The 70,589-nt window shown below is 52.5% G+C and overlaps 2 long non-coding RNA genes across 2 annotated transcripts; both read left to right on the forward strand.

Moving 5' to 3' along the window:
- Positions 1-276: 276 nt before the first annotated feature.
- On the forward strand, positions 277-40,493 carry LOC122163170. Its single transcript, XR_006169837.1, has 3 exons — positions 277-3,463; positions 39,640-39,855; positions 40,377-40,493. It is a non-coding gene; the product is annotated as an uncharacterized LOC122163170 (long non-coding RNA).
- LOC122163169 lies at positions 27,585-31,734 on the forward strand. Its single transcript, XR_006169836.1, has 2 exons — positions 27,585-29,113; positions 29,533-31,734. It is a non-coding gene; the product is annotated as an uncharacterized LOC122163169 (long non-coding RNA).
- Positions 40,494-70,589: the final 30,096 nt, after the last annotated feature.

Below are 70,589 nucleotides of genomic sequence, written 5' to 3' on the forward strand. Positions count from 1 at the left end.
ACATGAAATGAGAGTTTCCATAAACTTCCTGAAGGGAGGTTGTGGTGCAAAAAGGTCTGGCCTCTTCTCCCAGGCAAATAGTAGGACCCGAGGAAATGGCAAGAAGTTATACCAGAGGAGGTTGAGATTGGATATTAGGAGAAACTTTTTCTCTCAAAGGGTGGTCAGGCACTGGAATGGCTGCCCAGGGAGGTGGTGGAGTCGCCATCCATGGTGGTGTTCAAGAGGCGCCTGGATGAGGAGCTACGAGAGATGGTTTAGTGCTTGTGGCACTGATAGGAATGGGAGGGTGGTTGGACTAGATGGTCTTGCAGGTCGTTTCCAACCTTGTGATTCTGTGATAAGTAATTAAGGAAAAGCATGACTTCTGAATATTAGTACCTAGAATTATTTGTAATTTTTTCCCCTAATTCAAAGGTAGTTTGTCTTATCCTTCGATAAGATACGATTGGATTTCATGGAAATAGAGAGGGTAGCCGTGCACTGACGTAGCAGAGGTAGAGCTGCTGAGGCCAGCAAGGAAGCTTTGGGATTGCTGGTGGCTGCGATGTTTGCATGTCCCTGACAGCTGAGCTGTACACGCTCAGATGGGCTCCCCAGCCCGGGCTTTGGGCTCCCACGGCCTCTGCAGAGCACTGGGAGGAGCTGGGGGCCGAAAGCCTGAGCTCTGCTCTGAGCTCTAAGCCCTGGGGAAGCCTCCTGGCCCTGCTCTGTGCGCAGTGTTCTCTTGACTGCTTCATGTGGGAAGTGCCCCGGTGTGGGGCGAGCTCGTGAGGCTGTTTGCAAGCAGTTTGTGGCCTGCTTGCTGTGCCTGTTGCTTTGGCAGGCTCCTGGGGCTGGATGTTGGTGCTCGTTGCTTCTGGCCTGGCTTATGGCTGCTCTGGGACCGCTGTGGTCTCACGCCATTGCTGTCCTTTGACACAGACACGCTGTTCTCACCGCTTGCTGCCTGCGTACCTCTCTGCTCGTGCTGCTGTCTGGGTGGTGAGGCTTTCCCTGGGCTCTGGCAGTGACTCAGCTTCGTCTCCTCGGGGTGTGCTCCTCACTGCCTGCCTTCTTATCTCTTAGCAATCCTGTGCTGATCCATGGAGGATCTGTGTGCTGGAAACAAGTTGGTACGGCGCCTTCAGCGCTCGCTCCCTGCACCTTCCTCTCATACCCTGCCTTCATCACAGCTTGTTCCCAGGGCAAGGCATCAGCTGCCTTCTGCAAGCACAGCTGTCGTCCTTAGAGGAATCAGTGTTCTCATTTCAAAACAGGAATCTAACCACAACCCCCCTCCCCGAAACCAAACCCTGAACCCGCAGCCCTCGTGGGCAGCCTCAGGCAGTCTGATGGTCTCTGTGAGATATTCCTCTGCTTTTCCACTTAGCTTCATCACGTCAACTATTCTTTGAACCTTGCTCTGAAATGTCAGTTGGGGGTTGCCCTCGTTTCAGTGCTCTGTCTCATGCTGTTGCTTGTGGGTTTTGCTGTGGAGACTGGGTAACAGAAATGGGAGGAAAAAACCCACCAAAAACAATGAAAACACACGGATTCTGTAATTGCTTTGGAATCTGACGAGCAGCAGATGGCTCTGTGCTCTTTGCGAGCACCCATCCTCTGCATACCAAGGACTAGCTACGTCACGTTGTTCAACAAGCCACAGAAATTATATTTTAATCCAACCTTGCTTCCCCCTTCTTCCTCCCCCACCCCCCGTGGTTTGTTGTTGCACTCAGTAGCTTGCCATAATGCATTTCGTTCTGCCTGCTTCTGATTGGAAACACAAGACACAACTTCATTACAAGCTCTATGGCTTCCCCCCACACTTAACATACCGTACAAATTGTTTGCTCAACTTTGGCATCTTGCCTCAGAGGAATTTTTGTCATTTGAAGGTTTTAAATCAGCTATTTGAGCCACTCACAATTGTAAATAATAGCCTATTAGTTTATAAGAGACATACTTGCTGGCATTTCAAGCCTCTCAGAGGGATCACACTGTCTTGGAAACCCTGTAACGCCTATGGAACTGAGCACTGTTTAAAGAAACCCCCAAACACTGCCCTGGGAAAATTCATTTATAGAAAATAAGTGAAACGAATAGATGTTTTTAGCCACATGTTACTCATTTTCTTTTTATTGCTTTAACATGTCTTCGCTGGAACATGTTACCATTGGAGGCTGCTGGTGCCAGCTGTACACCTGGCTCAAGTTGGGAAGAAATGGAGTTTGGCCTTTCATCTTCACTGCTTTCTGTTATGATTGGAACCGAGGGTTGGCCCCAGATCAGACAAAGGGTGAGCTGAAAACCATCCTCAGAGCTGGTTTCTAGAGGAAGCCTTATAGGGTTGTGTGTGGGGGGTTTGGCTTTTTTTTTTTTTTTCCTTCTCTCCCTTTTTGGAGCTCTTGTATTGAGTTTATATACTGGCAGAGGCAGGAAACCATTGTGTACAATATGGCAAACAGAGCTAACAGGCAGTCAGGCCAAAGGCTATAAATTATTATTTTAATTTCTTGGTTTATGGTTTCTTGTTGACTCCAGATCAATAGGAGAAAGATGCATTGAGCCACCTCTTTTAATTAAAAAGGCTTCTGTGATTAGGCTCTAGTGAGGGATGAAGAGGCGCGTGAAGAGGATGTGCCTGGAAGCAGATGGTGGTTTCCAGGGGGAGGAATGCTGCTTTCCCCTGTGCTGTATCACTCATTTTCTAGTGGCCAAGTTTCTGGAGGAGCTATGGGAGAAACCCAACTGCACTGCAGCTCACTTCACCCAGCTTTCTTCCAGCCTGGTTTGTGTTTGCGTCCTCACATCCTGAGCCAGCAGACCTTGTTTCCCATTGAATAAAAAAGCACTGTGTTTTAGCAGACTCTTCTGCTTATTTTAAAACAACTCCAGCTTCGTTTCACCCTCAACTTGGGCCACTTGCCCCATAGTGCTGAGAAATCGTTGGCATTTGGTGCCTAACAGGTGCAGCAATATTTTTCTTTCCAAAGGATTTCCAGAGTGAAATGCACATCTGTAACAAAGCCGGTATTTTTCTGCTCATCACCTTCAGACATGGCCATAATTAAATGCAGATATTAATACCGAGGGCTACTTTGTGTTCCATAATCCGTAGGAGAATGACCCGTTGCACAGCGCTTGTTTGAAGTCTTAGTTAACCTTTAATCATTTGATGCTGAATCTGGCTTTGATTTTCACAGCAGAAAAAGTATATTTTGCAAAACCTTCAGGAAGGAAACGTGCCAATCCCACAGTGTTTCTCATCATGCTGTGGATGTTACTTTCAAAACCTCTTGGGTAATGCTGTGAGCAACAAAGGCTTTTTCCATTCCTTGCTTGCACTCCGCCTCTTGTAAGCCAGCATTGGAGTAATGACTTAAATGCTGCTAACGTTTGTTTTGCTGAAGGAGACCTGGGCCAGTAGAGCAGGCCGGCGTGGTGCAGATCTCAGATGTGGAATTTCCTCAGCTCTAAGGTATGCAGAGTCGGTTCTTCAGGGGAACACTTACAGGTGTTCAGAAAAGCAGAAGTAGAAAGGTTAAACCTTCAGTGCATTCCACGATAAAACCGGAGCCAGCAGCTCTTCAGAAGCATGTCAGCTTGTTTGTTTTTGCCTTGTGGGAGGTGCTGTTTAACCGGCACTCAGCTGGCAGATAAGGCAGTGCTGCCATGCTGCAGAGGTGAAGAATTCCCCTCGCCCGCTCCCACCCACTGTGCTGCGGGAGCTGGAGCTGCTGCCTCTTTGAGCCGCTGTAATAAAAATCTGCCCTCCGCAGTGGGTTTGGCCCAGAGCCTGGGAGCTGGGCTTCCCATCAGCTGTGCAAACCTGGGGGCTGTCTCGTTGCCTGTGCAACTCCATACCCTGCGTTTGACCGCTGTGCTGCCCTGATCTCCTCGCTCAAACGGGGCCTTCTAGTGCTCCCCACCTCCTGAATTCTTTGTCTCCATGCCAGCACTTCCTTTTCACCGCAGTTCCTTCCCCATAACTATCACAGCTGCCTCCTTCTCCAAAGAATAGGAAATAAACTCCCTTACCTCCAGCCAAGACCTGATAACTGCTGATAAGTGGCTTGTCAGCAGGGGCTGAGCCAGGCTCTGGTGTGAGCAAGAAGGCAGCTGGTGAAGGGAGGGCTGTGTGCTCCCAGCAGTGCTGCACAGCCCGTCCCTGCTTTGTCTGGGGGGGCTCAGCTTTGGCTGCACTGGGGCAGGAGGGCAGCAGTGGAGCTGGGGCTCGGTGGTGGCGTGCTGGATCTGGGTGCTTCCCAGGGGCTTGGCTGTGAGGTGTGCAGCTGTGGGCAGAGGCTTAGAGAGGGCAGGTAGTCCCCCAGCTGTCATCTTCAGGCCAATTATAAATGTGTGGCCTCTTTACTTGCAGTTTAGAGATGAGGCTAGAGTGATACTGGTCCAGAAGTAATTGTACAGGGCTCGATGTGGGGGCTTTATGCTCTAGGATTTGGTGCGTTCTTGCCTGCTGGGACTGGCTGAACCTCATGGACATCTTTCAGCCCTGCCTTGTCTGTAGTGTGCTGAGCTTGCTTTGCCCTGTGAGCACCTCTGAACCCTACTGTGAGGTGGGCATGAGCCCGGAACCCATGCAGTCAGATGTTTGGGGCTCATGTTTGGTGCTGGAAGAGCTGTATGTTCAGTCCTGGTTCTCCATGGCAGAGGATCTTTCTGTAGGAAGCAGAGATGCTGGGAGAGACGCTCAGCTTTTGGGATGCACTGAGGGCAGGCAGTGATTTGGTCTCCAAATCCCTCTTTGCTTCAGCTTACCATCTGTGTGCTAATGGTAAAAGCTCCACTGTGTCTTACCATGAGCTGGGGGGGTGGACAAGCTAGAGGCTTGTGAAACACTGAATGTAATAGGAATGGGGGTTGGCTAATGCTGAGAGATAGCTCTCTGCTGACATCTCTGAGCACCACGCTGCCCTTTCCATATATATATAAATATGCACATATATATATATATATATACTCTTATTAGTTTTATTTGGCTTCCCGAATGAGCTCAATGGAGTGATTCTCCATTAATAGCAGAGGCAATTACGCTGCACTTTGCAGCATCCTTGGATGCAGGCGCTGAGTTATCGGGCACGTGCTGTTCTGTGCTTACACAAAAAAAGGCTCGGGATCCTTCTGCTCCTCACACAGCGCTGCTCGAACCCCTGGGGAGCAGCTGCCCTGCGCTGCGGGTGGCACCGCTGCCTGCAGATGGTGCCAGAGCAGTGGCCAAATGCACGCTGCAGCCTGGCGCTGATGGAGGGAGTGCTGTGCTCAGCAGCACAGAAGTAACGTGAAGATAATACAGGGAAGTTGGTGAAAATCGAGGGGAAACGTGTGCCAACCGTGCTGGGTTGTTTGGGGAAAATTGCTACAGCAGTCTGTTGCTTCAGATGGTTGAGAATATTACCTTGAGGCAAGAGAGGCATTGAAAAGAAGACCTGGGGGGGAGAAGGCCCCCGCTTTTTGTGCAAGACTTTATGGTCTTCGTGTGTTGTCTGCTGCACTGCTGGAGTTGGGTCCTGAACCTTTCTGAGAGAAACAAACTGATGGAAGCCAAGGAAGCGGAAAGTTGTGCAAAGGAGGACATGGAAATGAGATGTATGTCCACCATCAGTCTTTTGTGCCTTTTTTGTCTCAGAATTGTTTCATTGAGAAAACAAGGGTGTCCAGAACAGCAGTACTTCTGCCTCGGTTCGTGGCTCTGTGATTATATACTCAATCTTTTCCTTATCTCTGCAGTGTCGTGCTCAATGGAGCACCTTCTCATTGGCTGTACAGTCAGGACATGTTTTTCTCTTCCGAAAGAGATGAAGCCTCTTCCAGCATCCCCAGGTCCAGAAGCTCTTCTCAGTGCTGCCTGGGGCTGCTCAAAGGAGGCAAGGACCCAATGGCTGCTGCTCTGGGTGAGCTGGGCACTGGTAGTGCCCAACCAGCCCACGTGGGCTTGGTTCTTATTAATCAAAATGTGCTCGGTGACAGCTGTCCTGCCCTGCGTGCCCACCATGCAAATTCCTCTGCTGACTGCTTGCTGATCAGGCAGCATGTGAAAAGGATAGCGGTTGAAGAGATTGGGGCTGAGTCTGGCTTTGCTTTAGGATGTGGATGTAATTTACGTCCCGTGGGCTCCCCAGCTGGTTGCCGAATGGGGTAGAGGGGATGGCATTTTCCTTTTCAAGTTTGGTTTCTGTGGGGACTCATTTCTTCCTAGGTGATAACTTTACAGAGGAGACTAATGACCACATGTTGATGAAATACTGCTGCGGGCCCATCTGGAACTGACGTGCGTCTTTGAGTAACAGCTGTTGAGCAAAGACAGCAGAGGGAGCTGCCCCAGCAAAAGTGGAAGAGCTTGACCCCTTTTCTCCCTGACAGGGCTGTTAGCTTTTTAGGATCAAAGCTTTTCACATTTGGTCCCTGTTCTTGAAGAAGCACAAGTGTTTCCACTGCAGACATTAGCGATTCTGGCTCTGCTCCCTGCCACCCATCCCCAGATCCACTTCGTGAGCATTCTCCTTGAAACTGTAGTTTACAAAAATAAAACCTAGATTAAAGCCAGTACAGCTGCCCTGGGGTTTGAATCAATGCGGGTATGATGTGTTGCCAAAGAGAGAATTACTCAGGAGTGTGGATTAGAGCTGTGTGTCTCCAGGAAGACCTGGTCTTCAAAGCCAGGGAATTTTCACAGCTCTAGCTGGTGCATCTCCAGCTACGAGGCTCTGCTGCCCTCCTCCATGGGTACAGGACTGTCAGCTCTCTCCTTTTTATCTCATCCTCTTCATCTTTTTTTCCTATCTGGCTCAGTGCTCTCCTGTGCTTTTCCTTTGGCTGGAATCTGCTGACGGGACTGCCCTGCAGCCTTCCCCGTTGCTGTCTCTCACCAGCTGTAAAAACTTCAGTACTTTAAAAAATATTTTTCTTCCTGTTGGGAGATAGGTTAGGCTGTTTTGTTCTGGTTTGTTTTAAACAGCCGTGCACTTCTGCAGCACTGCTGAGAGTCTGAGTGTTCAAGGCAGGTTTAGAAACCCCAGTCTGTAGCAGCTGCCGGAGCTGAGGAGAGGGATGCTGCTGCTGAGCTCTTGCAGGAGTTGTCTGTGCAGGGCTGGTGCCATATGGCAGCATCTCAAAGCAGTGGTGCATAGCTCATGTGCTGGCCTGCATGCAGGGAAAGCTGAGAGGTCGGAAGGGCTCAGGGCCAGGCTGATGTTCAGCAGAGCCCTTAGGGCCGAGCTGCCCTTCCCGCGCGGCGCTGACAGTGCCCAGCAGCGGTGGGTGCCAGGTGGCAGCAGAAAGGCAGCCTGGCTGGGCTGTGAGCTCCAGGGATTGACCCTCTGTGATTGCTGGGGGATGGCCCAGGTTCTGCCCAGATGCCCTGCCGTGGCATTGTGCAAGGAGCTGTCTGGGCACGTGCAGAGAGTGAAGGTGAACGACGTGAGGAAGTGAGCCTGCTCAGTGTCACCTGCCACCTGCCACCGCTGGGCACGGAGAGCAGGGCTCTGTGGCTGATCCCAGCCCTGTCCTTCAGTGTGTGACCCAGGGCCTCAAGCTCTCTCCCTGCAAACCCATGCATCTTCTGGTGCTTGCCCTGCCTGCTCTGCTGCTATGGGGCTGCTGTGTGCTTCCCCACAACCAACCCAAAGTTCATCAGTGCTGGGAATGTGGTGGAGCCTCCCCTCTGTCTGAGGGCAGCCTTTCTTCTCCAGGAAATCTGCATCCTCCATCTCTAGAGCCAAAACACTCCTTTGCTGTGATTGCTGCCTTTGAAGCAAGCTAAGCTTTCCAAGTGAAAGCTCCAGCCAAGCTTGGGCTCTGGCCCAGCAATCTTGACAAAGCCCTGGGATATAATCTGTAGGTACCATCCTGGTTGCATCCTGAAGGCTCTTGGGGCAGGCACTGTTGGCACTGTGCCCCGTGATGCCCATCGCCTGGCATCCATCAGCACCCAGGGTCTGATTTAACTTCTCCCATCCTCTGCGGGCTCCTGTCTTTTTTCCCCTGTGCAGAACTGCTCCTCTTGTAGCAGTGTCATCTGTGTTCCACACCAGGACAGATGATGGCATTGGTCCTCCTTCTTTTGATCTGCCTCCTGTTCTGTCTCACTGTTTGTGCCAGCATCTTCTGGGGCCAGGGGACAGCTGGCACCTTGAGCTCCCTGGTGCTGGATCCCCTTGTGATGTCCATGGGTAGCACTGAGCCAAAGCCACGGGAAATGGACTGGAATGTGCCGAGTGTGTGATGCCCAGGGGGTTCGTGCTTGGGGCAGGGATGGGAGAGAGGTGCTGGGGAGCCCTCAGCTGCTTTGGGAGAAGGAGCGGTTGAGATGCCGGTGGGTGTTTGTGACGGATTCAGGCTCTATTTATTAATGTTCCATTTTTGGCTTCATTTGTCCATCTCCTTAACGAGGTCATGGCTGTAAAACAAAAATAGCATCCACAGTAGAGCTCAATCTTGCCTATTAAATATCTTTTAAGAATGCACTCTGGATCTTTAATAATAAAAATCCCAACTGACGTAGAGGGAGGGTGAGCCACCAGCTCCCCCCAGAGAGGGGATTTCTACCAGCAAACGAGGACCTGCTTCCTTATGTGTCAGGACCCCAGGATGGTTTAATTTCTGTGTCAGTGCTAATTGATTGGAAGCAACAATTTTGCCAGACAAAGCTGTAAATTAGTTTCAAATGGGGGAAACAGGCCACCCACTGCCCAAATATCATATTGCAGTAACAACATTAAACATAGAGCAAACCATAACCCAGGGAAGGAAAACCCAAGTGAAACCAGATTTCCCCTTATTCCCTTTCCCTCGGAAAGTGGAACCAGATGGCTTGTGGCTTTGATAATAAGAGAGACTGATTCCTTCAGATACTGCTTAAACTAAGTATCGCACAAAGGGATGGGCTGAGAAGCAAAACCTCACAGGCATGAATTCTGCCTCTTGAGACTCTCGGCATGTGAAACGCTCCCAACAAAAACACGACAGAAAATGGTCTGTCTAATTGCAGCTGGGCCCTTCTTGCTTGGACGGCCCCTCTCATTGCCCCGTGCAAAATAGCAGCTCTGCTCCCAGCAGCTTCAGCCACATGTGCAAATCCCTCCTTGCATTTCCTGCAGGGCAGCGGGTGCCCGTCCTGGCTGGGAGCATTTGCAAAGTGCTCACAGCAGGGAGGGCATGGGATGCACCCATGGGTGAATTGGTGCTGTCACGTCTCTGCGTCCCAACCTCTGCCCTGAGCTGGGGGCTCTCTGAGGCTGGGCCACACGTTCCTTACGAGGGCACAAAAGCCCCACAGAGGTTTCCTGCATGTTTGTTGGCTCGATGTAAGCAGCCACATCTGTATGCTGAATATCTGGGTTGCAGCTGTGGGCACTGCACTCCTCTGAAAACTCATTTGCTCCTGGTCTGCCTGTGTTAGATGGCTCTTGGTCAGCCTTCTTTGTCTCACCTTGTCCTGTCCAGCCAGGCAGCTCCTCCTGGGGAGCACCAGCACACCAGAACCTTTGTTCTGATCCAGGCTACACACCTCGCCGTGTAGGAGAAAAAGCTGCTTCTGAGTGCACAGCTCTTCTGGCTTGTTTTCCTCCTCCCTTCCCTCGGAGCAGGAGGAAGGAGCCCATCCTGGGGAGGCTTTCTGTTCCCTGCCCATGCCATGCCACCTGCTCTGCCTGCGTGTCCTGCCCCCTTCGTGCCACCCTGGAAGGGAATCGCAGCAGGGGCCCAAAAGCATGAGACCTGGTTCTGAGCTCACCATAGCTGAGCAATCATCCACGTTCCCCAGCACGCAGGGTGCTGCTTCTGGGGCAGCATGGTGGTGTGCTGGGGGCAGAGGAAGGCGATGTATCTGCCCTAGAAAAGCTGGTGGGAATTCCTTGGGGTTTCCTTGGAGTTTGGTTCTGGGCACAGAAATCCCCCCTGCCCAGGCTGCAGCCTTCTGGCTGCCAGTGGCTCTGAGCCGTGGGGGGACCGAGGGAAAAGCTTGCTGCCTTTTTCCCGTTTTTTTCGGCTTGAAGTTTGGTTTGGAAATACGATTTTGTTTCAAGCCAAGTCTTCCCACAGCTCCTGGGCCGTGGCTTGGCAGCAGTGCTTCCCTGTGCTGGGCAGAAGCAGGCAGGTGGTGGGGCGAGTGGTGGAGCGGAGACAACGAGCTCCTGTTGGCAGCTCCTGGGAAGTTTATGGGCTGCGTGGTGATGGTGTCAGGGGAGCTGTGTGCACGCTGTGCTTGGATGAGGGCTTTGAAAAACCATCAACAAATAATTGCAATTTCCCCTTCGCCTTGTGGTAAGGTTAGATCCAAGCCTGAGAAACCACCGTTGCTTGCTGTAATGATACACAAAATAGAAATCTCCACCTAACCCAGTGCAAAATGCTGTGCAATCACTTTTGAATCGCTGTGGGCTGCTTTCGCCGCAGATGCAAAGTCTGACATCCAAATGCACAACAGAAGGTGGGTAGGAAGTGCTACACAGACCCACATATGTGTGTATGCCGGTCTCTCCTGCCTGCAGGGGGTTTCTTTCATTCTTTCACCCAGATAGGAGCAGAGCTGTGTTTGCACAGGGATCTGCTGTGGGATGGATGAGGCTGGAGGACCCAGCCCTCTGAATGGAGCAGTGCTGGTGGCTGCTTCCTGCCCTGTGCTGCTCTGCGGGCTGGTGCCCAAGGCAGGACACAGCTGTGACCTGCAATACACTGCAGCCTTGTGCACGAGGCTCTGTGCCCCTCCAAAGAGGTGCAGGACCGCTCACTGCGGCAGCCTGCAGCAGCGATGCTCTGGGTACAGCATCCCACACCCCCAGAGGAGCCACAGGGATGTGCCTGCATGGCAGGGCTGTGCCTGACAAGCAGCAAAGCTGTTTCTTCAGCACAGTACTCGTGAAATCCAGGATGACACAGCCTTGGAGAGCGATAAGAAGTTCCCATCGCAGCAGAGAACACCCCGTGGTCCTTGAACTTGTGCCGCCCGGCGGCTCTCATTATGTGCGCGGCAGCTTCCCCCTCTGCCTGCAGAATTACAGTCTGGGTTCTCCCGGGCTAATCACTGTTGTGAACAACAAGATTGATTGCTTTCTCCTTTAATTATTTGCAGATCACTGAGACTTTGCAAAACGCTCTAGGTGACATAAACCGCAGTTTAATGTGTTAGCATTTGCCTGTCTGGGGGATTCTTGAGGCTCAGCCAGCCGCGGGGCTGTGGGAAAAGAGGAGCGCAAACACCGCCGTCCTCCGCTGACCCGGCTTGTGCTCCTGCATGGCTGACAGCCCTAATAGGGAGCTCTGCGGAAAGGACTGCGTGTCTCGTCCCTGTCCTCGTCCCCTTTCTCATTACTGTGGATGAATTCAAGCACTTAACAGCCTTTGGCTGCTGACTGCAGTTCAGGATCGTCGGTAACAACCCGCGTTGTGGTGTGCAGCACTGACAGCCCCGAGTGACGCTGCCCGGCCGAGTGCTGCTTCCAGGCTGCAGCCCTGCCGTGCCATCTGCCTGCGGCCGCGGCTCACCCTGCGTCCCCAAGGAGGGTCACTGTCCTTCCTCTGTGTCTGCTGACCTGGAAACTGTTCTGCGAGTGCTCTGTGCACGAGTTGTCTGCCTGGGAGTCTCTGTGGCGTGCTATTTAAACTTCGCAGAGCTGCGCCTTCTTAAAAGGTCACAATATCTGCATAGACTTTTACAGCTAAAGCTGCTGGAGGGCTGGGGAAGATATTGTGCCTGTCGAGTCGCATTCAGTGGAGAGCAGCTCTCCCCATCGCCACGCGGCGATTGCAGCTCTTGCTGTGGGCAGAGTGCTGTGCTCTCAGCCTCCTCCCACAGCCGTGGGGTGCACAGACTCTGGATCACACTCAAAGTCACAGCGCTGCGATGCTGTCGCTGCAGAGCACGGTGCCCAGCCCCACGGCTGCCCCATAGGGGCAAAAGACCCAATGGGACCGGCTGTGCCTGGCAGGAGCAGGAAGGATGTCCCGGGATGCAGCGTGCTGTGCTGTCCTGTCTGCCCGACTGACGTTTTTGATTTTTGATAAAGAAACAAATGAGCTGTAGGGAAATCTGCGTCTGCTCTATATTTCCAATTAAAGCACAGCTTGGCGCTGATTAGATCTAGAAGCTACGCTGAGAAAGGGGAAAAAATGTAAATAAGCAGTATTAATTTTTTCCCCTTGTCCTTTTCGACAGATGGAGCAGCGCTGATTAGATGGTCTGATCTCTTTTGAAAGAACACGCTGCTGATGGGGAGCTCTGCAGCTCAGAGCTGGGGGTGATGCCACGTTTGTTCCCCACGTCGCTTCCGCCGGCCCCGCAGCCCGCACGGCGCTGTCTGCTGCGGGAGCAAGGTTTGTCTTCAATGAAATCACTTCCTCGGAGTAATTACATCAGCTAATTGGGGACCTAATTGGCTAATTAGAGCAAAGTGACAGTTACTTCGCTCCACGGGGAAGGAACACAATGTAATGGCAGGAAATCTGCAGAGCTCCCCATGCCAGCACCCGTGGTGGAGGTGATGCTGGGTGAAGCTGTCAGCCCATGCTGCCCTGCCTTGCTGTGCCCTGTCCCAGGGCTGTGGGAATGTGGCTGCGGCAGTGTCAGCTCAGTGCAGGAGGTCCCAGTGGGGACGCGGGACGTTGGGTGCCATTGCCCTCCAATGGTGCTGTTGTAAGCAGTGTGCTGGGCTCAGCTGTGCTGCAGTGTGCCCTGCTCAGAGAGCTGAGGGTACAACCAAAGGTGAGGATGGGTTTTACCTCCCCCATCTTTTTGTTCTGGGGTGCTGCTTGGAGCTGCGCTTTGGCCTCACTGCCCCGTTGTCCACCTGCTGATGTGGTTCTGTTGTCGAGGCCTGGGCTGGGAGCTGGGGCCAGGATGCTTTCCCTGCCTGGCACCATCTCCCTGTGGCCTCCAGCAAACCTCTCCACAGCTCCCGGCTGCTTTTTCTGCTCTGCTGCCAGCCTTGCCTTATAAGTGATTTCTCTGGAGCGATCCCATGTCTGCGTGTATCCACAGCCGAGCTCTGAGCTTCTGTGGAACCACATTTGCTCAACCTCAAAATGACTTCGGTGTCTAAATACAGCTTTACTATTTCTGTGAGCATGCAGACCTGAAACCGAGGTCTTATTCCATGTGTGATCTAACCCTGCAGGACCACAGAAGCTGTTAGGTGTGTGTGCCTCTGACAGCAGCAATCCCCAGGCACCGCAGTGCCCATTACCTGCCCTTCCCTGAGCCCTGCTGTTGAATAGCAGAGTTGCAGAGGTGTCCCTGAGGCATCATCTCCAGGGACCTCAGATGGTGAGATCAGGAGGGCTGGAGCAGCCTTTCTGGTTCAGCTCCTGGAAGAGGTGGGTTACTCACCGACCGGAGGCCGCAGGGATCACCGGAGCTGCTGCTGCTAAGCTGTGTGCATAGGATAATTATGGGTGAACAGTGCTGGAGGGACAGAAGGTGTCCCAGCCAGGCAGGGCGGTGGCAGCCACAGCCCCAGTGTGCACCCTGGTGCCTTTAGCCAAGCCAAGAGCCCCCATGTTCCTCAGGGTGCACTATCTGCTGTGCCCAGGACTTTCAGCTTGCTTGGTGCGTCCTTGTGTCATCCCACGCGGACGCATTCTTTCATCCCAAAGCTCCACATGCACCAAAATGCAGCTGGTGCTGCTCCCAAAGGCTTTCCCCTTCCCCTCATTTCCTAGCGCCGGTGCCAAACCTCGCTGTGCAGATGGGATGTGGATGCAAGGAGAGGAGCGCAGCTGGGATCGCCAGCTCCTGTGCAGCCCAAGCCCCAGCCAGATGAACTGCAGTGACTGAATTTCATGTGAAAACGCTGCACGGTGAAATTTCTCACAGTCTTGGTTCAGCAGTGGGAGGAGCACGCTGTGCTGCTCGGCAGCTGGCCCTGCACTCCGCATGGTGGATAAAGCCCAGGCCTGGAGTCTGCACTGAGCTCCGAACCCAGGGATTTCTGGATGGTTTCAAGTTCATTGTGAACACTTCCGCAGGTTCCAACGTACGGTTACTTGTTCTGCTAACTGCTTATTCAGTATTTCAATCCCAGCACAGGATACTCCCTCTGACACCATAACTGCCTGCAATCTTCCTCTGGCCCTGTGCGTGCCACGAGGTGCAGCAGTGCCGCAGCCCTCCTGGGGAAAGCTCAACCTGTGCCGAGGTGTTTGTGCAGCTGGAAGAGGGGGGCCGTGTCGTGCTTAGGGATGAAGTGGCTTCGTAGTATTTTTGTAGTGTATAAAACAATATTTTATATATAGAGAACAAAACAGGCGAGGCGAGGATGTTAAATTCCTCCGGTAAATTGCTCAGGGAGTTTTTGTTCAGCTCTGTTTCTGCTGCAGCAGCAGTCTTCTGACCACGATCCCAGTGCAAAGTGCCAAGCAAACACCTCGAGGAGCTGTGCATCTTTTCCCCTGGGTCTCGCTGGCATTGCTCGTCAGGCTCAGCCCCAGCACTGGGGCAGGTGGGGAAGGCAGAGCCTCCAGGAGCCGGCACTGAGCCCTACAAGCCACCCCTGGCAGGTAGCAGCTGCCTGGGTTTGAATGGAGAATCATTCTTGGAACTGCTTGTTTGCACAATTTGGGTTTCCAGAGGAGTTTATTCATCTAATCTGAAGGAAAGCAGCACTCAGAACGAGCCCTGCTCTTCCCTCTCTGACTTGAAATACAATTTTGGTTTCTAAAATAAAACAAAAAAACTCAGTTTTGAATCGACGTTTTGACTTGAAATGTCATTTTGTTTTTAATTGCAGCAGCAGAGTGAAATGACATTTGAAGTCAAAATGTTAATGTTTTGTTTAGACATCTCCCATGGGAAAATTAAAATGTTTCATCGGAGCTGACATTTCCCTGCGAAAGGATCCCAAAGCAGGGCTGTCTCCAAACAGGACGAGGAGGGCTGCTGAGCTGGGCTGGCAGAGGCTGTGCAGTGCTGTGTGCATTGCGGTGGGGCAGGAGGGGATGCCCCCGGTGTGCCATTAATGGAGCACATGGCACTGCTGGAACAGGAGGAGAGCTGCTGTGCTGCTGTGCTGCTGTGCTGGAGGTGAGCGGGTCAGCAGCCTAACGCTGTGCCATTGAGCTGCTGCAGCTCTTCAGCAAAATCCTCTGGCACTTGAAATAATGAGCTGTGCTAATTCAGTGTGTTTTACGTGCCCTCGCTTAGACAACCTTCCTCTGCTCGCTGGGCTGAGAGCTGCATTCCAAAACCTAATTCTGTTCCAGGGAAATGCTCAATTACAGCAAAGTGAAGGTTTGCTTCGCTGGAGTGCCCTGACCTGCAGGAGCACCCACTTGGGTGGAGAAGCCCCTCACAGAGTGGTGCTGCCGGGGAGGGAGCTGGGAGGAGAAACCACACGCACAGCATTGCTCCTGTGTGGGCAGAGAGCCGCTGGGCACCAGCAGAGATGTGCTGTGAGAGCAGGGTCTGCACACCGGAGCGTCCCCCCAGCACCCACTGCAGCTGGCCGCTTCCACATCCGCCTGCGTTCTTTGCCCCCTATCAAATGGAGCCGAACCCACAGCAGAATCTTCCCTGCAGCATTTCTCTGTGGGCAAACCCCAGGAAATGCCACGATGTTCTGTGAGCACCGAGCAGCAGCTCCAGCAGCAGCAGAAGCAGTTGGCCCGGCTCTCCCAGCACCCAGATCCTGGGGTGGGCGCTGCAGGCTCCTCCATGCCCAGGGCCATGCGAGTGGCAGCCGGCAGCTCCTGGAGCCAGGGGTGGTGCTGAGCCCCTCGGAAGAGATTAAAAATACATGGATGCTAATCCTCAGACATCTTGCCCGGGGGGTAGCACTGTGTCTGCTGGTTTTTTTTTTTTTCCCCTCCAGTTTTTTCTTTCCTTAACCAGAAAGAAAACAACTTTCAGAAAGCTTTGGTGTTCGCTTCTGCCTTGTGAGCGTCTCTGGGGGAGGTGATGAAGGGATGGGCTGTGGTCGTTTCAGAGCTGGGAAAGCAGGGGGGGTCTGGCCCTGAGGATGTCCCCAATGGCTGCAGGCAGAGCCCTGACCCCAGTGGGACACAGGGAATGCTGTGGAGTGCTGAAGGATGCAGTGATCTGCTCATGGCCTTTCAATGAGATTCCAGTTTGGAGCTAGCAGACACTGTGCGTGCAGAAAAACAGCTTTTCCCAACTGTGTTTTCCAGCCTTGCCCTGGCTGCATCCATACTGGGCACAGGCACATCCCAGCACACAGGTTTTCCACTTCTACTTTTGCTTTGTGACCACACAACCCCTGCACCAGCGCACTGCTGCACAAGCGGTCCCTGCTGGTAAAGCAGCATCCGTCCGTATCACATCCACCAGATCCAAAGCAATTCTATTGCACTCATCACTGTTTAGTTGGAGGTGTTTGCAAACATCAGAATTACCTTTAATCATCACCTAAACCCAAGCAGACGTCTCGCAGAGCACACAGACCCCAGCGTGCAAAGCAGCGGGATGGGCACTGCCTGCACCCGAACCCTATGGGGCAACCAAAGGGCTCTTGGCTCGTCCCTGTGCTCTGCTGGGCTCCCCGTGTCCCTGGGGGTGAGCAGGGCGGGCGCTGGGTTGGGGCAGGGCGGGCTGAGAGCAGAGCAGAGTGCAGCCCCAGCACACAGACAGCCCGCAGACCGTCTGTGCATCGGGTTAATTGCTGCTTTTCTGCAGCACTTCAAAGAGTGTTTCTAACCGCGGTATGTGGCACGTATTATTAGATTTGTTTTTGGAATATAATGATAAACTGTTGCTATTATGGAGGTAGACATAATTATCTGGAATCTATTTTAATCTATTCTTCCTTTTAAATATTCTATGTTCCCTTTTAATAAGAGGTAGCATCCACCCTTTGATGTTCTAGCGGAGGTGTGGAAAGCTCTCTGCTCCTTGCTGCACATGTTAATTGAATAGCCTCCCTTTCTCTTCATTAGCTGCATTAGCTTGCATTAACACCTTTTAATATCTCTTTAAAATCTTGTTCAATTTACTTTCTTTAATCTTTTCCTTTCCCAGAGTGTTGCATCACTTTGATCCTCATCTTCTTCTTTTCTTTGATGACAACTTTGAGTTTAATTTGTATTTGAATTGAAATGGAAATTTGCTAATTCCCCAGAATTCAACATGCGTTTTGCACAGGTTTGGCATCTGCGTTGGCACCGGTGCTGCTGGGGTGGGAGGGGGGGCAAGAATCCACATTACTGCTCTCTAACACGGCCTGTGTCCCTCAGCCCCTCTGCGCACACACAGACATGTGCTGCTTGCTGTCCAGTGCCTTGAGGGTTGCAGGTGAGGTTCATGAAGGTGATTCTCAGGAGCCCAGTGCTGGGTGCTTTCTGTCCTGGTGCTGAGCCACACTCAGCATGGTGCAGCTCGGTGCAGCTCGGTGCAGCTTGGTGCAGCTTGGTGCAGCTCAGTGCAACAGGCTTCTCCTGGAGGTGCAAAGCTCCTCTCTTTCCCCACCAGCCAGGCACAGCGCCCACAAGCAGTGCCAGGAAGGGGCTCATGGGCACCAGCACAAGGCTGTGTCCTGCAGACAGCAGCAGAGGATGCTTGGTGAGCCTCCAAAGGGATGGCAGAGAAGCAGGGGGTCTCAGGGCTCCCCCCACGCCCTGTCCTGACAATGGGCTCAGTGCTGGAGCCTGCTTGCTGTTGTTTGTTCCAATGACCTGGAGGTAACAAGGAGTGCTGGCCTCGTTTCTCCAGGAGCAGCACCTGGGAACTGCTCAGCAGTCCCAGCCCTGCCTACACCCATGAGCTCAGCAGTGAGTAACATCTCTCCTTGCCTTTAGTCTCACACTGGGTGCTGGGGAGCAGCGATGTTTCTTGCAGTGCTCGGGGCCCTTTGCTGCCCTCTGACACCCAGGTTTGGCTGCTCTGCTCCTGCTCAGTGCTGAGCATTGCTGTGCTCTGCTCCAGGCCTGACTGTGTTTGCTCTGGTTACCCTGTGGCCCTGTAAGAAGTTGACATTCTTGCTGTTAAGTCACCTCAGCACCACCTTAACCTCAGTGCTTCCCAAATTATTTGGCCTTTAATTACAAACTCTCTGTGATGTTGATACACAGCCTCAACCTGCACTTGAATTCGCAACATGGGGACCTCGGTGCCTGTGGTGTGGGGTCACAAAGCATCTTCCTGCAGCACGTGGTGCACAGCCAGGCTGCTCATCCCTTGTACCCAGCAATGGGAGCTTCTGCAAGCCTCCAGCTGGGGCGTGGGGGCAGAGCACTGCAGGCTCTCATTAGCCATGGCTCACAGGCATCTCTGCTTCTTGCTGCTTTTCCTTCTTGCTTTTCACACAGACAACGTGAGGCTAACTGTAATGAGAACGGATTGCCTGCATTACAAGGCCAGAAAGGTTTATTGCTTTCTCTGCAATTAAATTAAACTTCAGCACTGGACGCTCAGGGTACATCTGGGTGGTTAATGAGTTCTCCATGGCTGCCGTCTCCACCACGCCTGCACCCCCCAGCTCCTGCCTGCTCCCCATGGCCGTGGCTGACTCCATCCCCTGCAGCTCTGTGGCTGTTGGGACAGTCTTGTCTCATTAAGCTGAGCAGGTGCTCGCAAAAGCGGCTGTTAATTGTGTGTGCAGACCACTTTTCTCCCTGGTGGTCTTCTCTTGCTGCTCCTGGTCCATCCCTAATGCACGGGTGCTGCTTCGTGCACCTCTGCAGCTTCCTGCAAGGGTGCAAATCACCTGCAGAGGTGTTTGCTGAGGGAAGCAAGAAGCTCAGTGTGAGGGCACGCAGCTGAGAGGTGCGGGTTGATGCACAATGTGGCACTCAGGGGACAGGATGCATGCAGGTAGCAGAAGTGCTGGTCTGCTGCAGCAAGCAGGAGCTGTGTGCTGGCAGGGGCACGGCATGCTCCCCACAGGAGGCAGCAGCATGCATCTGTTTGCATGCCTCATTGCAGCACGCCTTGAGGCGGCAGGTCTTGTTGCAAGCAGGGAGATGCCACGCAAAGGCTGATTCCCCAGTGGGCTCTGTAGGCAGTGCCACTGGGCTGGGTGATGTCCAGCTCTGCACACAGGGACTCAGAGAGCTGAGTGGCCCTTCCAGAAGTGCAGGCAAATGACATCTCATGTCTCCCAATGGGAGAGATGGGGAAAGCGTTCTGAATCCTTATTTAGGCTTGGAGCACAATAGATCAGCTTACTCTTTAGAAAGAGTCAGAGTAATATTGTTAAGACTTTATTCCTGATGCTCTTCATCTAAGCACTTGATATCTATTAAAAACAAACTGACGTGGATTTTAACAGTAACACTGGAGATGAATCATGTTTTTCTGGGCGCTCCACACAGCCCTCCTTGAGCCCAAAAGAAGCGATGTTGATTGATACATTGTTCACAGGATGGATTTCTTGATTGAGACAAATATTTTCTTTCTGGGCATGCATTTGCGAGGCCTTTCAAATCAGTAGCTTTTAACACAGGGGAAACATCCTGCCTCTGGGCTGCTGGGCTGTGTGCCTGGGGTGTGCAGGTGGTGCTCTTGGACACAGGGTGTCTCGTGGACTCGTAGCATCTCCTGGGTGCACGGTGTCTCCTGGACACATGGAATCTCCCAGGCATACGATGCCTCCTGGATATAGTGATATCTCCTGGATACTTGGTTTCTCCTGGGCATGCCATGGCTCCTGAATGCAGTGATGTCTCCTGAATGCAGTGATGTCTCCTGGACACATGGTGTCTCCTAGATGCATGGTGTCTCCTGGGTAGGTGATGTCTCCTGGATACATGGTATTTCCTGGACACATACTTCCTCCTGGGCATGGTATTTCCTGGACACAGGGTATCTCCTGGGCACATGTATCTCCTGGGCACATCAGCAGCACCATGTAAGCCTGTCCCTGCGTTGTGCTGAGCTCTTCTCACCTCTTACGCTGCCGTTGGATGACAATGCTGGGAGCTGAGGATGTCTCCTGTCCCAGATGCCTCTGTTGGACTCAGCACTGCTTGGGGCAGCGCTCATGAGGGCTGTGCCGTGGGATACAGGCCGGTTGCTGGTCATTTAGCACAGGTCTTACACTGCGTGCTGCACAGCTCCTTCCTCACAGTTCCATTTCTGAGCAGCTGTGTTGTATTTCTGTGCTCTGTGGTATTTCTCTCATGGTTTCCAATAAAAGCAGAAAAGGAATCCGAAAACTTTCCACAGCCAGCTTTAATTACTTTCTAGATCTGAAGAACAAAGAGCTCAAAGGTGTTGAGGACCACTTCAAATTAAAACTCTGCTTGCAGTGGAAGTGACGATGGGGGGGGTTGGCCAAGCAGCTGTGAGGGGAAAATGTGCATGGTCTTCTTGTGCTTGATCAGCAAGCAGTGAGCTGTGCTGGAGGATGTCTGCTCTGAGAAGGTGGTTTCACTTCAGAGCTCTGAGCACAAGAATAATGAATATTACCCTTTATTAAATCCATTTTGTTGTTGTTGCTGCTGCTTATAACTTTGCATTTAGCTCAGGGGGAAAGCTTTCTGTGGTCAGCATCTGCGCCGAGCTGAAACTTTGTATTTGGGAAGTTTGGGCTAAAACAAGGCAACCACATCTGAGAGGCACGGGAGGGAAGCAGTCTGCTTTGACGTGTTTGAAAAGCAAAAGACAGTGCACACAGTGGGCTGCTGGGCTGCAATCCACATAGGCTACATGGGACGTGATCTGCATGGGCTGCACGCAGATGGAGTGCAACAAAACTGGTGCAACAGTGCTGGGGCACAGGGCCATTAGCTGCCAGGTACGTGCCTCCTCTGAGGCTGTCCTGCACTCATGCAAACAGCAAGCAGAGAAAGTTGCTCCCAAATGCCCACCTCCATCAGCCAGAAGCAAGCGCCACCAAGAATAAACCCTTTTGTTGCTGGGGGTTAACCTTGGGGTGATGCACTGCAGCTGTGTGGGTGATGTTGAGATTCAAAGCATCTGTCCCATTTCTTTAGCTCCTGGGGGGAGGAGTTTCTTATGGCTCTGCATTCCCCTCTGAGTCGTCTCCCTTTTGCAGTGCCTTTCTGTGAGTGTTGCAGTAAGAAGCTGCTGAAGATGCAGGTGTTTTTTCTGCGGCTGTGAGATGTCCCTATTAGTGGGGACTCTGCTTCATCATCCTTTGGGAGCCCCCACCTGCAAGCCATAGCTCTTTGGGCCTGCAGCACCTTTAGCATTGAGGCCAAAGCCATCTGAGCTAAAACGTGCCCAGGATTGAGCAGAGCACCCCCAAGGACAGCATGTGCTCAGAATTGGTGAGATTCCCTCCAGGCTATCAAATGGAGGCAGGTGGGTCAATTCCTTCCTTTGGCCTAGGGGATCTGAGGTTGCAACTTGTGACATGGGAGGATCCCAGCATCGGTGCCATTGCTGTTCTGTTGCATTTCTGTTGGACGAAGCCATCCCTGGCATGAAAATCTGTGGTGCTGTTTCCACTGGGTTCTGTTGGCAGCTGGGTTCTGCAGCAGTGTGTGGAGCTGGAGCTGAGGGTGGGGGTGCTCCCATGCGCCCATGCAGAAGCACATTGCTGATATTGGGTTTATCTCACTGTCCCAGGCTCCTCTTCCTTTCTCTGCTGCAGTTTGGCCTTGCGGAGGCACAAAAGCTCTTTCCCAGTCAAACGTGAGCAGTTCCTTCTGGGCTCTCTGCATATGCAGCACTGCATTCATCCCAGAGGCTCTTGGAGCAAGAAGCCATTGCTGTGCAGATATTTAAATGGAAATCTGGTCGGGTTATTAAGCACAGAGCAGCAAATTTATTCTGGTCATTTATTATTGATAGGTAACATGACATTATTTTAATAGCATACTCTGATCCTGCTGCAGCACAGCGGGTGGGGATGGCAGTGAGCTCAGGGGACCCAGAGCTGTTCCTTGGGTTTCTGCAGGCTGAGGCTGCTCTCAGAGCCCACCTGCAACCCCAAGTGCAGCCATTCCCACCCTCGAGCCCCCAGTGCTCACCAGTAGCCATGCAACCCACCAGGCTGCAAACAAGCTGTGCAGGGGCTGTCTGGGACCGTGTGAGAAGTGTGACTGTTGTTGGGGCTGTTGCGTGGGTGAGGGATTGCGCATGGGCTCCTCCTGAGGCAAAAGAAGGAGAAATTGCATGGGATATCCAGGCGCAGGGAGCCCTGGGGCGCTGCTGAACGCTGCTAATCAACTCACAAAGCCCTGCTGAACTGATCACAGCCTGTGCCTCAGCACGGCCACGGCTCCATGCAGCACTCAGCTCTGCACCACTGAGCACTGCAAGGCTGCTTCTGCCCCACGTTGTGGCTGTGGACGAGCCCCCGGTGCCCAACCATCACAGCCGTGCTGCGCTGGGCCCTGCAGAGCTCCTGGCGCTGCTCAGTGTGCTGCTCCATCCCCGTGCAGCTCTGCACAGAGTTTGCTCCGGGTGATGATGGAGAGGGTTGTGGAAATGAAAAGGAATATTTTCTCTTTGAAAAGGAGAGGGAGCGTGCCTGCTGTGTTAAACCAGAGAGCGGGGCGTGAAAAAGAAGCGCGCGGGTGATGAGAAGCTTCCTGCAAACTCGTCCCATGTAATTGGGATGAGAGCTGCTCCGCACCGCGTGGTGCTGGTAGTCACAGGGGGGAATGTGTGCACACAGCCACAGAGCTGCTGGAACACCACTACCAGCCCCTGCTCAGGCCATCAGAAATTAAAGAGATGCCGTTAATCCGAGCTGGAAATAAAGCAGGACACACAAACTCAAGTCCAGAGTGCTTCTGGTGTCGGCTTCAATTGGAATAAACAAGTGGTGTTTGCCTGCGCCGGGCTATGGGAGCAAAGCACATTGCTGGGAGAGAGCGGCTGCCGCGCTCCCCTGTGAGCAGCACTTGCCCAATTCCTGCTTGTTTTTAAACACAGGCGGTTGTGAAACTGAGAGGGTACTCAGGGGTACTCATTACCACTTCTTCTTTGCGAGAGTTTGCCTCTAATGCCCATAAAAACACTACTTGCTCTCACGAGGGATTCCGCGTTAAATATTCAGGGCAGATTACAGTGAAGAACCACGCAGGAGAAGGAAAGGAGGAAAAAAAAAAAAAAGTGTATAAACTGTTGGGTTTCTTTAATGATGGAGCAAAAAAGGTTAATGGGGTTTGGGGGGGGGGGGCTGGGGTTGGTGCTGCCAGCTGCAGTATGAAAACTTGAAGGAAGGGGTGCTGGGGGCTGCTGTGCTGGAGGTGCGGGCTGCCCATGGAGCCAGCCAAACTCGCTGCTGTTCAGAGATGCGGTGCTTGTGTGGGGCAGGGGAGCCCCAAGGGGGGGCCTGGAGCTGCTTTGTGGTGTGTGCTGTGTTATAGCTGCATGGGCACGGTGTCACTGCTTTGTCACCTGGCCTTGAGTTCAGATGGAGGCCTGTGTCTCCTGGTGCCTGCAGTGCTTTGAAGGACACGGAGCATCCCTGCTCACAGCTGAGCACTGGGATGAGGCTTTGCTGCCGGTGCAGGTTTTCCCCCGGTGATTCAGTGGCACAGTAAAACAATTCAGAAGCCATCAAAGCCCCCGAGAGGGCAGTTCCACTGTGCAGATGACAGCTCCCCTAGGAACTGGGCTGTTTCTCTCCTACATTCTTCTCCTGTGTCATTGTTTTTCTCCCTCTAACTGCAGAGCGCAGCCCTGTCTGGCAGTGAAGCAGTGCTGTGGGTCACTGTGCACAGCCCACAGCAGCCCTGTGCCCCACAGCACCTCCCATGGGGGGTGCTGGGGCTGTGTAGGGGCAGCTGGGAGCCGGGCTCAGCATCCTCCAATAGCTTGGGGTTTTCTCCCCCTCTCCCAGTGCCCAGCTGCTGCCTTTCCCCATGCCAGCAGCACCTGTAGGTTCTGAAACGGAGTTGGTGAGTCACAAGCCACCCACATTGAGTGCGTAGTAACCCACAGGGGAAAAGTGCTGGCTTTCAACACCCCGTGTGTTGGGGGGTTTACCTGCTGCTGTGCCTGCCCAGCCCCGCACCTGTGGGGAGAGGTGCCTGAGAGCATGGCAGCCCCTGCCCCGGCGCTGCCAGAGATGGAGCCCATCCCACCTTGCGAAGTGGGGGTGCTGGCAGGAGGCATTGCTTTGCACTGCTGTGTGCTGCTGGCGCTGCTGCGCATGGCGGAGATACAGCCTGTCTGTCTCAGCTCGGTGCAGGCAGGTGCTGGCACATGTGGCCCCGAGGAGCACCGTGGGTCGCTGTGGTTTCGTGCTCGTAAGCAAATGGATTTGTGGCTTCAGCCGATTGACTCAGAGCTGAAGTGTTACTTGGCGAGCAGAGGAGAATTGCCACCCCCAGCACTGCTCTGTGCAGCCGCGTCGGCACATCACGAGCAGCAGTTTAAGGCAGGATGTGGCCGTGGTTTCTTTTTCTTTTCTTTTTTATTCTTTTTTTTTTTTTTTGATGGGGACTTTTTTTTTCCCCTTCAAACCAAGATCCTCTCTAAAGAAAACAAACCTCTGTGGCCTGGTGCTGGCCTGAGGGATGTGCTGCTCTGGATGAGGGGTGGAAGCAGTTGTGCTGGAGCTGCTCCTGCCTCACCATGGCTGCAGATGGGGATCCTCTGGGATAAGGAAAGGGATTGGAGTTGGGGTTGTGGATGGGTTTTGAGATCTGATGGGGTAGGGATTGGGATGGGGATGGAGGTTGGGATGGCAGTCCCACTTCCCCAGGACATGGGGACCGCAGCGTGGGAGGGGGACCTGCAGCTGCTTGAGGCCTCACCGGAGCAGGGCTGGTTTCTGGTGAGTCATTTGGGAACTCGTCTCGGTACAAACACGGCCCTGCACCCCGGGGATCGTGCTTGGGGCCTCGCTGCTGCCTGGTGCTGTAATGAATAAATCCTGCCCATGAAATGAACAAACGCTGCCCTGCAGCCCTGTGCGTCCGGCGTGTGGGAGCTGCAGTCAGTGTGATGGCTGCAGGCTCTGCCTGTGCCCTCGTGGGTCTGAGGATGAAAGATGGTTGTTTGGGGGTGAAAGCAACTCATTTTCACTCCTCTCTTCCAACAAAGGCTGTGCTGCGTTTTCTTGGCCTGTGGCAGGCAGGCAGGTTTTGCAGAGCTGGAGCACAAGGGTGGCAGGGGAAGGCATTGAGGCAGCGGTGGCAGTTTGCAAATCGCAACGGAACCCCACAGAGCGGTGCTGCCCCACAGCTGCCCCAGGGGGGTCTGTGCAACTGCAGCTGTTTGTGCAGGAGCAGAGCTGGGGGGGAAAATCCGGGACTGGGAGCCAAGCTGGCTGCAAGTGAGGGTGGTGGGGGCAGGACAGGGCTGCCCTCAGCCACCATTGCCATATACTCAGGGTGCGGGTCTCTCTGTCTGTTGCACAGCTGGCTCTGTCAGGCCACAGAAGCCCAAGTTGTCCCCCTCAGAAAGACTGTTCCTCGTGTGGGGGTCGATGCCATGTGCGGGCAGGTGAGGGCTTTGGTCTGGTTGCTGATGAAACAGGAGTGAGGTCTGTGCCTGTCCCAGGTGCAAGCAAATTCCCGGTGCCCCATCATGTGCCTGGCTGCCCCTCCTTGCCCACCCCTGCTGTGCCCCATCACCACCTTACATCTTCACTGCTGCTTTTTCCCTGCTTCCTCCTTGCCCACGTGCCACAGGAGCTCCCTGAGCCCCTCCCCATGGCCTCGTGCAGGGCTCCATCCCCTTCATCACGCCGGGGGGACTGACGGTAATCGGGAAGGAAGTGGTTTGTGGAGGGGTGACAGTGATGAGCTGGCTCAGAAGTGTGGCTATGGCTTGAGGTTTCTGCTCTGGAAAGCTGACTAATTTCCACCAGAAGTGAGGCCACAAGAAAAAAAAGTCCCTAGAGATGGCTGTGCTGCTGACCTTTTGACATGGGCGCTGGGAAGGGGCCGAATGGCTCAGTGGTGCAGGCAAGCCCATTGCTTGCCTCCTGTTCCATTGGGATGCATTTCCATCTCCTGCTTTCAGGGTTCCTTTGGCTTTTCCCCACTGGGGCCGTGTGTTTCCCTAAAGGCTTTGTCTCTGTAGCCTGCAAATATCATAATCTAACACACAAAATCTCCTTTTTAGTTTCTGTGGGCACAAACACCCGCAAATGAGATGGCTTTGGCATGGGGAGAATGCTCAAAAAAACAGTAGCCCATCCAAATGCCTGCTGAAATGCGTTCTCTTCCTTTGTGCAAAGAGGGGGGATTGTATAAGGGAGCAATGAAAGGCCCCAGTTATGTCTCTGTAGGGTTGGAAAGGCAGACCCCAGCAGCAGATGAGGCTCTGCAAATTCCTTCCCTCAGTGCAATTGAGTCTCACGGGTGGCAGGATACAATTTGTGTTTGAGTTTGGCTTTCTAGTGAAACTCTTGGCTTGTCACTCTCAAGGCACAACAAGCTCCTTAAATAGCAGGCTAAATTTCTCCACCTAGCCTAAAAAAAATAAAACAGTACTCTGCCAAATGAAAGGACATATTCCAGTATTCTTTGTTGTTGCAACAAATTGGGTGGATACTGTCAGACTTCTGCGTTCTGGGAATACTTCCAGAGCCTCTCTTTGTGTGCAAGTCGGTTACCATGTAATTGTCAACTTAAATTGCAGTGTTGGATAACTCCACTTCGGCTGTAAGCTAATCTGCCTTGCTGGTGCCTTTGCCCACAGCATGTGGGCACAGAGCTGCACTGCTTCTCCTGCATGGGACTGCGGGCACCCACAGGTGGGGGCCGTGTCGTGGTGGGGCAGTGTTGCATTGGGGCCATGCCACATTGGGGCAGTGTTGCATTGGGGCCATGCCACGCTGGGGCAGTGTTGCGGTAGGCAGTGTTGCATTGGAGAAATATCATGTTGGGGCAGTGTTGCATGGGACTGATGCCATGTTGGGGCGATGTTGCATTGGAGCCCTCGTGCCATGGGTGATGGCCTCTTGGATAAAGCCCTGCCCAGCACTGAGAGGTTCAGATCCTGCTTGTGTGGCTGGGGCTGTCCCAGGCGTGGCCCCGTGCCCCACGTGCCTCTGTCTGCGGTGGAGGAGAGATAAAAGGTTGCTTTCGATGCGGTGGGAATCGTGTTCACCCTCTTCCTTCCCCTTTCAAATTGGCAGCTCATTTTGTTGTGTTTGTTTTAGCCTGAATCCCAATGACAATTAGTGCTAGAAGGCTAGATTAAGCTGTTTTTACTTGTTTTCTTTTTCGCTTTGATTTCCACCTCCTCCAAATTCTTAATCCTACTGAATATTTCATCTCTTGTAACTCTGTCAATTGAAAGTCCCCCAGCGGGACGCACAGGACCAGCACTATTAGAGCTGCTTTGCTGCAGCTGATGCTGCTCAGCGCTGGGCTGAGTTTGTTGCGCAATTTATTTCAGACGAGCAAACCACAGCATCCGCTGCAGCATCAACTGCACGGGCAGCCTGGGAACGGGGCTGCGCAGCAAACGAGAACTTCGGTGGCTGATGAGAAAGCAGAGCACCCCTTGTTCCCAGCCCGCTCCTCCTCCCGCTGCACGCAATGGTTGCAGGTGGGAACCTCCGGCGGCGCCGCGGTCCCACCGCAGCCATAGGGAACGCGCTGCTGGGGTTGGCTGCTGCTGGGGCTCCCTTCTGCTGGTTGGCGTGGGGAGCAGAGCTGGGGATGTTGCCCCCCCTGTTCACCATTCCCCAGCAGAAATCACACTTACAGCTTTTTTTTTTTTTTTTTTTTTTTTTTTTTTTCCCCCACTGTGACAGTGCTTCCCAGGGTGCTCTCGGATTTGTTGGGGTTGGCTTTTCTTTCCTGCTATTACCTTGAAAGTTTTGACAAAATTTTTCAGTGGGGAACTTGACTCGTGTCAAAAAGGCATTTCCCAGCTTGAACTGCTCTGGGCCAGCCCTGCTCAGGGCTGCCTATCCCAATAGACGCTTCCTCACTTCTGCTACCTCGTGCTGCCGGGGAGAAAGACTGTGCGTGGGGTCAGCGGAGTGCACTGCCTTTTACCCCACAGAGCACTCAGCAATATCCCTAGCAGAGCACAGGGATATTCCCCCAGGAGGAATCGAGCTGCTCACGCATTTCACCACCTCCAACGCGAAGCAGGGCTGCAGCAGCTCTGCCAGCAGCTCACCAACACTTGCAAAGCTTCGGCGCTCCTCACCTGCTCTGTCTGCTCCTTATCGAGAGCCCCAAAGTGGCTGCAGCCCGAATGGAATTGACAGCAACTGGCTCCAAGTGCTGCTGCCAAGAGAGCGGCGGTGGCATATGTTTGCTCTCAGAGCAAGGTTACAGCCTTGACTCATTAGAAGTTCCTCTCCTCCTTTTGGGGCATATGTGGAAGTGCAGGGTGCCAAGCTGGCAGCGCATGGGGGAGCAGGGAGGGCTCCGTGAGGTGCTGGTGTTTGCACTTCTGTCCATGGTTGATCTGCACTGAGAGCAGATGCAGATCTGGTGCAGTGCTGGGGTGCACGGCCCCGTGGGCAGCTCCCAGCACTCCTTCAGGGCACAGATGTGAGTCTGGGTGCAGGTTGGCTCACAGGTCAGTGCCGCAGCAGTTGGAGCTGTGTGGGCGCTGCACGGAGCTGGGTTATTCTGCGCACCCCTCAGTAATGGCACGATGGCTTTGCGGCATCTGCAACCCATAGTAATGGCTCATTGCTGAGCCATAAGTGGTCGTACCGTCCTTGGGATTTATTGCAGGCCGAGGGATTAATATCCTGAAATATACGGTCATGATGTTGAGGTTAAATTAAGATCTCATTCAAAAGGATTCTTTTTATCATATTTAATTTGTAACCCTTTTTTTCTGCAGCCATTTTACAGCTCTTCCTCCCCCTCCCTTCGATGTTCAGTGTCATGTTTCCAGGAAGAATCTTATTTCATGCAGACTAATAGCATTTTTCAGTACAACCTTTTACGGTTCTCCCCGTTCGAGTTTCTCCTGTCTCGGTTGCTCGTACACAACGAGGTCTTAAATCCTCCCTTAGAAAATAGAGACGTTGATGCAAAAGCAACCAGAGCTGCTGGCAGAGCCCAAATCCATCCCTTCTCCTTCCCCACACCCCCTCCAATCTGCTGTAACTAAAAGCCCTTTTACTTCAGAGCGGAGCACGTTGATAGAACACATGTCGGATAAATCCAACAGGACATTTTTACACCGGGTGATAAGTCTATAAAGTGGATCTGGTTCTGCGCTGGCCTCGCTTTGCCCTCCGTGGTATCATTAGATGGACGGACAGATGGACGGCTGTGCTCAGGGATGCAGGAGGTGGCAATCCTGTTTGCTGGGGTGAGTTTTCCTCCCTCCGCTCAACACCAGAGCCAAGCACACGTGGGCACCTGTGTATGCAGGACGGCACTGCGGGCACGGAGCGCACAGCCCCCAGGTGTTCGTCTCTGCCTGGGGGCAGTGGGGTGAGCGTGACCCCTGGGGAGCACAGACCGCAGCCCCATAGCACATCCTCCTGCTGCTCCTGAAGGTGGGAGGACAAGCAGCCCTAAAGCTCACCTGGTTTGCAGAGGCTTCTCTGCGCCATGCAGTGCCGATGCGAGGGCCTGGAGCGGGCGCACCTGCCTGCAGGGAGCAGCCCAGCCCACCCGCAGCCCACAGCCCTGCCTCGTGCCACCATTTGCTGGTTTGTGCTTCCTTTTTTCCCCCCTCCAGAAGTGCTGATGGACAAGTTGAGTAACCGTATCTGCTCGTTACAGGACATCTTGAGGCTGATTGCGGAGGTCAGGACTCAACTGGAAAGACCGCAACGGGTTGCTGACTGGCATCCACGGCCCAGATAAGATAAAAACAACTGATGACAGCGGGGAAGTGAAACAGTCATCTCAGCACTTGGATTAATGCCCAGCGAGAAGGAAGGGAAAAAAACGAGGAGGGCCGTAAGGGAGGGGAAGGGGGTGGAATACGGATGAGAATAGAAACTCTGGAGAAAAGCTATCAGGAGGCAGCAGAGCTGGGTGTTAAATATTTATGAATTAGCAGCTCTCGTCGTGCCCTGCCTGTGCCGTGTGGGTGCTGCGAGGGGAGGGAGACGAGGTGACCGTGCGGTCGTGGCTGTGCAGCAACAGCACCATGCAGAACAAATGCAGGTGAAGAGGAAAAGGGTAAATGAGGCACCGCAGAAATCGCTATTCCAAAAATTCTGCTGAAGAGCAGTGGGGTAATTAAATCATAATTGCTTCTTGCTCAGCTGGAGTGACATTGTGAGTGGCTGAAGGTGGTGAGGAGAGGAAGGGGAAGTTTCGCCGCTGCTCCGCTTGCAATGGGGCAGCCCCAAACCTGCTGGGCCCCAACCCCTCTGCCACCACCCTCTGCTCGGGGCTGGCTGCTGCCTCCTGCTGCATCCCACTCTGTGCTGTGCTGGTACAGCCCAGGTGTGGGCATCCCTGGTGCGAGGAGCTGATGTGCCAAACCTGAGAGCTTTGGAGGAGCCATTCCCAACTGTGAGACAAGCAGTCTGCAAATCCTGTAAGCATTTAATTACACGGCAGTGTTGTGTAACGTTTAAGGGGCTGATGTGACCTGACAGCACGAAGGACACTTGGGGCTCAAGTTTAAAAACATGAACCTTCCCAGCACGCGGCTCCAGGGCAGGTTTTCTCTTCCCCACCAAACAGCTGCGTTGGGATGAGACGCTCTTTTCAGCTCTGTGGATGTTCTGAGTTCTGCTGGAGTTTCCTCTTTTTTTGTTCCAAAGTCACAAAACCACTTGGTGCATTCCAAAGCATTTTGGAATGAGGTCCTCCTGCACATGGGTGCAGCTGAGCAGCAGTTCAGTGGTGACTCAGAGATGCTGGGACGCAGGGTGCAGAACATCCCCAGGCTGTGGGCGCTGCGGGGGATGCAGCTCTGCAGCCCCTTACCAACCATCCCATCCATTCTGCTGGGAGCTTGAGCAAAACCCACCGTGTTGCTCCCGGTTTCATGGAAAAGAGCATCCCTGCTGTGGTGGGCTGGAGAATAGCTGTGCAGGAGCCGCTCACGGGGAGTTCTGGCCTTTGGCACTGTGAGGGAAGGCTGAGCAGGTTATGCTCCCAGCTGGGGTAATTGTTTCTCCAGTAGCTGTAAGGTGAGTCACCAGGCGGTGCTGTGGATGAGCAGTGAGCTGGGGAGCTGCCTGCTGCTGTAGGGCTGGGGATACTGCAGTCTATCTGACCTGGACACGTCCCTTGAGGAGCTTTGGGAGTGATCCTAGCTGGAAAACTCGGGAATATATATATATATTTTTTATAATTCTCTAATAGGAATCACCTGTTGCTCCTCCCCATCCCTGTTACCATGCAGATGCGTCATCCCTGCCTGGGATCCCAGTGGACGCCAGTGGGAGTGCTGTGCCCACAGCTGATCCTGGCACCGGCTGTAAGGCGATGGGAGGAGGAAAAGAGCTCTGGCGACACAGACAATAAAAAGTCTTTGCGTTCCACTGAAGTTTCTTGAGCAACTGGCATTTGCCCATAAATGTACTTAAGCAGAAAATCACCAGAAAAGTGCTATAATCTGACAGATTTTTCACAGGCTTAAATATTCATGAATTAAAAGAATTGGCAGAATTTTCTACATTATTAGCTTTCAGCATGGCTACGGGAGCAGTTGGTGCACTGGCTGCTCTTCAAAAACTATTAATCTAGTCTGTCATCACAGCAGCCATTTTTTAATTAGCTACTTTGCTGAACGATCTGGTGCAGCAGCGAGACTGGAACATTTACGTGGTATTAAAGTTTTAAAGGTGCCCCTTTCCATTTTTGAGCAAAGTTCTGAAACACAGCAATAGGGGAAGCGAGGCGGAGGCGGATCGCTCCGCTCCAATGGTTAACTGCTGCTTTTATTTTGGAAAATCACGGCTTGGAATACAGAGCTGCTTCTACGAGGAGGAGAAATTGCATGAAATAAATTGGTTCTCTAAACTGAAGTTCACAGCATTCCTTCCCCATGAAATCAAAAGGAGATGTTTGGAGCCGAAGCCTTGCGTGCGGATCTCATGGAAAATGAGGGGGCATGGCACTGCCTGCGGCGGGGCAGGATTTATTGCTGCCAGTCCCACGGGGAGATGGCAGCGGGTGGGGGATCTGTGTGTGTGCTGAGCTGAGCTCCAGAGGGCTGGGGTGGACCCTTCCCAGATTGAGAAGCTGCTGTGAGCTGGCTGCCACGGGAGCGCAGGGCTGCTCGGGGCCGTGCCTCCAGCACTTGTATCCATTCTGGCACTGATACCCCAACCCCGGCACTGGTACCCATCCCTGGCAGAGCTCTTGTCTGGGAACGGGGCTGGGTCTGTGCTGGCCTCGCGCTCTGGGTTTCGTTAGCCCCATGTACATCACGGGGCTCAGCCCTGAGCTACTCCTGGCTCTGGAGGAGGCATTGCTCCCAAACAGCTGGAAACAGCTCCCAAAGCTGGTGTTCACTGAGCCATGCGCTCTGGCTTGGAGGGTGGACAGCCCAATCCTTCTACTGTCCTCGGTACGGGCTGATGGTAGCGGAGCAGGAGCACATGGGGGGGATGCTCTCAGCCCTCATCCCAGGTGCTGCAGGTGGCGTGGGCAGAGACCCCACAGTGCCATCCCCAAGGAGACCTGGTGAGCTCAGACCCTGGCCCCACGCACGGCGGCTTACAGGCATAGCTCTGGGCTTTCCCATCCAAACCTCATCACCCAGACATTGGCACAGTCCCTCCTGAGCCCTGCTTTACTCTCTGCCAGAGCTGCTGCTCTCCTGACTTGTTATTTGCATGTGAAAAAGCAGCAAAATTATGTCTTTATGGTGGTTCTAAGAGTGCCGCTTTTTTGGCATCGATGGGTGCCTCTCTGATCTGTGCTGCTGGGTCCCAACAGAGCTTTTCTTTGGGCACTGTGATGCCTGTGTCTTGCTGCCTGCAGGGTGAGAAAGGAGTGCTGGAAGTTTCTTTCTTTTCCATTGTCATGGAAAGTGAGAGCTGTAAAGAAATGGCAGTGCTGCCAATGCCAGTGCTGCACATATAGTGCCTGCAGTGCTGCTCCTTGTATGCCCTGCTGCCATGAGAAGTCGTTTCAAAGGAGGTTTCCCTCTTCCTTGCCTTGATATCATGGAAGGGAATGAGCACTTTTTGGCTGCTGTGAATCTCATGCCCTGCACAGAGATCCCAATTAGTAGGAGAAGTGGAGGGGGAAACCCCACTCTATAGCTCCAAGGCAGGAAAAATGGGGAAGCAATCCCAGAAAAACTTTGCGGTGTGATAATTTTCATGTGGTTTTCTGGGTTTGGATTCCTTGGTGGGTTTTGTCTTCCGTTGGCCATTCCACTCCTCCATTCAGCTCCTTCTGCCCCGGGGCTGGGAAGCCTGAATTGCACCAAGCATCCCTTGCAGGGATGGCAATGGGAACAGGGGCAGCCACTGCTGCTGCACTCCAATGCTATGAATTCTTTTTTAATCCTTCATCATTTTTAATATGCAGTCACTTAAATGAGGCACACACCCTTCTTGGCAATTATTTGTAATTGTCCCCTGTGAATTCTCCAACAAAACACTCTTTATTAATACTTAAAGCTTCTAAAAGCATTGCAGATCAGATGGAGATACTCTATCCAGCGGGCTGCACCACGCACTGCAGCCCGTTAATTAAATTTGCCAGATAGGATTATTTATTAGAAGTATATGCTCAAGATGCTCTTTGAAATGTGGGGCTGTCCCGTGCTTTCTGCAGCGTCATACGCGGCACTGATATTTACACTGTGGGAAAAGTGAGCTTTTCCATTTGAATTCAAATGAACATCTGAGAGAAACGAGAGCGTTCACGGAGGATGGCCATGCTGAGATCCCACTGCATGCGGCTCCGCGTGGTTGGAAGGAGCAGGGGAGGAGGAGAGAGTTGCAGTGGGAACAGAGGGGGTGATGGATGGCATGGGGCTGGGATGGAGCTGCTCTGCCCCACGGATAGCCCTGCTGCTGGGGGTGCTCAGTGCAGAGCCCCTTGGTGTGAGCTCCAGGAGACCCAAAGGAACTGCTGCCTATTAAAAAAAAATCAGCTGTATCTCTCCTTGTTTGAACAACGGGGCCATATGTGTTTCCTCTCATTAAAACTATATATTTTTTTTAAAGGAACTCCACTGCAGAAACAAGCGTGGAAACCGACGTAATTAAAGGCTTCTTTTTCCCCAGTCGTGGTCCTCTGGTCTTTGAAGAGCACGGGGATCCCTGCGGAATGCTCTGAACTCTGCAATATTTTGATAGCTGCAATAACAAAATCAAAAGATGCTTTCATGACGAGAGCACCTTGTGCGCATTGCGGCCGCCCCGCTCCCCCAGTGCACAGACAGCTTCACGGGGCCCAGAGCTGCATGCAGATAGGAGCTGGATTCCCATCTGTCTCCTCCAGGGATGGAGCTCTGCAGCCATCGTGACGGGCTCTGGGAGAGGAGCAGTGTTCTCCTGCTGCTCCCCAGCTGCACTGCTGTATGATTCCCATCCACAAACCCTGCACAGGAGCAATGTGGGGGTGCAGCCCCGGGGCAGGGGCACCTCGGGGGCAGGGAGCTGGTGCTGAAGGGCCCCAGCCTTTGCTTTGCTTCCCTTCAAATAGCTGCTCTCCTCCACTGGCCGTGCTACCAGGCTGCTACTCATTCTGAAACCCTCATTAAAAAACTCTTAATTCCACACTTTTGTTAGATTACCGGCTCATCTGCTCGCAGGAATCCTTCTCTGTGCCTCAGCCATTGAAATCCTCGCTCTGTTCCTGCCACCCCTCGGAGCTGCATCACCATGCGTGTCCGCTCCACCCGAGCCTTGGCAGTGGGGGCTTTTTGGAATGAGGAAATTGGGGCATTCCGGCAATCGTCAAGCTGGAATCATTAAGCTTTCATCAGGCCAAATTAGGATTTGGAGTCCCGCTGCCCTTCTTGCTCCCTAATTGTGTGCACTCAGCCCTGGCTGTCCCGAGGCTCTGATGTTGGATACTGTCCAGGGTCCCATTTTGTACCTGCAGACCCTAAGCCAGCTGCTGCCCCATCTCTCCAGTTGTTGTTCAGCACTCCTGGCACAGAGTACACAGGTGCTCAGCAGCAGCAGTGCACAGACAGAATCCTACCCCCAGGGAAGGCTGTGTGACACCCTGAGAGATTTTGGGGCTTTTTGAGGGGAGCTCATCCATCCCGGAGCTGAGCACCCCGAGGGCTGCAGACCCCAGTGCAGGTGCCCCCATCCCCATCCCAGCAGGAATGAATGCGTAGCCCCAGCATCCTTCTGTCCTAAGGATCCCCAAAAGCTACAGCACTGAGAAGGCCACAGAGGCACCTGCTCTCCTCTCACCTCCCCGTGCTTTGCATGGTTTGCATAGGGCTGGGTGGAGGCAGGACCTGCTGGGACCGATGGGGCACACCATGGACATCCCCTCTGCTGTGCTGCACTGGGCTGATGGCACTGTGCACGCTGTCAGTGAGCCACGGTGCAAGAAAAGAGCAGAATTTGCATTGCTGATCTGATTTCACAGAATTTACCCCTTTTTCAGTGTGTGTGTATGCACTTCCCCACGCTTTCTGAGCTTCCTGCCGCTCAGCTGACAGTGCTGACTTTCCTCCCACTCAAACCACCGTAGCACGACAGCCAGCGGGCGGGGATGGATCACAGCTCGCACAGTTTGGGGAGCAAAATTCGCTTTCATCACTCATGATTACTTCCCCCAAACCATCTGAATCCCAACGTATCTGAAATCTGTGTTTCCTCCCAGTCAGCGATCTGGGAGCGATGCTTTGGGGTCAACGTGGCCACAGACCCACAGTGCTGATGGCTGTGGGCACCGTCCCCAGTGGAGCAGAGTGCACGTGGGGTGACAGCTCAGGCAGGGGTGGGTGGCACGGATCTCAGTGCTGGCTGCAGTTTCGGTGGCAGCTGAGACGGGCTGTGTGACACCCTGAGAGATTTCGGGGCTTATTGAGGGAGCTCATCCATCCTGGAGCTGAGCACCCCGGGGGCTGCAGACCCCAGTGCAGGTGCCCCCATCCCCTTCCCATTGCCCAGCACTGAGCCTCTTGCACTGGCTCAGGGTTGGCCCTGCAGCCCTCCGATCTGAACGCTCGGTGTTCTTCAGCCTGTTATCAATTTTCCCACAATGCGCTCGCATGATCCTCTCTCAGACTTAACCACATGGCAACCACATCACATAATGCAATTTCTGTTCTGAGATTATTCATATTTCTTTTTCCCTATTGTTGCTTTGCCAAGTTTTTCTTCTAATTCTGAGAAACCGAATTTAAAAGAGCAGTGTCTCCAGCACAAGGACAGCCGAGGCGGCAGCGCCAGCGGATCAGCCCGACAAGTGCCTTCACAGGAGTCGCAGTGTGGGGAGCTGCGAAGAAGCAATACAAAAGCCCCTCCAAATGTCTATTTTTATTTTATTTCGTTCTCTGGAATGTCTCATCACACGAAATAACAATACATCCTGGAGAGCACTGCAGACAGGCTCCAGCGAGAGGGCAGATGAGGAGAGGATTGTTTTGGCAGTGGGTTTTCATACGCCATCCGTCACGAATGCTGCTTCCCAGTGGAAGGGATGGAGGAGGAATGCCAGGGGCTGGGAGCACCTCCTAATTAATTGCCCTGGGAGCAGCCAGCTGATGGGGTTCTGCACTGAGGGCTGTTGTCCCCCAAAGTGCTGGCAGAGACACGGCATGCATGGGCAGCAGAGGGGGGCTTGAGCTCCCCCAGAGCTTGCAGGTTAGTTTTGGTCCTCTTGCTTTTGGCTGATGGCTTTGTTTGGACCCAGGATCCCCACTTTGCCTCTCTTTTCTGATGGAGCCGGCCTACCTTCATTTTCCCTTCATTTCTGCATCTTTTAATTCTTCAGTCATCATCCATGCTGGCCAGTTTAGCATAAGAAATGAAATTAATTCTCCTTCTCAGGCTCCGAATGTAAATTCGTTTATTAATAATTTAAATAGGTTTATTTATGCAGTTTGATATTTTTCAGGTTCAGGGAAGCAGCTCATTTTACTCGTGGTGATGATCAGCAGGCACCATCCTTAGGCTCTTCTTCCCCATCCTCCTCTCCCAGCCCAGCCTGTGGAACAGGGGAAGGATTGGGGCTTCTGCGTCCTGCAGGCCTCCCATCAGCTGATGTCAGGAAATAATTCATACTACCTTATCTCCTCTTTGCCTCAGACATCTCCCCAAAAAAGGCTTGGATTTGCCTTCCTACTATTTCCAGTTACCCCCCACAAAGAGTTTCTGTCAAGTGTGCTGAGCCTCCATGGAAAGCAGCAGCTTTGCTTTATAATGTTAGCTGAAAAATGGCTTTTTTAGGTCTCAGTGTTGATGAAAGATGGGGAGTGGCAGGAGGTGATGGAACAGGCTGCCCAGAAAGGCTGTGGATGCCCCATCTCTGGAGGTGTTCAAGGCCAGGTTGGTTGAGCCCCTGAGCATCCTGGTCTAGTATTAGATATGGAGGTCGGTGGCCCTGCATGTAGCAGGAGGGTTGGAGCTTGAAGATCCTTGAGGTCCCTTCCAACCTGAGCCATTCTATTATTCTATGATTCTACGTGCCCCTCCTGGTCCTCTGCTTTCTCTGCGGAAAGCTGTGGGTGCAGAGGGTAGCACACTTCATGCACATGCATTCAACTTGCTGTGCTGCATTGGATCACGAAGCACCACCGTAGGCAAAAGCACCACAGTGCCAAATGGGATCTAAGAGCTCCCCCAGAGGCAATGGGGGTTGGGTGGCACCTTTGGCAGCAGCTGCATTTGCTGCTGGGGTTGAGGGCAGTTGGCAGCCCAGGGCATCTGCACAACGCAGCCTTGGAGAGTGGCACAGTGAATGTCGATGTGTCAATGGCAGCCACAGCATTTCACTGCCATCCAGACAGCGCTGAGTGGCCAACCTGGCTCCATAGGATGCTGTGGAATATTTTTGGCAAGAATCACACGGATTTACTTGGAATTGAATGTCCCTAAAATGAAATCCTCAATCTGGAGACCCACAGGCTTTGTGCCCGTCATCCAAGCCCACCTCACAACAGCTCTCTGCACCTGGTTTTCATCTGTGCAATGGGTCCGCCCAGCCCTCTGGTTTGGAATACCACAAAACCCGGGGAATGTTTGACATTTAGATCCATTTCTTTGTGGCTTGGATCCCTCTGAGATGAATGGAGCTTTCTATCAATCTGGATTTGCTTTTCTCCCAACATTCCCCTGCTGAACCCGTCAGGCTCGTGTGAATCCCGCCTGGCTTCACGCTCTGTTACAGAGCTGCAATGCTCTTTCAAAGGCTCATAGCTTTTTGCCCCAAACTGCTCTGAAGCTCATGCAAACCGGGTGGAGTCAGCATGGCCTCGGCTCCGGGAGGAGCGTTTGCTGCTTTGCTGGGTTCTGTGCAGCTGAAGTGCCCTGTGCTGTAGGTTGCGCTTCCACCTTGCACTTGCTGGTGATGAGATGGAAGTCACCAGGTAGACAGGCAGACAGACAGCTCTCAGACATGCACTGCAGCCTGGCTTTCCCACCATCCAGCTCTCCTTGCTTGCATGAGGTTTTAGCATTTCTCTTTTATCTCAGCCTTGCGAGCTTCAAAGCTGACGTGAAGCCCAGCTGTATCTCGCTGCAGATGGGAGCGGAGCAGCCCGTGCCTCCCGCGTTCATCCTGCAGAACTGGAATTGATTTATTTTGGTTGCAGCAGTAACGACTGCAGTTCCTGGCTGGATGCAAACCAGGCTCTTCAGAGCCCTTTTAGCCTACCAGCTCTTAGGAAACCCTTTCCGATGCCACCGTCTTTTGCTTTTGACTGCAAAAACTTATGCAAATAAAAGCCACTCTCCCCGTTTGTCTGAATGCCTTTTTCTTTTTGATGGGAAGCATGGGAAAGTCTGCAAGCACTGTCCCATCAGAAAGCATCAGAAGATATCTCTGGTGAGTGCTGGCACAGCTCAGACAGCCAGTGGCCTAGCACAGTGTGAGGGCATCCATAGGGAATGCTGCTGCAGTGCAAGGAGCCACGGTGACGTGGCATGGTGACCTGGAATGGTGGCATGGCATGGTGACACAGCATGGTGCCATGGCATGGTGACACAGAAGGCAACATGGCACGATTCCTTGACATGGCTACAATGGCACAGTGACACAGCATCTAGAAGGCGACACGGTACGGGGCCGTGGCTTGGTGCTGTGGCAGATCAGCGATTGAAACCCACGTCTTCTCGCAGACACCACTCTGCTTTTGGCTCACGAGCCGATCTGTCAATTAGCAGCCTGTGTATCGACTCCAGCCGCCATGCCCAGAATAGCAGCAGCAAAGTGTGGAAGCATCTATTAAATTTATTTTAAACCACGAGAGCTGAGACGCACGTCTGCTCGCACGGCGGCAGCGCGGCAGGACGCGGTGCTGCACCTCTCTGCACAGCCTGAGCACAGAGCCCAGCAGCACCAGGCAGACCTGAGGGCTGGGAGGTGCAATGCACGACCCAGCTTTTCCTCCCTGGCAGGAGGACGCGGGGATGCAGGGCTTTGCTGATGCGCCAGTTTGTTCTCTGCATAATTCCAATTATGTTCGACAATTAATTGCCCGACTGTGGGATCTTAAACAATGTGCTGCATCGATTGGAAGTGTGATAATCTGCTTCTAAATGTGATCTTGCAGCAGATAGGGCTGCCCGGGAGGAACGGCATGTGATGCCATGTAGAAGGGTTGTTACGTCGAGCTCTGCCAGCCTGGCTCTGGGTTGAGCTTCACGCATGCAGGGCCCTGCTGGGTGTCTGGAGGGCTTTTACAGCAAGGGATATTTTATGGTTGTTTTTTTAATGCAAGTTGTTACAGAAAGCTGATTTGTTCTGGCTTGTTTCATTTTCATGGAAAAGAGTTGTGCCTATGCTGGTTCAGCCATCCCGGAATCCTAGAGTTACCAAGATTGGGAAAGACCTCCAAGATCATCCAGTCCAACCTCCATCTACCACCAAGGTTTCCCAATTCCGAGCTCCTGCTTCAATATTGCCTTGTGAGAAAACAGAAGGGTGATGTTAAAAGGATTTGAACAGTTCCTGGAGGTGTCCCAGCAAAGGCTGAATACATTTTCAGTATTTTTTTTTTTTTTTTTTTAATTTAAAAGTGCGTTAGGGTTTGGGGGAACGTGGCAAAGGCAAAAGTGGTGGGATGGAGATGGGGATGGGGAGGGGATGAGGAAAGGGACGGGGATGGGGATGGGGAGAGGGATGGGAAAGGGGAGAAGGATGGGGATGGGAATGGGGAGGGGAGAGGGATGGGGATGGGAATGAGGATGGGGAGAGGAATGGGGATGGAGATGGGGATTGGGATTGGGATGGGGATGGGGATGGGGATGAGGATGGGGATGGGGATGGGAATGAGGATGGGGATGGGGATGGGAATGAGAATGGGGATGGGAATGGGAATGGGGATGGGGATGGGGATGGGGATGGGGAGAGGGATGGGGATGGGGATGGAGATAGGAATGGGGACAGGCACAGAGCCCTGTGCAGCCAGAGGCTCCCAAATCCCCACCGTGGGCAAAGCGGGTTCGCTTCCCCACGCAGGGTTTCAGAAAGCCCTTCCCTAATTTATTGGTTTTTCTTTCTCACAGGTGGAGAAATGGAGAGCAGTGCAGCACAGCCTGCTCGCAGACGTGGCTTGCAGGGAAACTTGTGAGAGGACATTGATTTATGATCAAAAGGGAAAAAGCAAAGCAGAATAAAAAGAATACTTAAGACTTAAAAACAGGGAAATCTCGTTTCTTCCTGTGTAGGTGTTACCTGGGAATCTTTCATGTTAAACTTAAATGGAATTAAGAATGAGGGGAAAATCACCCTGGGACTGGCGCGGTCCTTGTAGCCCTCTATTAAAATTAATGCGGGCATTGATCTGTACCATTTATTAATAGCCCTGTGCCGGGGGGGCTCCTGGTAAACAGCTCGGCGTCCCCAGCCCTCATTGTCACCGCAGCTCCCGGTGATCCCATAATTGGTCCGAGCCGCTCCCATTCAAACCCCGCAGAACCAATTAGCGGCAGCCGGCGCTGACCTGCGGTTTCTATGGCGTGGGGGAAACGAAAGGCTTAAAATGAAAAACCGAGAGCAAAGACCTAAATCTTTTTGGCTGCCTGATTAATAATCCTGTCAGGCCTATCACAGGCACTAAACAGTAATGCTGGTTGCAGCTGAATTTTTTATACTTTCTATTAATCTTTAATGATAGCTTGGTCACCTAGTCTCTTTTATCTTGTCAGATAAATGTATGGTTAACAGGATAATGAGATTTCTAAGGCTCTGTTCTAGCTTACAGCCATGCAGTGCATGGGGTGACCCCTGCCCCTGCCAGGGAGCGGAGCGGAGGTGATGGTAATTGCGGGATGTGCTGGGAATGTATTGGGAGCTGATGGATGGTTTAAACTTTGATTTGGGGTCAGGAGGTCCCCCGGCTCCGCGAGGCAACTGTGGTTTTATTACTTGCAGGATCTGATGGGGATGTAATTAGATTTAGCTATTGCTTTATTAATAAGTAATTGTTCCTACTATCGCTTCAGGTTAGCAAATACATTCTGCTGATAATTTAGGGCATTGATATGGCTTTATTTATTAATAAGGGGGAATGTATATTTTTGCCTATGGCAAAGAAGAGCACGCGGTTCTCTCCGGCCACTTCTCCTGGAGGGAAGGATTTGTTCCTCAGCCATTCCATAATTAACCTCATCACGGGAGCTCTGCGTGCTGCTGGAGCTGCTGGGATGCTCTTGTGATCCTGTGGCTGTGGGAGGGCACAGCTCAGTGGGTGGGGACACTGCAGGTTGGGGTCATGGGGATGCGCTGGGTTGGGGATACAGGGATGCTGTGGGTTGGGATGTGGGGACGCAAGGTTAGGGACACGTGGATGCTGAAGGTTGGGGATGCGGGGATGCTGCGGGCTGGGGACGTAGGGATGTTGTAGGTTGGAGACGTGGGGATGCTGCAGGTCATGAGCACGGGGTTACAGTGGTCAACTTCACGCATGGGAAGGGTGCAGGGCTGGGGAGAGGGCATCAGAGTACTGTGCCCATCCCTCACCCATGCAGGCAGAAGGAGCTCCTGCACCCAGACATGCTGGGAGTGCAGCTTCACACTGCAGGAAACACACGTGGCCCATCCCTGCAGGCTGCCTTCTCCATTTCCTTTTGCTTTTTTCGTTGCTTTCCAGAACCCAATGGATCCTTGGCAGCACCAGACACCCCGTGCTGCACCTGAGCACACACAGCCCAGGACAGCAGCAGCCATGTGCCACGGTGCAGTGCTGGAGCAGCTTTTTGTTGCTTTCCCACCCATAGGAAGCTCCTTGCATTAATTATGCTACCATGCAGAAAGCTCTGGCCTGTCATATACTTTTCCTTTCTTTCTTTTTATCTTTTCTTTCTTTCTCTCTCTCTTTTTTTTTTTTTTTTCTTTTTTTTTTTTTTTTTTTTTTTCCTTAAGCTCTGTTTTTCATAAAGTGGTCCTAAAATGACACGGAAAGCAGCTGCTTAAGCAATTGTGCCAATTAATGGGTCTCTGAAATTAAAACGCCTACACAGTCTAGATGAGATTTCTCCAGGAGGGAATTCAGCAATTGTCTTCATGATAATCAGGCTTGACTTGTCTTAGCACACATTAATAAAAAAGCAAATGCATTCAAAGAGATGCCCTTTAGTGGAGAATATCCACAATATAGTAATGAGTCTCCAAAAAAAGGGGGAGGGGGGGGGGGTAGAGTGAGAGATAGGAGCATGGCTGAGCTGCTCAGGCAGCTCCCTGTGAGAGGGAGACTTGGAATTCATGTCATGGACTCAGTGGATTCTCTGCTGCAGCTGCTGCTGCCAAACCCCTCCCTGAGGTGCCCAGCAACTGCAGGGCTGGGGCCTATAGGGGTTGTAGGGACAGGGAGCGCACAGCTTGCTTTGCTGATGGAAGGAGCAGCCCCAGCACTGGGCAGAGAGCTGCTGCTGGCTGCACTGCTGCACGCATGCGAGGTGCTGTGACGTGATGTGATGCAGTGTGCTGCAATGCAATGAAATGCAATGCAACGCAGGGCCGTGTGCTGCAGTTTGCTGCAAGGCAAAGTGATGCTATGCTACGTGACGTGGTTTGAGGCAATGCAATGCAACGTGATGCAATGCATGGTACATTCCACTAGAGCACGCTGCCCCACTGACACCTCCATCTTCCCTCAGGCCCTTCCTTCCCTCCTTCCACCCCAAAAACAGCACTGAGAACCCAAACCTTCCAAAAGGGTGCTCACACGCCGAGTCCTCCAAGCATGGAGCAACGCACCTCGGCTCTGCTTCTGTGCATCACTGATCTGGAGGGAAGCATTGCCTCCCTCTTCGTGCCATGTTTTAGGACAGCAGCCCTGGAGCTGGTCCCACTGACCATCCTGGCCGTGCAGAGCCATGGGCAGTGGTGCTGGGATGGTGGCAGAAACTTTGCTGTGCAGCTTTTAGGAATGAGGATTTGCACTCGTGTTGGACTGCCGTCCTGTTCTGTTGCATCTCAGGAGCACACGTTGAACCTTTTGGCTTTGTCCAATGCTGCTGAGTCAGGTTTATCTGAGAGCATCATCTGAATGAAAAGGCAAAATCTGGGCAATGCCATCATCAGCACAGAGCAGCACCATGTCCTCGGGGCACTCTGGGTGGGATGTGCCAGGTACCAACGTGTGTGTGTGTGTGTGTGTGTGTGTGTGTGTGTGTGTAGGCAGTGTGTGCTGCAGCAGAACAGGAGCAATTATCTCTGCGTTAGGCACCTTGTTTCCTTCCCCTCTTAATTAACTGCTCTGCTGATGGAGTTTGCTTCTGGTCTTTGGCTGCTGCAGCCTTGTGACAGCCTGTCTGGAGCAGTCTTACCCCCCCCCCCCCCATTCCCTCTTTGTTATTTTCATCTCAAAAATTTAAGAGGCTTTAAAAACAAAACTATTTAGAGCAAACATGATCTTTCCATATGCAAAATTGATGAAAGAAAAAGACTTGCAGCTCTAAAACCCATTGCTTCTGCTCAGAGAGAAATGCAAATCCCTGCGCTCATGTGCTGTGCCGCGGTTGGGTGATGCCATTGGGTACCACCATTGGGTGCTGCATTTGATGCTGGCATTCCAGGATGGGGCATCCTGCAGATCTTTTTTGGTAAATCATGGGAAGCATTGGTAGCATTTGAGATTTTTCATCTCCATTTTTGGTTTGAGCAAATATTTTGACTGCGACGAAATGAGAGTACAACAAATGCTGTTGAGACAAAAGCAACGCATTCCCGATCGGTTTTAGACAATTTGTCCTAATATTGTTTTGAATCACGCATTTATTCCCCCATCAAGATTTGATTCCTTTGCTTGTTTCATTAATCTTTGTTTGCTTAATCATCTGCCAGATCAGTTTAATCACTGGTTTAAGTGGAAAGATTACAGGGAGACATCCCGCGCTCAGTGGCAGCACCTCTCCATGGGCTGCAGCGTTCCGTGGGACCGCCCTGCTTCGCTCCAGGCCTTCACCCATTGGCATCAACGAGCAGGCAGCTCCGACCTGCTGGGATTTTCCTGGAGGATCGGTGAACCCTCAACCTCTGCTCACACTGCAAAACCACAGAGCAGAACCCCCCGCCCTCGTTGGCTCTGTGGTGCAGTCACAGCGGTGCCGTGGGAAGCAGCCGCCCCATGCAGGATGCTGTCCCTGAGCACTGAGTGACATCCAGCAGCACGGAGCTGCAGTTTGTGGCTGGGCACACACACGTGTGCAGCACAGGGATGGGGGGGAGGCAGCACCCACAGGCTGCAACCCCCGCCAGGGTCACCAACCCCACTGTCAGCACCCTCCATCATCACAGGCGTGGGATTTTAGGCGTTAATACAGAAGATTACAGGCGGTCCGGTGGGACTCGGGTGGGACTCAGCATCCTAATGAGCCCATAGGGGAATGTCAGCCCGCTCCCCACTGCTGGATGCCCCCTTTCCCTCTCCTGTTCCCCCCAGCACTCTGTGGGTAAGGCCGTCCCCGCTGCCCGCTGATGCAGCCGGGCTGTCCTGCAGCTCCTGCGCTCGTTGCTGAATAATTCATCTCTGCCTTAATGCCGTCAGATAGCATCTCTCTCTCTTTCTCTCTTTCTCTCCCCGTTTCGCTCTGCCCACTTGGGAAAACTTTATTATGCCTCGCGCTGACGACAGAGTATACAGATAAAAGATAATTGCTTGGCTTGACTCCCCCATTGATATGAAAATAAGATTTAAATTATTCACTTCAGTTTAAAGGTTAGTTGAAGGTTATTACGGGGGATAAAAAAAATCACTCTTCATAACGTTTCTGTTGGAGAAGAGACAGGTTTGAAAGGGCTAATTTGCACGGCAGGCCGAGGTGCCTTGTTGTGAATAAACCGGGAGACCCTCCAGAGGCTTCCATCACCGAGAAGTCAATTATTTATAAGCAAATTACGGGGAGCTGCTCCGAGATGTGCAACGTGCTCAGCCAGGAGCAGAGACAAGATGGAACCTCTACAACTCAATACAACTCCAGGCTCACATTGGTGCCCAACAGGCGCGTTCTCCCTTAATCCCGGCTGGAATTCGATGATCCCGCTCCCCTGTAGCCCTGTTTATTTCATTCTTCCCCATCGCTCTCCCCGCTCGCAGCCTCTGTCTGCAGCTCCCTTTTGTGTTGCTGCGTTGTAAATGGAATTAAAGGATTGTAAATTTTCCTGCCGAGCAGTGGGTCCTGCGAGCGGGACGTCTCTGTGCAGAGCGATCGGCTTTGCCCGAGCTTTCACTTAATGCTCTTTTATGTACGGAACTATTTTAGTGTCTGGTGCTGGGAGAGCGGCAAATCTCCTGTACTGAGTTAATAATTAATGGTGCAGCGGGCTCGGGAAGCCGGGCTGTATTTCAGCAGCGGTCTCGCCCTGACCGCAGCGCTCTGTATTCGTCATCCACAGAGGCAGCTATGCAAATAAATAGCTGTGGAAAAGAGAAATCATTGCCCACTGTGCAGTGGGATCCCAAACCTCTGCATATGTAATACGTGCGCATCCATCACCCCGGCCGCGTGGCCATATATATATCATGCGTATGGGTAATAGAGAGATTATGCATTCAGGTTTCAGATGCGGGTGCATTAAAAAGACATCGCCATCATCCAGCCGGGTGCCACGTTAATATGTGTGCCACATGAATACGGGGTCCCCGTCCCCGTCGCTCCTGGTGCTGTGCTTTGCTCACGTGCACAGTGCCCGCACTGAGGACTGCTCTGCATGTGAGCAGGGATGGGTTCCATCCCTCAGTGACATAACCCATGCCACCACCCATTGCTGGAGTACAAAGACCCAAAGCGTTGCTGTTGCTGCTATGGGGGTACAGCACCCACGCTGAGCTCTGCAGCAGTGGCTCAGTTCAGCTCCTCTGTATCATGACTTCGACCAATGTAGGCCGAGTGCCCACCTTGGGCTGAAGTCACTCCATCCTTTGGAAACTCCCTAACTATTCCCATTTGCTTGAGTGTGTTTGGGGGGGGGGAAACAATCCCCATTCCTGAAGCTCCCTTTCCCACTCTGGGGCTGGGGTGAGGGTCCTGCCCCCATGCAGGTGATGCTCACTGTGCCCCGCAGTGGCCGTGGCTGCAGCAGAGCGGCTCAGCCGCCGTCCTCGTCTGCGGTGCAATCGGAAACCTTCCAGCTGTCAGCCGGCGTTATTTATGCTTGTATATTTTGTTTGAAATGGGATGTAAGCAAAGCCCATGTGTGCCTCCCATCTCCTTTGTAGCAGAAGAAAGGAAAGAGAGAGGAATATGTTTGCAATCATGTCTGGCCCTTGATTTGCAGCCGTGCTTGGTGTTGATCCGGGGTCTGGATCGTACCTGCCTCTGTAGGGAAGCATCAGCTGAGCTATTTCTGTATGCACAGAGGTGTCGTGTTCAAGTTAAACCCTTTTACCTTTTATTTAAAATTCACAGAGCCTTGACAGGTAATCTCAGGAGTTGCATCATTATGGCAGCCAACGCTAACCAGGGGCGAATGATGCTTTGCCATTCCCCTGGCTGAAGAACGGGCTTTATTCCGTGTCCTTTCCTTCCACAATCAGTGCCACAAGTGCAGGGCAAGGACCTTCCTCTGCCCTCACACAGCTGCTTCCATCCGTGGGCCTTGGCTGCACGTCTCAGTGTCCACACCTGGAGCCCAGGACTTCCATGCAAAATCCTGCTGAGAGGAGTAAATAAGGCACATCTGATACCTGAAATCATCATCGTTGTCATCATCATCATCATCATTATCACCGTCCCTGCTGCTGCCTTCCACAACCTCTGGACTGCCCTCCCGGTGCAGGACTGTTGGCTGTTGGCTGCAGTGTGCACTCCTGCACCTGTGTTGCACAGCGTGTGTGCAGGGAGAGCAGAGCTGATCTGGGGCTGCTGGTGGAGCCGGGAGGGCTGCTGATGGTGCTGCACTGCTGCAGACAGCAGGGCTGGGCTGGAGCGCTTTGATGTGCAGCAGCTGCACTGTCTGCTCCTGTTCTCCTTATCAGAAGTGCCACGGGAGCATCTTTTACAGCACTTGGAGATGTCCACAACCTGAGAGCAGAAGGTGGTAGGGGATATATGGGGTGCTGGGCAGAGCCCCGTGCCAGCACCGTGCTCCCCATCTGGGCTCTGCCAGCAGCGCTGTGTGAGCCATTCCTGGGGGAGAGCCCCAGAACCCCACTGCTGTGGGAGATGCTGGAGTGGGAAGGGAGGCTGCCTGGCTCTTTAGCACTCACTGTGAGGCTGGGCATGGTACACCCTCGTGCTTTAGCCTTGCCTTCGTGTTCAGAGGTATAAAAATTCCTCTTAAATCATTCAGTGGTTCTCTAATGTATTCACAATGTGGACTATAGAACAAGATCTGAAACACTCTTTTTCCCAGTAAGACTATTAAATGGTGACACTTTGACACCAGCAAGAAGTATATGAGATTAAAAAGTAAAAACTGCATAGAAAACTAAGTGCCTTCACATACTGCTGGAATAAAAATTGCTGTTCGGAGCATTAAAATAGAGCACTTGTCAGGAGCGACGGCTTCCAAAGATGTGCCTGCTGCTTTCGGTGGCATCAATGCACCCCATTTCCTCTGAGGTAAATTACAGAGCATTTAGAGAAGGGGGAGGGATGCTCAGAGGTGGGCAGTGGGGCACTGCTGGGTGAGAGATGAAGGCAGAGGAGGGCATGTCGGGCTGAGGGGCAGGGCGAGGGGATGGCAGGGTGGGCTCAGGGTGGCACAGAGGGCATAATGGACAGCAGGATGGCACAGGGGGATGGCAGGGGGGGCACATGGGGGTGGCAGGGTGGGCGCGGGGTGTCTGTGCTCTGTGGTGGCCATAGGGATGCATGTGCTCCCCTCCAGCCCTGCTTGCAGCAAAGAAGCCATTGCTGTGGGGGTCTCAGCACGGCTGGGGGGGGTGCAGGGGCTGCTGTGACATTGGAAATGCCCTGGAGGCAGCGGGTGGATGAAAGCAGGAGGTGAAGGAGCAGGCTTTTCTTGGCACGATTAATCATTTATTAGCTAATCAAGAACACTCACAGGAGATGAGGAGAGAGCAGCTCGCCTCTAATAGGAATTAGTTAGGCGACTTTTTCCCCTACGCTCTGATTTCCCAGGGAAGTGGTGCTGCAGAAGCCTTTTATTAAAGCCCAGGCTGCTGGAATCACGTTGGGTGCAAATCTCCATTTCCTCAGCACAGAGTCAGGTTTCAACCTTTTGCAGCTTGAAAACGCGAGCACCGCTCTCGCAAACTAAATAAAAATAAGACAAAATATATTACATTTTAAAATCTTGTGACATTTTGGAGACTGACTCATGTTTTCCGAATGTTTGGAAGCGGTACCACTGCAATCAATTTTGCTGCTCCTTGGATGATTGCTTTCAGAGAGGTTTTAATTCTACTATAAATACTTCAGCTGTACACAGCGGCCTCGGTCAGATATGCAATAATACCCGGTTCTGCATTTCAGGTAAGGCTTTAAACTAAATTAAATCTCCTCAGTATAGCTAATCAGAGATTAGCTTTGACCACAGTTTGTTAGCCCAGGCCAATCCCATTCAAATCCTCTGGCAGCCCCAATATCAGCAGTTCTCTGTCCTGCGCTTATGATGTGAACTCCCTTCCCCAGGGCGAGCAGAGGAGCTTTCCTCCTTCTGCTTTTAGCTCTTCTCCTACCGGGAGCAAAGCATTTGCCTGGTGCCACACGGGTCCCATCCCACCAGCTCCAGCCTTTCCCTGTGCCTTTTCTCTCCAGCCCCAACTGCCAGTGATGATTCGTGGTGGGAGAAGGAAGAGGTGATGGAAACACAGCTTGGCTGTAATGGACCCACAATGACACCACGTCCAGGTGCTTTCGGTCAGCCTTCGTCATTGCACTTTGCTCCTTTCTGCTTCACGAAGCACATTTTAAAGCAATGGTGGCCCTGCTGCTGCTTGCAGCACCGGAGCTGGATGTGTGCACAGATGCACATGCAGCAGCTGGGCTCGTTCTGCTGAGCTGACACCAGATACTATGGGGATGCTTTGCCCCAAGCCCTGCCCTCCTGCACCCCACGCCGCCTCCCCGTACGACTCACGCCAGCCCCGTCTTCTGGGTAGAATGTTCTCCATTGTTGTTGTTCCTCTGTATTATTTATAGCCCAGTAAGTGTCTGAGATCACAAGCCCTGATATTGAGCTTACTTAGCTACCCAGCAGTACTCTGGTTTGAAACAATATAGTTTGACTGTTGCTATCGATTTTAGAGGGTTGTGTGATGGGTAAGAGTTCCTCGGAGCCAACCGGTATATTAAGCAATCATTTCTATAGCAGATGACATAACACCCCCGGCATCGGTTTGCCCTAATGGGCCTGGTATTACTCATGTGCTAATTGATTGGGCATGGAGAGAGGAAAAGCTAAATTCACTTGCGAGGTGATTTTTATGGCCAGGCTCATAACAGAGGTAATTTGCTGAAAACGCTCAGTCCCTCTCCGGTTCTGCAGCGCAATCTGTGCTCCCGCACTCCACCTCTGTGCTGAGCTCCAATCAGCGAGCTGGGCTCCGCTCGGGGCATCCGAGGTAAAGCCCCCGAGGAGCCGGCGTGGTGGAGCCTTTCTCTCTGCTTTGCATTGTGTTGGGGAATGCCGAGCAGCTCGGAGAGGCTCTGTGCATGGGAGCTGGAGCATGATGCTGGTTACAGCCTCGGCTTGGCGTCTCATCCCTTGGAACCGCAGCTCTGCCCCGTGTCTCTGCCCAGTGCTGAGCTGGGATGGGGACAAGCAGCCCCGCAGCACGGCCCCAGGCCTGTCCCCACCCCACCCTGCCCAGCTCATTGGCAGCACCGCCGTGCCAAATGCTTCTGGGTATTCAGAGGAATTTCCTAACAGATGAGGGCTTCTGCCTTTGAAGTCTTCAGCTGCCTGTCTGCAAAATCAAGCCTGGAGGTTAGAGCAGCTCAGAATATCACTAGATCTTGGAAAAAATGCCGGAGACTGGTCCTTCTTATCTCACTGAAGACTGATGGATTCCTAAAGCCGACAAGGTGAGCTCTTGTATGCATATCAGCACGTAACATCGAGCTAACCTGATAGGCCTGGGTTTTTTTCTGGAGCTGGAAGAAAGCCAGACAGCCCTGAGAACAGCACAGACACAACTCCCCCAGAGGCCCTTCTGGGCAGCTGCATCGCTCAGCCAGATCTCATGTGCCACAGCACTTTGGGCAGTGCTTTGGTTGTGCCCAGGGAGGTGGTGGAGTCACCGAGCCTGGAGGTGTTCATGGAACGTTTGGATTTTGTGTTGAGGGACATGGCTTCGTGAATACTATTGGTGATAGGTGGATGGTTGGACTGGATGATCTTGAAGGTCTTTGCCAACCTTGGTGATTCTGTGATTCTGTGACTGAGGTGGGAGAAATATGCTGAGGTGGCCGCATCCATCAGCCCTTGTGTTTCTGACTCCTGCTGCCACGGGGCTCCATGCAAAGCAAAAATGCTGCTGTCATTGCCCTCCACCACCACAGGCACGGTTTGCATCACACTGACCCGTCACCTTTCTCTGGTTGCTCAGAGATGTGGTGGGTGCCCCATCCCTGCAGACACCCGAGGTCAGGCTGGATGGGCTCCCAGCACCTGGTGGAGCTGCGGGTGCCCCATTTCATCACAGGGGAGTGGGAGCGGGCGCCCTTTAAACGTCCCTCCCGCCTGTGATGCTATGAACGGGATTTCCGGCACAGGATCACAGACTTCGTGCCGTCGACGGCGCCCTCCTCCCACAGTGCTGCGGGGTCGGGCGGTGCAGCGGCTGCCGCGGCCACACGGTGGTAGGAGGAGCCCCGGCAGCGCTGCGGGCCCCGCTCTGCTCCATTCCCCCCTGCCCGCCGCCCCGGCCACAGCACTGAAGAACGGAGAGCCCAAAACTCTTGTACGAAGGGCTGAGGAATCGGCCGGCACCAGTGCGGGGTGCCGAATTGCCACAGCTCAGGAGTTGCGTTCGCTGAACTCTGAGGGTTCTGGACTCGCTGTTCTGCAGGTGAGGAACTTCACGGCGTGTTTGGTGGGGGGTGTTCCCTTCTTGCACTGATTTATAATGCACGGCAGCTGAGGCTGTGCTGCAGCCTGTATGAGCAGCGTGCTCACAGCTGGGCTGTGTGCTGTCCCTGGCTCCTCCAGGAGTGTGCCACCCAAGGGAGTTCCTCTCAAAAAGCTGATGAAAAAGGAAACCCTCGGTCTGGTAAGCCTATTTCTCTCCCGAGCAGTGGGGCATTGGTGAGTCGCTGTGCTCTGCAGCCCATCCAATTCCTCCTGAGGCTCTGTGTGCCCTCCTGGGCAGAACCAAGCACCCACACCTGGCCTTTCCCTCTGTGTGTCCCAGGGGCTCTAAGCAGGGCTCACTGCTGTGCTGCTGCAATGCCTCGGTGTTCCTGGTGCTGCAGAATGGCTGTATTGTAATCGTTGCTGGCCTGGTGTTGCTGGGAATGCTGGAAAGCCGTCTCCTGCACCTTGTTTTGTGGTCTGGGCTGCTGTCTCCTTGCTGTTGTGTCACCCTGGTGTCCTCTGGCAGCAACGGGGAAGGGTTCTGGGAGATGGGGACGTTTCACTCAGCCGCTGGTGTGTGGACTCGGAGTGGTGGGGCTGGCTGAGCACATCCCTACCCATGGAGGATGCTTTGGTGAATGCTATAGGGAGGGACGCAGTGCTGGAATGGTGCAGGAAAGTGTGGCGTCCCAGTTCCCCTCCGGGGTCTGCACCTCCTGACCGACGACTGCCCCTCTGTTCCATTCAGTCTTTTCTTTTGTGGCGAATATTTTCTCATTTTCCTGCTGGAGGTGGTGCTCAATGCCCCTCCAAGCTCTGAGCACTGCTGGCAGAGGCTCCTGCTGTGAGAGCAGCACTTTGCTGCTGATGGCTTCAATTAATGGTTTTAAAAAACAATGCTGGGTTTATGAGCTCTTTTATTATTTAAATGTGTTATTTCAGTGAAGGTGGATTCAAAGAGCAGCTTTTGCTGCCGCAGGCTGTATCTTCCAAACGCAGAGGAGGTGATGCACAGGGATGCTGAGTGACTCCTGCTCACAGCCATTATCTGTGTTTGAACAGAGGGAAAACTAACACGGGGCAGGAGAAGCGCCGTCCTGCAGCGCATCGCAGCTGGGTGCCGCGTGTGCAGTGGAGCACGGTTTTGGTTGGAGCTGCTTGGAGCCAAGGGCGAGTTTCCCTTAGCAAAAAGGGGGCCTTAGCAAAGCTCTGCTGTGCCACGCTGGAGCAGCAGCCGGCCTGCTGCAGTGAGAGATGGGGGCCACGGTGAGCTGGGTCGGATGGCCACAGGTGGGTGGCACACAGTGCAGTGCTGCTGGGACTGCTCCTGTGCTGGGAGATGCACACAGGAAGAGGGTTCCCTTTGGAACAAGGAACTCTTTGCAGAGCTGCTGTGCACATGCAGCGTTCCTGACCCAGATTTTTTGCTCTTTTTCACAGCTGAGCGCTCCATCTGCAAGAGATTGTTTCTTGACATGAAAAATTTACTTTTTAATGGGCCAAACTGCTGCACTCTCTAAGCTGGATCCAAAATAACCTCTTAGCACATCGCTCTGAAGGGATCTCCAGCTACGGACCATAAAACTGAAGCACTGCTCCTACTAAAAACCCATTTACAAGCCATTCCCTCCTTGTCCTTTTGCTTTCACACTGTGGTTCTAAAGCTCTGGAAATGGAAAGCGCTCACTTCTGGAAATGGAAAACGATCTTTTGGAACTGAACAACTCACAGCTTTTGTTTCCTCCCAGGATCCAAGGAGGTTCTGGATGCTCCCCAGCCCTGGAGACATTCAAGGCCAGCCTGGATGTGGCTCTGGGCAGCCTGGTCTAGTGGTTGATGACCCTACACATAGCAGGGGGTTGAAATGAGATGATTGTTGTGGTCCTTTTCAACCCAGGCCATTCTATGGTTCTATGAAGTGGCACTGGAGCCGGAGGAGAGGCCAGAGAGCTCAGTGCTGCCTGGAGATGCTGGGAAGTGCCTCATCCCTCCCTTAATCTTCATTTTTTTTGTTTCAGTCTCTTAATTGTGAAATATTCAGCCTTTTGTGTGCATAATGATGGGGCAAAAGATAGTGATAAAATAGTTTAAATTAATAAGATTATTAAGTAACCTCTGCTGCTGGTAATTCCTCACTCGAGCGGGTGCGCGGCGCGCTGTAATTAGTTTTCTGCTTCGCTGGAGCACGCTTCAAGGAGCGGGGAGGATTTTGAGGAGAGAATGCTGTAAAGCTGAGCTTGTGATGGAACAGATTTGTGACAGTTGGGGATGAGAGCGTGCCGTCCCTTGGGTGGGATGTGGGCACAGGGCTGTGCCTGCATCCAAGGGCTGGTGGCACAGACAGGGTTCCTGGTGTGGGGTTTGTGCTTCTGACCACAGCCTGCATCCGGGGTCTGCATCTGTTTGGCAGATCCCTGCCCTGAGGTTCTGTTGGTGGATGAGTGAATGCTGCTGCAATAGGAGCAGAGGAGGTGATGCCCCGGGAGAGGAGAGCCCTCGTTTTGTTAGCCTGGCAAATAATGGGTAACGGGTCGATGCCTTCAGCCTGGGTTGGCAGTGGTAATGGGCGGCCTCGCAGGTAAATCATCTCATCCGAGCCACAGAATGATGTCCTCCTCCTAGGAAATGGGGAGAATCAGAATCTATTCTTTGTTCTGAAATAGCAGCCGGTGTTGTGCAGGCGGGGCTCTGCTTCACACCTCGCATCACTTCCAATGGTTTTCATTCCCACAGAGTTCTGGGTGCCCAGACCCTGGGCTACGGGTGGCCCGGTGCCCCTGCCCGAGGCTGCGGGCCCTGCAGGCTGAGCTCTGCACACTGTGCTGCTGCCTGCACGTCACCCGGCTGCTCATTCTGCAGTGTCAGTCGTTTGGCGGCTCGTTTTGGTTAGCTAAAGGCAAACATCTGTGACTCTGATGCAGAAAGCCTCCCTCTTCCCTGTGTCAACAATTTTATTTTTAAACCCGTACGCAAAGTGAGAGGTGCATCCCTTATCTCGTGTGCGGCGGCCGCATATGTAACACCATCATATAATTAACAGTCAAGATCATTTACATTGTCGCTTAGCTAATTTTCATAATGTTTTCTTTATTATCAGAGGAAGAAATTAACCCAAGAATTTATTTACATACTAGTCTCAAACAGTAACAGCTTGCTAATTGCCTGTTAGGTGATTAATAAGCTTACAGCAGATGCTAATGAATCGAGAGCTCACTGCTTCAAAGGTGCTCTTGCAGCATGCTTGTGTTTTGGCAGCTTAATTAGTGCAATAATTATGTACTTGTTGCTCCTTCTTTCAAGCAAATACTGTCAAATGCTTAAAAGATTAAAGAGAATTATATTGCTGAGAACTAGCTGTGCTTAAGTATTCTGCTTTTGCTAACTTCCCCGTTGTTTCAAAAATGGAAACAGATAAATGCAATTACGTCTGAGCCGAGGGTGGGAGGTGTGCATGTGCAGTGGGTCGCCTGAGGGGCGGAGGGAGCTGCCCCAGCCCAGCCTGGGACTGCTTTGGGGTTTTGATCCAGATTGGGGCTGAAGTGCTGAGAGCATCTCCTGTGCCAAACCTGTGAAGGCTGCGCGGCCTCTCCTGTCATCAGCTGTACAAACCACTTCTGGCAGTGGAAAATGTGAGGTTTTCTGTGTGGCGGGGCTGAATCCTGTGTGATTTCATGCTGCCCGTTGCCCTGTGTCGTGCAGGTGCTGTGCAGGGTGCTGCCTCTGAAGGCCATCTGGTCCCACCCCCTGTGATGAGCAGGGACACCCGCAGCTCCATCAGGTGCTCCATCCAGTCTGACCTTGGGTGTACCTATGGATGGGGCATCCACCACTGCACTGCTCAGCTCTCCAGCTGCAGGGAAGGCATTGTGAACCCAGCCTACAGGTGAAGAGGTAGTTAAGCCTCAAGAGGAGATGGAGTGATGTTCCCACTAATCCCTGTTCTCACCCCCAATACCCACAGCCAGCTGGGAAGACCCCCAGTGTATGGCTCTCCTCCCAGCCACCCCCTGATGGCTGGTGTCCCCACTCCCCCCACATCTGGGTGGCAGCAGCTCAAGCCCGTCCCTGGAAGCAGATGCAAAGAAGCAAAACGGTATCCCCACCCCTTGGAGCAGCTTACAGCAGCTGCACGAGCGCCACTCGGCTGCTGACATCCCTCCCCAGAGCAGCAGCAGGCAGCAGGTCTCTCCAGCCATCCCCAGTTTCCTTGGTGACAGCCAGCATCTCTCCACACACAGCACGCAGTGGGTGCCAAACTGCACTTTTGCCATCACCACCCGAAAGGCCCCACTGTGTGCTGTGCATCCCAACCCCACTGGCATGGACCCATCGCCCGAGCAGCGATCAGGCCATTTGCTGGGTTGCTGTTGCCATCTTGTTTAATTCCAGCATTATCTGGTGGTCACAGTTTCTCTATATGAGAAAGTAGATTTGTTACTCTACCTGTAATTGCACTTTAATACGAGCTATCTCAGAAATGCATTTTTGGAGCCCCTCTTACAAACACACGAGCTGCTCCTGCCGTCCAAGCGCTGTGCTTGCTGGGGGTGCCTCTCGGTGGGGTTTGGCACCAGCTCTGTTAGTTTCAGTTACTGATGCTTTATCAGAGCTGACACAGCACGCAGCTGAAGGGCACTGCCACTCAGTTCTTGTGAGCTGCCTCCTCCCCAGGAACCCACTGTGAATGCAGTATTTCACCGCTGTGTTGACCGAACCCCAGGATACCCACGGGTCTCCAAAGGGGCTCACGTTGTTGTGGGAAATACAGCACTTATTTTGTTTACAAAACGTGAACAGGAAGAGCTCATCCAGAGGAACAGCAGCACCGCCACTGATATGCCAATGGCTGCTGGCAGATTTGCTTTCCAATCGCCCTGAATTCACAAATTAAATGCTGATAACACACTTTACTCTTGCCCTGTGCTAGTTCCCTGCTGCGGGGGTGGGGAAAGAAAGGTATTCAATCTCCATCTCAACTCATTAATTTTAAAAAGTTGGCCAGCGTTGGCAAAGTGTTAAGCGTATAAAAATTAATGTTGACAAATCTTTGAGGAGTAGAACGAAACAAAAGAAATCAATTAAGGGAACAGCCCGCAGTGGTATTTTAGAATCTAAATTGCGCTCAGCCTTGCGCTGGAAGTTACCAGCAAAACCCCGTGCCAAGTGGAAATCTCAGGAAGGTCTCAAAATGGGAATTGGTATTTGTTTAAACTACGTGAAGTGGTGATGGGACTCCTCCAGGTCTGTGGGCCCCTCCAGCCTGGGGGGAAAGCTGGGGGCAGTGGGGCCCTATTGGGTGCTGCAGTGATGGCAGAAGCCTCGCTGTGTGTTGCTGGGAGTCTTGCACAAGGGTTCGGTGATGCGCAGCAAGTTGGTCTGTCTGCCCCCCGCTCCGTCGTTGGTGTGGTTTCACTCTTTGCCCTGCATCCCAATGCTGGCTCCAGTGCCTCGTGTGTCAGCATCCTGCTGGTGGTGCAGGAGGGCTGGGGTCTGTGTTGGGCACGGTGGGGCTGGCTCATGGCAATCACTGCCTCCGTGTTCCCTGCCGTGGGGCAGCTCTGCATGCAGGCTGATGGGAGATGTGAGCACCAGCCCCACGTGGCCGTGCCCCAGCGCCCTGACAGCCGCCTTCACCCGAGGGACAGCGCTCCCCGGCCATCAGTGAGTCACTTCTGCTTAGGACAGCGGTATAAATTAATTCGGATGTCTGTGTGATCTTATCAGTGTTATCTCAGGCTTTGTATTTTAAGGCTTCCGTGGCCTTCAGAGTAAATAAGTGTTTTCTCAGGCTGACACACAGACCTGGAGGAGAAGGGCAAGTTGTCGTGGCCGGCGCTGGCGCAGCAGTAGAAATCCCGCAGGGTTTTCACCATCCGTCCTTTCGCTGGGCTGATGTTTGATTGCATCCCACAGCAGCAAGCTGGAGGTGAGCCCAAGGTCCCTCCCCAGACCCACAGCCCCCCTGAGCACCATTCCTGGCAGATGGAGCAGAGGGTGCTCAGAGCCACGTGTGCCCTTATGTGAACACCTGAATCCCCGGGGTCTTCTCCTCTGCTTCGGAGTAAAATAATTCAGTGAAGCAGGTTCCGTTTTTTCCCCCGTGTACTTTCTTGCTGTAGCAATTTGGGAAGACCCACAAGAATTTCAGAGGACTGAGGAAGAAAAATCTCTATTACTGGGGAAGGGTAAAAGAGAGATCCATCAACGGATATCTCGAGCATTCACTTAATTTTATTACTTTAAGCGACTTTATTACCTTCATCTTGCTTTCTGTTGCATTCCAGCACTTATTTAATAAACCCCTCTCTGGTTTTAAATAGCAGTTTAGTTTTTATGGTAATGTTAAACTTAATCAGATGCTCAAATTAGCTTGAAATTAATTATATTGACTGCAATAAACCTTAGCTCCCTCTTCACATCCTGCGCACAGTTCTCCTTCAAGGCTGCTCTAAATGCCATTGAGATACCAAATGGGTTTCAGCCCAGTTCCTGCTGACGAGGGCAGTGCCCGCATTGTCCCCACGCTCAGATGGAGCGGGAACCAATAGAGCCTCTGCCTGGAAATCTGCAACGAGCGTAGAATCGTTAAGGTTGGAAAAGACCATGAAGATCATCTGGTCCCATCACGCTGTGCTCACAAATCCAATGGGCTGCATCAGTCGGGGGGTCGGTGCTTCTTGAAGCAAGGCAGTGTGGGCTTCCCGTGGCATCCCTGGTGGGCTGCGGGCTGCTGGGGGGCTGCAGGGCTCTGCTGAGTGCTGGCCCCATAACTCCTGCCGGTGGTGATGATGGTTTTAACGTGTGACCTCAGCGCCACTGGGCACGCCATGACCTTGGGCCAGAGCGAGGTGAGGAAAGAGGAATCACCCCTGGGATATGAGCTGAGGGGGCTGGGGGCCGTCCTTTGCTGTGCAACCTCCAAATGGCTCAGTGCAGAGCGTGGAGAAAAACCTTTGGGAAAGCTTGGCTGCTGAGGCCCTGCTGTAGCCCTGAGCTGGCTCGTGCTGGTTTCTCCATGCTGATGGCAGTGTTGCGAGCAGGGTGAGCTGCAGAGCTCTCCGTTGCCTTGGCTGAGGGTAAAAACCCTCACCTGGGGTAAAAACCCACTTTACATTGCCAGAACCCACCGACTCTTGTGTCCTGCTCCTGGTGCTGCACGGCAGGGTCATGGCACTGGCGACCCCAGCCTGTGGCACCCGCAGCCTTTCCTGGTGACCCTGCATGTGGGAAGGGCTGTAGCAAGGCCTTGACGGTGGGAAGATGCCTTGAATTGCTCTCCAGGGCTTCTCCCTTGCTGCCAGCAGCAAGCACTGCTCTTCACTCTGCTGCCTGCGCAGCCGTAGCCAGGCCCTACAGCAGCGCCTGCGATTGATAATTGCTCAGTGTTGGTGGAAAGCCATTTATTATTGATGCCAGTTTAGAGGGCTGATGAGCTTAGCATGCCTCGTTGCTCCAAAAGGAGCACTTCCCTGCGTTAACCCCTGCTGCGCCAGCCTCCCGGGAGCTCCGTGCTGACCTTCCGCCTGGCCTCGGAGACACGGGGTGTTAAATGCATTAATGAGAGCTATGCAGTGATGCTGCCAGCGCACGGCCTGCCCGGCTGCTTGCCCCGAAGTCTGCTGTGATTTTGCATTTAAATAGCCGGAGGAGTTTGTAATATTAAGGCATGGTTCATTGCCAGCGAAATTCGGGCTAGGTATACGCTTCACTGGGAGTGCAGACAGCCTGATTCATTGAGGATTCCTGCTAAATCTGCTGTGGGTTCCCAGGGACCTGGAAAATGCATTATGGTAAAAATCAACATGACCTTCTGAAAGCACCGCACGGAGAGTATATCTGTATTACGGCACTGGAGCGGCGCTTGGCTCGGCAGAAGCCTTTCCCATTGTTTGCATTCTGGCTGGATGATAGAAAAGTAATCAAATTAGTATTAAAAAAACACAAATCGAGCAATATCCGCAGACTGTGTTTAAGTTACACGAGATACATTATGGTGTGCACACACGCACGCCCCTGTGCAATTGTCATGTTAAAGCTTGTTTTGCTTTTGATTGGCTCCCAGGCAGAATAACATGGGGGCTGCGATGTAAGTTGCTTTTCCTTTTGGAATGAATAACTCTTGTGGTAAAGCTGACACGAAGCATAAATTTGTTAAATTACATAAACATTATTGCGACCCATAAAATTCAATGAATCCTCGTCGCCTGTTTACTCATGGCTGGCTTTACTGTTTGCACAATGTAATTTAACGTGTCAATTTGCTCTCAAATAAAAAACATCTGGCCTTTTGACATGCCAAAAAAGCTGCAGAGACGATCTGAGAATGGAGCTAAAAGCCCAGGCTTTGCATAGCAGTCAGCGAAGGGCTCTGAAGAGGAAGCCAATATCATTCAGATCAATTGATGGCCTCTTGGCAAACCTACTTCTGTAAACCCTGTAAGATTAGTAAATTTTATCCTAATTAAAATTAAGAAAAGCCACGGAAGGCTGGCGCGCGCTTCGCCGTTGCGTCCCCTGCCAGTATTGACATCCATTCTATCGGATTTTTAAACAATCTTATTATTTTGCAATCACGAGTAACAAGAGGAAAATTACGCTTTTATAAGGGATTTTTATTCTGGATGAGCTGCGGAGGCCCGGTGCATTAATTCACCTCCCTAAGCCCCTTAGCTCGCCGTTCTCCTCCAAAACCCCCGATCTGGTGGCGGGGAGCGTCTGGCGGCCGCGCGGCCGCGCTGAGAAGAGCCGTAAATCTGGGCTTAATCCCTAATGAGCAGTAATGCCTCTCGCTCCTCGCCGCGACGCAGCGCAGGAGATGCTGACCTAAATAACACGGGTGTGGGAGCCACATGTGGCACCGATCCGAGCTCGCTCTCCGTGCTCTGCGCTCCCATCTGATGGGCTGTTAGCGCTGATTGATTGAGACGTTTATGATTTGCATAGGAGACAGTTCGTGTAATTACGGATTACTGAATAAAGCCAATTGGTCGCAAAGATTAGCGAGGCCAGGTCCCGCCGGAGCCCCGGGAGAACCTCGCGTCGTTTCTTATTGCTCTTCTCATCTTTGCCGTTGAAAAAACAAAGCGTGGCCCGTTGGGTCGCGGTCTCACGGTGGGCAGAGCCGTGGATGGGAAGCACCGTTCCTGCCCCAGCATCGCCGCGGTCCGGTGCGTGGATGGGAGCGAGGAGCGGGGCTGGGCCCACGGCCAGCTCACGGGGCGGCTGTAAACCCTCTGGAAAAATCAGAGCAGATTCTCACCGTGAAATCAGGGGGTTACAGTGAGTTCAGGCATTGTTTTAATTAAGGGAGAGACATCTCTTCCTTGAGGGAAGGCTGAAATCACGTTAAGGCCGATAGGAAAGATTTCCCATATTGTCAGCAATGGTTAGACACGTTTGTGGGTAAATAAACTGTGATTTCTTTTCACCCGCTAGGAGAACACACAATATTTTCTTTTAAAGTATATGGGGCTGGCGGTGGTTTTGCTCTAATCAAGTTCTTGGCATTTCATCCAGGCTTATAATGGGACTCAAGTAGTTGCACATTTTCGGTAATTGGACTCGAGTAATTGCACATTTCTCTAAATGATTAATGAACAGAAATAGAAAGTTTGAAAAAAGTTGCCTGCGACGCTGCAGGAGCCGTAACGTCAGCAGTGCTGGGGGTGGGACTGCTGTGCAAACGGTTACAGACTGATGGCCAGGGGCTGTGCAGGGGGGGAGGACCCTCACCGTGCACGGGGTGCAGTCAGGGGAGAGCAGGATACGGCACAGAGCTTTGTAGGGCTCAGCAGGTGGAGGAATGATGGAGCTGACGTGCCAGAGGTGATCCTGCCAAGCGGTGCTCTATCATTTCATTTCTCACCACAGATCAAAAGAAAGAAAGAAATTCCAATGCATGGATTTCTGTCTTCTTTTTTTTCTCCTGCAGAGCAGCTATTGCACGATGACTTCTGCTTTGTTTGTGTCCTGCAGCTACTGAGTGGGTGACTCCTCTCACTCCACACTTACTCTCATTATAGAGCAGAATTTGATATGAGCGTCAGCAACACGTGGTGCGAATCAGCTGCTTTGGAAAGGGGGAAACAACAAGGGTGGTGGGTACCCATATGTAAAACCTGACTGCAGACACGACAAGGGGAAGGCAGATTCTGCGTATTGCAGTGCTGGATCTGGAAGTACTTATGCCTCCGATGACGTTTGCTGCGCTGCATGGAAAGACCTGCAGCTCCCCGGGATCTGCAGCGCGTGGCCAGATGTGGAGCGAGGTGGTGCATGGAAGTTTTTGAGGGAACAAGTGCACATCTGCTTAAAGCTTGGGTTCTGCACCCTAAACTTGGGTTCTTCACCCAGTGTTTGGGCCCTTCACCCAACACTTTGCGTCGTGCACCTGACGCCCCCCACGACTTCAACTGAGCCCCTCCTGAAGCTGTTATGTGCTGATGTTGGTAAAAAACGCACTTCCCAGGGACAGATTTCTGCTTTGCCCCTCTGGGTGAGCCCTCTCACCGTGTGATTCACCAACAGCCCATGTGCCCACTGTCTGCAGCTCTGTGTCATCACTGACGCTGTGTGTGCACGGTTGTGTGATGCTACTTGGCTTTCCAGGGGCTGGCACTGGCTGGAAACAGGTTGTTTGGCTGTAATTTTTGGCTGTATGTTTTGGCCAATGGCCTTTTTTTTTTATTATTATTTTTTTCTTCCTGTCAGGGTGGGATTTGCTGCAAGGGAAAGGGGGCGATGCTTTTTTTTACAGATGTGCCAAGAATTACACTCCATCAACCAAGCTTCCCACTGCCAGGACTCAGGAATCAATGAAAAAAAAAAAAAAGAAATAAAAGGGAGATGAAAGATGGTGGTTTAGATTAGGAGAGAAATATTTTTGGGGAAAAAATGTACTGCAGGCTTTGCTTGGCTCCCACCATGCCCGGGGGCTCCCGACCCCTACCATGGTCTGGGATATGTGCAGCACAGCATGGATGCGTCCATCCTGGCACAAGCTGGCCGTGCTGAGCAGCAGCCAAGCAACAGCAAAATAGGATTTATAATACCCTCAGCTTTACTCCCCAATTTTGGCTTTGAAGATGAATGTTTGCTGTGCTGTTATTCATTTATACATTATTTTTCCTATCTCCAGAGAGGCCCCGTGCTTCCCCCCCCCCACCCCACACACACACAAAGCATTTATTTCTGTTTCTAAAAATCCCATCAGCTCTTCCTTCAAAGTTCCTACACGCAATCAGCCCTCTGCATTCCCATGCAAACACTTCCCGATGCAGATGCAATCCTTGTGGTGTGAGTTCACAGCAGGTGAGAAATTCCTCTGGAGCCCATAAAGGCACAGAGCTTCCCCGAAGTTCTGCATGCTGCGTGCGTTTGGGTGGATGGGATGGGTGGGACTAAATGGGACATGGGAGGGGACATGGGAGGAGATGTGGGGCATGGGGAGGAGATGTGGGGCACAGGAACAGCCACACCATGCCTTGCAATATGCCCTGGGAGGTGGAGCAATAACATGTGCAATGGGCTGTTGCAAAAGGAACGATGAATGCAAACGAATTGGAGAGGGTTTTATTATTAAAGGGAAGATTGATGGTTCAGCTATCTGGTGTGGGAAAAGCCAGTGTCCTGATTAAATGTAATTATCTGCAGCACTAATAAAAGCTTGCCGATTTCCCCGGGTCGTGCTGCCCTCTGCTTTAGCTGCACACACAAACATTAATAAGCAGCAGCTGTGAGAGCTGGGAGAGGAGTTCAGGAGATGCTCATCACACCAGGCACTTGCTAATTGCTGGTCAAGGACGAACACGTCGCTTATCACAGCTGCTGTTAAGCTGGCCTTGCAGGGTGAGGTGTTTTGCTCTGCTCCAGGCTGCAGTGTGGAGATGGAGCAGTTTGTCTCTGCATGAGTGCCTGGAAAGAGAGGAAATGTGGCTCAGCTCTGGCTGCCTCCAAGAAAAAATGCACCTGTCTGGAGGAGGGAACTGAGGGTCTGTCTTTGTGTGCACAGAGAGGTCAGCGTGGTGCCCTGTGCTCCTGCAGCTACAGGCAGCGATTGGTGCTCTCCTCACCCCAGGAAATGGCACGGGATGCAATTGGGCAAGATAATGATGGGACGATGGTTTGGCGAGGTAATGATGGGGTGGCGGTGGGATGGTGATCTGGTGGACTAATGGTGCTGATGACCTCAGAGCAACAAGAACAAAGGCTGGGCTAAGGCAAGGAGGAATTATCTGAAATGAGATGGCTGGGAGTGCTTTGATCTGCCATTGTTTTAATTACTGCCTCTAATAAGAATTTGAGATTCTGGATAAAGGATACTTGGATCAACCACGTAATGAGCTTTCCTTTAGCGGAGGTGTGAGTGAACCTGTGGGTTGTTCTCTGAAACTGCCCAGTTGTGTCAGCAAGGGCTGGGCTGTGCTGGGAAAGGAGCGGGGAGCAAGCAGAGGCACAGCTCTGTGCTCACTGCTGGGAGCACAAGAATGCTGCTCCAGCCTTCCTCAAAGCAACACCAAGCACTGCAGGCTCCATCACCTTTAGGGGATGCTTCCAGCCTGCTCTCCTCCATCTTCCTGGAGAATTCGAGGGACCTCTGAGATCTGGGGCACAAAATCCCAGGAAAAGGCACCTCAACCTGCCTCCATTCCTCCTTCTTGGGACTGGATTTCTGTGCTAGTGCTGGTGGGTCAGACTGAATGCATGTCCTCCTGTCTTTGGATGCGGTGAGGTTGACGCACAGCACCGTGCTGCTGTGCCAGAGCCATGCTGTGGGTCCTGCAGGCAGGCTGTGTCCCAGGGATGTCACGGGGGCTTCAGTTGCAGTACATTTTTCAATTCTGCCTGACCAGGGGATAAATAGAGGGAATTTTCCCCTGGATGCATCTGTAAACGATTTCCAGTTGGGAAGCTATCATTTTTCTAATGGCCATGTTTGCTGTAAATTCATGGGCAGAGCCTCAGAGCCCTGGGGCTCAGTCCAGCTCCCATCAAAGCGAGTGGAAATGGATTTCTGCTTCCCGCAGTCCTCACCAGAGCTGGATTGGACCATCATGTTGCTGTTCCAAAGCACGGGGTGAGCTCAGGGTGGTCCCTAAATAATGGCCATTAACAGTAGGGACTGGCAGACGCTGCCCTGGGTCCATGCTGTTGCCAGAGCCATTAACTCAGGCTGCTTTTCCAGCACTGTTCTTCAGACAGTATTGCACCTTGGGGTGAGTGAGAAGCAGGCCTGGAGGCGATGCTCAGGGCTTGCACTGCAGTCTGACATCTCTCCCACAGGACAAGAGAAACCCTTTGGGCATCACATCTGGCACCCAGCATCAACCTGATTTTGTAGCTCAGTAAGATGCACCTCATTCACTTTTTGGTCTCTTGCTGGTGGCTGGGGATGGCAGGAGCCCACCTGGGCACAGAGGGAGCAGAACCCAAGCACTGTGGCCATGGGCTTGTTCCACCCTCTGTGATGGTGTGGGGTTGTGGGGCTGTGGGTGAGCTGCTGGGGCTGGGGAGAAGCACAGCTCTGAGGGGCAGCTCTGGCTGCTGGCAGGGACGCAGCTGAGCTCACAGCTCTAACAATCCCAGCCCTTCTGCCTCTCTCACCTCTTGCCCATCAGGGAGGAAAGCTGATTTTTTTTTTTATACTTTTTTTTTTGCAATTTCATTTACTAGAGGCTGAAAGATTGCTGTACAGGACCGGCTCCTGTGTCCTCCAGCTAGTTAGAGTGCAATGCTGCTTAAATTGTCTTTTTGATAACTGTTCTGGCTGTGAGAACAGAGGTTTCTGTGGGGAATTCACACAGCGCTGCCTCCAAATTCCCCGATCCTTCATATTGCAATATTACTCTTTACCTAGCAGAAGATATTCCTAATCGGCTTCACAAAAAGCAATAAAGCCCTTCAACACTTCGTTGGCTTTGACATTTAAGGCACGCAGCAGGTGGAGGAAGGTGCTTGGTGGCCTCGTGGTGCTGCCGTGCAAGCAGGGACATGACCAGGCTCCTTGCTACCAAGCAGCCAGTGGGAAAGTTCAATTGCAATGCTTTGTTGCATCTGTTATCAGTTTGGTCTATCTGGTTTGCAGCATTCAGGTCTACCTACGTGCTATCAGAGAGTTCATGGTGTAACAAAGCACAGTTTGGATGGGGTTTGGGGCAACCAGGTGTGGTGGGAGGTGTTCTTGTGCACAACAGGGGGCTGGAACTGGGTGAGCTTTAAGGTCCCTTCCAACACAAACCATTCTGTTTCTATGATTCTATGACCTATCTCACGAGATATCACCTGATCTTATAGGGATCGATCAATCTTAAAGAGCATCAACACATCTTGTGGGGCATCGATCAGTCTTATGGGGCATTGATCCACCTTATTGGGCATCAGTGCATCTTACAGGGCATCAGTCCTTCCTATGAGGCACTGATCAGCCTCATAGAGCATCAATCCAACCCTCTTTAGCAGGAGGTTGGGCTAGATGATCTCCAGAGAGATCTCCCTTCTAACCCCTATGAGATTCTGTGATTTTCTGATCCATCTTGTGGAGAATTGACCCACGTTTGGGGTACTGACCCACCTTATAGAGCATCCCCCAGGGCTGACTGCGGCTCTCCCATCACGTCCAGGACTGCAGGCAGCCTAGCTCCATGCTGGTTAGGTGCAGAGCATGTGGGGCTGCGCTGGTTGTTGGCCAACAAGCAGCATCGAGCCCTTGTGCCTCCCTATGGCCACAGGTCCTCTGGTTCCTCCTCTGGCCCGTGATCCTGGATGGCTTTTTCCCACCTCGGCAGCTTTCTGCTGCAGCTCCTGTGCCCCAGCTGCAGTGGCTTAGTTTTATGAGCCTGCAACTGCAGCCACTAACTGCTGCCTACAAGCCCTGGGAGGATTTCAGCTGGAGTAGGAGTAGCGTGCAGAGCATCCTGGCGCGATGCCGCTTCTCCTATAAAGCGTCATGTTTCCAAATGGGTAATTACTGCACTGGGATTTATGCAGTACTTCCTTTAAGTGGTTGTGTGGGCTGCCATTCCTCGATGAATTAAAAAGAAAGCAGAAAAAAAAGGAGCTGAATCCAGTGGTGCTGCGAGTTCAGGGCAGAAATGAGATCAGCTTGCTCTGCCCTTACCTGGCAATAATAGGAAAGTGCTCTTTCAATTGAGCTGTTCCATTCTTTTGCCCTGAGCTATAAGAAGTAGATTGGATGAAAATTATCAGGCTCCCTGTCTAGAATAAATATTCTTGAAATGGAGCAAGTCATAAATAAGCGAGCAGCAATATCCTGGGTTATGAAGATATAATTTCTATCTTTAATAGCTGAGTAGGCCCCAGGGACTGTCTGGAAGTGGCCTGCCTGGCCCCAGTATTGATGAGGGGAAAAATACAAATAAGCAAAAAAGCTTTTGTTTCCTTAACCCTGAAATTATTGATACTTTGAGGCAAATCATGAGGCGCTGTGGCCGAACCCTGCAGGTCCCTCTGCTGCAGAGCAGCCGTAGGTGGCGGCAGCATCAGATGGGATCTGGCTCTGGGTTCACCCTGTAGCATTGCTCTGCTGAGGGCAGAAGCAGAGGATATGGCAGCGGTGGCAGCGTGCATGGGGAGGGACAGGACCTGCCCCATTTTGAGTTGCCCTGTTGTCCCAGCAGGGATAATGGCACAAAAGGAGTGCCTTGATTTACCCAACTGCCAGCCCTTACCCAACTAAGCCCAGCCCTTAGAAGTTGCAAGGTGGGACAATAATTAATAAGAGTTGCCTGGATGAAGCTCCAAATTTGATGGGATTAGTCTTAATGGTTTTATTTTTAAAAGCCATTTAATTACTAATCAGCTCTCCCTTACCAGCTAATGTGTGCTGGTGCTGTTAAAGCAGTCTGCGAGGGGGCTTTGCTGGCGGCAGCTGGGTGGCTCGCAGAGCTCCTTACTGACATCCTCCCCTGAGCCGTGGCTGAGCCGTCTGCACGCAGCTCCATGCAGCAGCTGCCCCCAGATGAGCCCCAAAACACAGCAGCTGCACAGCACCACGTGTCAGCGTGCCCACTTTTGCTTCTGGAGCAGAACCAGGGAGGGGTGCAATGTCCCCATGATGCTTGCAGCTTGCACTGCCCGGATCGGGTGCTCACCCAGCCCCCAGCCCATTAATTTCTAACACAACGGAAGACGTTCCTTAATCTTTTAATTATATGGAGTGACGTGGCTGAAATAACTCCTTTCATTTCTGGGCCACTGACATGATTAAGAACTGAGGTCTACTGTTAGGGGGAAAAAAAAACACGGTGTAAATTGCCCATAATGTGAGATCTGTATCACCTTCCCCTGAAAACCCCAAGCGACGGAGCACCGCGAATCCATCACACGAGGCTGGTTAGGGGAAGATTGCACCATTATTAAATTATATGTTTTTTAAAAACGACACGCTGATCTGTTTCGTACCAGTAAATATGTGATTTACATTTAATTCTGAGTAACCTTTCCATGATCAGTGAGGTGTGAAGGAATTTAATGACACAAAGCTACATTTATGAAGAGACCATTCATATTCATTAGGCTCACGCATTAACAATCCTGCCAGTGACATCTCTCTAGCATGTGCTTTATTACTGCAGTTCACAGCGGCTCAGAGCAGGGTGAGCTGCAGCTGCACATCCGTGCACGGGTACCCGTGGGCAGCAGCATCCAAAAAGGAACATGGGCCTGGAAATCGTGCCCAGGTTGGGCAGGGAGTGTCCTTCTGGTTCAGAGAGAGGATTGGGATGGAAAAGAGTCTACGGAGGAAACTCTGGGGTCATCATCTCCATAGGTGTACCAAAACTGAGGGGATGTGGCACTGAGAGGCAAGCTGGGATGGATAGGTTGCGATTGGGTTTGGGGATCTGAGAGGTATTCTGCAACCTTAATGACTCCACTCTACTGCATTCTATCCTACCCTAACCTGTCCTATTCTATCCCACCCCATCTATGATTCTATTGTTCATCGTTTTCTTTGAAGCAACCCGAAAATGAAGAACAAAGGAAAACCCCAGAGTGGCACCACTGCCTGAGAGAGCACAACTCCAGGTTTGGATGTGGACAGTCCTCCTGATTCGAGCTTGGCATCCCAGATAATGGGCCACGGATGGAAAAAAAAAGCAAAAAAGAATATGGGGGCATACAGTTCTGCTTCCCTTAAGTGACGATAGGGACCTGCTGGGGTCCCATGGCTGGATACAAGCTCATCTTCACAAAAAGATGTGCCATTCCCTGAGGAAATTAAAACGTGGCTGGTATTGGAATACTTCCTGCGAGCCCCTGCCTGATGGGGAAGCAAATGAACCGCAACTGTCTGCATTGAAAAATAATTGGGCATATTAGGTTGCCATTAGCAATCAGAGCAGAGGCGGGCTGCAGGCAGTGCCTTTTTCTGCCCAGGGACATGGCCTGGGGGGTGACCCATGCAGAGAGGGAAAGTGGGGACATCTCTGTGGCATTTGGGATGGTTTGTGCCATGGGAGAGGCTGCTGCTGGTGTTCCCACGTGGCCTGTGTGCATTAAGCATTAAGCATTTTGCAACATGTTACACAGCCACCACTGCAACTGTGTGCAGTGCTTGGATTGCAAAAAGGGAACCATCCTGGAACACTCGTGAGGTTCTGTTCATTTGTCTGGCTTTCCATCTTTGACCCAAAGGCTGTGGGAGTCCCACAGCTCTGCAGGGTGGAAGTGCTGGGCTGTTGAGTTCTCCTGAGTGTTGCACCAGTGATGCACAGAGGAGGGCACAAAGCAATGAGCTCCTGCAGCCCTGCTGCGTGGGGAGGGGGCCCAGTGCAGAGCCGCTTTCCTGGGGAGGATGCTGCCTAAAGCAGATGACATTGCAACGTGCCCACTTTCAGAGCAGGCAGAAGTAGCTTTACGGGCTGCCTGCAAATGAAACATTAATTAATTTACCAGCAGGAAGGATATAAATAACTAAATCAGATGGTGCGACTTATTCATGAGGTCCTGATGGAAGGCAATTGTTATTCCTGGCTGTGCAGGTTAATGAACACGGGCTCCCTTTCCCAGCACTGTGCTCTGCCAGGCATGGTGGCACGCTGCTGTCCCACCTGGCCTTGGGGGTTGAGCATGCCCTCCCTGTGTGCTCCATATGGGGATGGGGTGGCCTCACACAGCCCCGGGCTGGGACGTAGGGATTAACTGCAGCTTTTTGAGGCTTTAGTTCTGTGGCATCCTTAATTTGTTGGGAAGCGCTGAGTACATTGCTCTGCTGAGACTGTCGCAGCGTAAATTGGGCTTTGTGAACGCACATTTGTCTTCCTACTCATTACAGCAGCAATGGATGCTGGGCCAGGAGCACCCCCAGAGCACCCACTTCTGACCCCACCGTGCTGGGATGGGCACTGCTGTGGTGCTGCGATGCTCACTGCCTCAGGCTGCTTCATTGGGGCTGTGGGTCAGCACTGCCTCTGCTATGGGATGCCCGGGGCACCTCCTGCCAATGCAAAGAGAGACACCCCCACGCCATGCAGAGCCCTGCAGCTCCTGCTTTCCACCGGCAGCTCTTGCCTCTCTTCCCCACGAGCAGAGATTTGCCACAATGTGCCGCCTTTTCATTTGCCAACGCTTAAAGGGATTGCAAAGATTAGGAGATTTCCATTTAGCAGCAGGCAGGCAGTATGTCAGACAGCCTCCTGCTCGAGAATGGCAGGCGCTAATCAATAACACCGCGCCACAGCCCACAAAAACTGCCCTGAAGTGAAAACCATACTTTTTTTTTTACAAAGGGGAAACTAAAAACAAATATAAACAAATAAGAGCGAGCTCACCCCAACCATCTCTGCTTTCAGTTTCTGGGAGTGCGTGCACTCGGTTAATGAGAGCGGGGAAAGGGCAGGAGAAAACCTGCTTAATTTGAAGCAGATGCTGAGCCCGTCCTCCCGGCGTGCCTCCCAGCTCGCTTTGCCCTCCAGCTGCAGCTGGGTGAGCAGCATCACACAGCACTGCGTACAGATGCACATTTGGCCAAGCAGTGCTATGGGCCCGAGCCCATGCACAGCTCTGGCCCCACGCACACGTGCAGCCCGGCGTTGACCCACACAGCGCCGCTGGGTCCCGACGGTCGGCAGTGAGATATCATTGTCATTCAGCGTGGTGCAGCTTTTTTTCCCCCCCTCTCTTTTCACTTTGATTGGAATGCAGCCTCCTGGGAGACATGAACTCATCGCAAATGGCTTCCCAGGGATAGGAACAAATGAAATGTAACAAATCTCCATTTGCAATTTTGGGGGCACGTGACTGGAATGGGAAACGGGGCGGCGGAGCTGAGCTTC

This window comes from Centrocercus urophasianus, unplaced genomic scaffold (assembly GCF_019232065.1).
Source record: "Centrocercus urophasianus isolate 14NV4802_14NV808 unplaced genomic scaffold, USGS_Curo_1.0 seq_23, whole genome shotgun sequence".
NCBI lineage: Eukaryota > Metazoa > Chordata > Aves > Galliformes > Phasianidae > Centrocercus > Centrocercus urophasianus.